General features: G+C 46.6%; 3 protein-coding genes and 1 pseudogene across 3 annotated transcripts; 1 reads left to right on the plus strand and 3 right to left on the minus strand.

Moving 5' to 3' along the window:
* The first annotated feature begins 13540 nt into the window (after positions 1-13540).
* On the plus strand, positions 13541-15981 carry LOC120705744 (cytokinin dehydrogenase 1-like). Its single transcript, XM_039990244.1, has 4 exons — positions 13541-14177; positions 14586-15001; positions 15085-15350; positions 15454-15981. The coding sequence occupies exons 1-4, from the start codon at positions 13586-13588 to the stop codon at positions 15743-15745; spliced, it is 1566 nt and encodes a 521-aa protein (XP_039846178.1). The 5' UTR covers positions 13541-13585; the 3' UTR covers positions 15746-15981.
* Positions 15982-16902: 921 nt separating this feature from the next.
* Positions 16903-18153, minus strand: LOC120705746 (zinc finger CCCH domain-containing protein 17-like). Its single transcript, XM_039990245.1, has 2 exons — positions 17340-18153; positions 16903-17241 (listed from the first exon to the last, which is right to left on the minus strand). The coding sequence occupies exons 1-2, from the start codon at positions 17417-17419 to the stop codon at positions 17076-17078; spliced, it is 246 nt and encodes an 81-aa protein (XP_039846179.1). The 5' UTR covers positions 17420-18153; the 3' UTR covers positions 16903-17075.
* A 5713-nt stretch (positions 18154-23866) lies between these two features.
* On the minus strand, positions 23867-25234 carry LOC120705745 (annotated as a pseudogene).
* Positions 25235-27007: 1773 nt separating this feature from the next.
* On the minus strand, positions 27008-38252 carry LOC120705747. Its single transcript, XM_039990246.1, has 22 exons — positions 37232-38252; positions 36336-36451; positions 35645-35853; positions 34925-35044; positions 34687-34815; positions 34474-34599; positions 33958-34013; positions 33756-33855; positions 33553-33670; positions 32805-33014; positions 32407-32719; positions 31691-31784; positions 30739-30847; positions 30263-30534; positions 30021-30148; positions 29579-29813; positions 28954-29142; positions 28590-28876; positions 28309-28489; positions 27978-28220; positions 27758-27840; positions 27008-27634 (listed from the first exon to the last, which is right to left on the minus strand). Exons 1-22 carry the CDS (start codon positions 38065-38067, stop codon positions 27487-27489), a joined length of 4302 nt encoding a protein of 1433 aa, XP_039846180.1. The 5' UTR covers positions 38068-38252; the 3' UTR covers positions 27008-27486.
* Positions 38253-64686: the final 26434 nt, after the last annotated feature.

Consider the following 64686-nt stretch of genomic DNA (forward strand, 5'->3'; position numbering starts at 1 on the left):
TTCCTCTACGTCGTCATTGACAAATTCACAAAATGGCCGGAGGTTACCCCTGTGGTGAACATCACCAAAAAACTAGCAGTCGCATTCCTCAAGTCCATTGTGTGCAGATTTGGCATCCCAAACCGCATCATCGCGGACAACGGGACCCAATTCAAAAGCAGACTCTTCCAAGAGTACTGCGAGGACATCGGCATCCAGCTATGCTTTCCGTCCGTGGCACATCCCCGCAGCAATGGACAGGTCGAGAGAGCGAATGCAGAGATCCTTAGGGGACTCAAGACCCGCACCTATAACTGCTTGAAGAAGCATGGTGCAAAATGGGTTGATGAGCTTCCGTGCGTACTATGGGGCAACCGGACCACACCCAGCCGAGCGACCGGGGAGACCCCATTCTTCCTAGTCTACGGGGCAAAAGCATGCCTTCCCCCAGAAATTCACCTGGGCTCACCACGGGTCCAGGCTTTTGACGAATCCATGCAGGAACAACTGCGGCGTGACGATGTGGACTTCGTTGATGAACGAAGGTGGCGAGCAGTAATCCGAAATGCACGCTACAACTAGGCGCTCAGGCGCTATCATCAATGGTTCGTGCACAGTAGGGAGCTCCGGGCTGGGAATCTTGTCCTAAGGCGGATTCTGAACCGAGCAGGGCTCCACAAACTCTCCCCCAGCTGGGAGGGTCCCTTCAAAGTTACAGAAGTATGCCGGCCTGGATGCGTTCACCTTGCCATAGAAGAAGGGGTGCCGCTACCCAACCCATGGAACATAGAGCATCTGCGTAAGTTTTACACTTAGACAGAGCAGCAAAATGAATTTTTCCTTTGTAATAAGATAAAATTAGCGTGTGGTCCAGAGCGATGGGGTCCGTCCTCGTAAACCCGGCCTCTGGCACCCATCGCACCGTCGGCTAGCACTAACGCGCGGCCCAGAGCAGTAGAGGTCCGCCCTCATAAATCCGGCCTCTGGCATCCATCGCGCAAGCCATGTATATCAAGTTGCAAAGGAAAGATTTGCCCCCGGTTCTGTCTTTGTGTCAAAATTTTATTTCGCATTTCGATTCTTGAGTTTTTACCTTTCTAACCCCCGTGTGGACTTTCACTCTTGTCGCTACGGCTAAGATCTGTATTGAGTCGCCGGACTGCCGTACAGGTTCGGACCCTCTTGCTGCTGGGAGAGGGGTCTGGACCCCTAGGGACCTGCTCTAGAGAGGGGGGTGCTTGTTTCCTGGGGTGGTCCGGAGTCCTGTGTAGCCGCTTAGCCGGTTCCGTACCCAAAGCCTACACACTCCACCACCCTGTAACGAGTGCTCTAGTACCCGAAGCTGGGTAGTTAGGGGCCCGGACCTCGTTCTAGCTCAAGGGTTGGCTTCCTAAGTCCTACGAGGCAGGACCAGCTCCATATCTCAAAAGATCGAGTACGACAGAATGGCCTCACCCACTACTAGGGAGGGGTCCGGAACGTCGGAACTAGGTCCGGTAAAGTCGTGTTTGTTTCCTGGAGTGGTCCGGAGCCCTGTGTAGCGCCTTAGCCTGGTTCCGTACCCTAAGCCTACACACTCCACCACTCTATAACAAGCATTGAGCTGCCTGGACCTGCGTATCCGGAGCTCTGAACCTCGTACTAGCTTGGGGCCCGGTCCAGAATAAGTCTCGCGGGCCTGCTACTAAGCTTTGACTTTGAGTGGTATGCAGGTTAGGCCTTGACTGGTGGTAGCTAGCATCCAACCATTGAGCCTACCTACCAGGGGGTCCCGGCATCTGCTTTAAGGCTTCATGCAGATCGAGGTCTAGTCTCGGTGGTAGACAGACTCAAAACACCTGAGCCTGTCTCCCAGGGGGCCCGGAGCGTTCGCTTTGAGCCAAGCACCAAGGATCGATTCTGCATGCGTCAAACATCTAAGTTGCAGTATCATTACTACCATCCCAGTGAGTTTGGTTTTCCTCTCTGTAGTTTTTCTGCTATACAGGGAATAAGTCACTCGTTCGACTTGCGATTTATGCTACACCTATGCCCAAGGACGCTTGCTCAACCTCATACGGGGGTCCGGAGTGTCTTCTTCGGCTCTGATGGCAGATAGGTTCTAACAACTGAACCTATCTACCAGGGGGCCAGGGTGCCGAGGTGCTGCATACCGCAACCAGAGCAACTGACAAACAGCTAAGTTGAAATTTTCTTCTATTAAAGTTTCAACAAGTACAATGTTTTTACATAACACAAAAAACAAAAGTTCGCTTGCTGTGATGGTCTAGCTCAGGAATCTGCAGGCTCCCGCTTGAAATAAGCGGCTACAAAGTCGACGACATCCCGCATGCTTTCTCGAGCTGTGGCCTCCGTCTCCACCACTGGACCATCGACGACGGGGGCTAGCGAGATGGCAGGGTCGTGGCTCCGGAGGCAAGTCAGAATGTACTCCGCCACCATCCAGCACAGCTCGCGGCCCTCGGCTCCAAGATGGCCAGCAAGGATCGGCTCCAGGCGCTGGAGTCTATCTGAAGCAGAGTTCAGCACTGGGAGGGCGTCAGCAATCGAAGCTGGCGGTTCCGCCAGCTGGATTGGACTCATCCCAAGTGGCACCAGAGCTGAGCTTGCTTCGCTCGCCCAGTCGATAATTCGTTGGGCCCCCATGCGCTGGTCCTCCTGCAACTTCTGGACTGCCTCCTGGACCGCCTCCTGCACCTGGGCATCCAGTGCCACCTGAGCCGCCTCCAGCTGGCGGGCCTTCTCCTGGAGCGAGGCCTCCTTCCACGCCGCTGACTCCTTCAGGGTCTTAAGACTCTCGCGCTGGTGCGCAAGGGCCTGCTCCATGCTGGTGGTGAGGGACTCCCGTCGGATAAGGGACTTCCTCTCCCCCTCGAGCTCTATCTCGGCAACGGCCTGCTGGCTGGCGGTCTCCTGCAGCTCCTGGCACCATTGATGTAGCGACTCGGAGAGTTTGTCGAGCTCCAGCTTGCGGACCTCGAGTCCTTGGCTGCGAGACTCAAACTCGGACCGCTGGGCCGCGAGGCTGGCCTCCTCCTTGGTAATAGCCTCCTCCCGCAGTGCTAGGGCTTTCTCCCATCTCGACGCCGTGAACTCCTGGTCGAACACCTTCCGGAGCCCTTTCCTGTAGGACTCAAGGTCGGCCTCAAGCTCGGACCGGGCGGCGGCGGCACGGGAGGCTTCGGCCTTTGTGCGCTCCTCCACGCGGATATGCCAGTCACCGAGGCGCTGACGCTCGCTCTCTAGAGCTGCCCACTCTCGCCGGAATGCCGCCTCGGCTGTAGAGGTCGCCTCTTCTATCATCCGCCAGACCCGGATCAGCACCTGGGGGAGGGGAACCGCATCCTCCTCTGGGGACTGGGGGAGGGGATGTCCGGTACAGACGTCGGGACCTCGGGTACCGAGGTGCTCGCCGTTGCCATGACTGCTGCCGCTGTGCTCGCCGTCGCCAAGCCCGGTGTCGGCGCGACTGCCGCCGTAGCCGGGGCCTCGGGGGCCACCGCGTCGGGCGTTGCAGCGCCTGGCACTGGTACATCCGCTTCCGCCGCGTCGGGCGTTGCTGCGCCTGGTGCTGGCGCATCCGCCGCCACCGCGTTGGGCGCCTTCGGGTTAGCGGAGGTCGCCGCACCCTAGCTCCCCACATCCGCCGTCGCTTCCGCCGTTGCCGCCGAGGCGCCGGTCGCCCGGACTCCCGCTGACGAGCCAGCGGCGGTGGAAGAGCTACCTGGGCGAGAGACCCTGGCAAACAAAGAGAACAAGCCTTCAGCAAAAAGCGAAGCACCGGGAATAAGGGGAGTGAACGGAAGAACACTTACCCCGAAGCGCCGGCTCTCCAGTGTCCATGGAGGCTCGGCGACTTCTTCTTCTTCTTTTGCTGCTGCTGCTGCCCTGGAGGTGGCGGTGGTGGTGGAGGCTGCTGCTTCTGCTGCTGCTGCTGCCCTGGTGGTGGCGGTGGTGGTGGAGGCTGCTGCTGCTGCTGTCCTAGTGGTGGCGGTGGTGGTGGAGGCTGCTGCTGCTCCCGAGGCGGCGGCGCACCTCGTGGCTGCTGCTGCTCCCGAGGCGGCGGCGGAGGCGCACCTCGTGGCTGCTGCAGCTGCCCTGGTGGTGGCGGTGGTGGTGGCCGCTGCTGCTCCCGAGGCGGCGGCGGAGGCTCACCTCGTGGCTGCTTCTGCTGCCCTGGTGGTGGCTGCGGCCGCCGCCGCTGCTGCTGCTGCTCCCAAGGCGGCGGCGGAGGCGCACCTCGTGGCTGCTGCTGCTGCTGCTGTTGTTGCTGCCGGGGGGAGGCACCTCCCGGCGGTGGTGGTGGCGGTGCAGCTACTCCAGGGGGCCCGTGAGAGTCGGGGGCCCGGGAGCTACCCTGGCCCGCGTCCTCAGTGGTCCTCTGACGCTTTATGGTGGGCTCCATAACTGGGGTCCCGTCGCTGCAGTGCAACCTGCACCGGCTCGCTTACTCCGACGATGCGCCGGAGCTGCTCCGGGCCTGGCTGGGACCGCTCGCGACGGGCCTTGGCAGAAGGGCCAGACCCCGCGGCGCTCGGCACGGCCTGTTCCCCGGATGCACCAGGGATCCGGATCCCACTGTCCGGGTCACCTCCAATTTGGCGCGCGGCTAGCCCACCGTCGTTGAGGGTCGGCAGAGTGGCCAGCACCGCAGTCCTCAGGCATGAGTCCTCGCAAAGAGGAACGACACCCTGAGGAAGGATCAGGTGCTCCGGGACGAAGATCTCCCCCGTCACCGCCCGCACCAAGACCTCCGGGGCTTCCTGGGTCAGATCGCTGTCCTCCCCACGGTGGGTCCTGCTGCAGTCTTGGGGCCCGGTGAAGCTTTAGGCAGGACGCGGCCGCTGCTTCAGAGGGGCGATCCGGCGCTTCAGGAAGTCCCCGAGCACGTGTAGCGAGGTGAGGCCGCCCTCCGCCAGCGCCCTGATCTTGCTCAGCACGGAGTCAAACTCTGACGGCAGGGACGGCTTGGCCCTCCAGGACTGGCGGTCGGAGGAGGGTCCCCCGGTCGGCATGACGAGGCGCTCGTTGGCTTCGGTGGTGGCGATCACCCACTACTTGCGCCAATCCTCCCACTTCCCGCCAGTCAGCCCGGGGATGTAGGGTGTCCGCAAATCGCTCCTCGTCTGGAAGTAGTACGCCCCTACTTCATCCTTGCCCTTCCCGGACTTCACCAGGATGAAGAAGTGGCGAAAGAGGATGACGCAGGGCCGCACCCCCACGAACATCTCGCATAAGTGGACGAAGATTGACGTCAGGAGGATGGAGTGGGGCGTGAGATGCTGGAGCTGGAGGCCGAAATCCTCCAGCAGCAGCAGGAAGAATGAAGAGATCGGCAGCCACAAGCCGGTGGAAATGTGCGAAATGAACAGCACAAATTCCCCGGCGCGCAGATTGCCAAGGGGAACCGAGCCTGCTCGAATCCCCCAGGCAGTCTCCTGTGGACTCCACCCAAGCAGGCGGCGCACCGTGTTCAGTTCCTCCTCGGTTTGGAAACGACGGGGACGGACGAGGGACGCCATCTTGCTATGGAGGCGAGGAGCAATCTGCCAGAGGAGCAAAGGGCGAGGAGGCTCGAAGGCAAATGGGTGCAAAGGCTTGGAAGTAAGAAGGCGATTGCGGAAAAGTAACCGTGGTATGTGGTTCGGCCCTTTATGAAGCCTGACCCATCCGGCGTGCCCCGGAACCGTCGCTGGAAGCCAAGCGACGCTCACACCTGGTGTTAGCCGCCCAGTCCATGACAAGGGGGCCCAGGCCCGCCTCTCAGGGAGGGCGGGTAACAAACAAAGCTGCGAAAAGGCAGGATCTGAACCGTCGCCCGCGCGCGAAGCGAGGCGGAAGCTGAGCTGACGTGCGCGCACAAAGCGCTGGCATGACCAGGCTTTTCGGGAACTGCGCTGGTGGTATAAATTCAATTTACCCCGGCCGCAACAATGCCGAGCTTCGCCCGCGTCTTTTTCCAGAGAGTATCGAAGCAGAAGCTACGTCCAAATGGATCATTCAACACGGAAGTTGGATTATTCTCCACTGATAAGCTTGAGAATATGCAGAGCAGAGCAAGAGGCAAAGAGCGATGTACGTAGTTTCTGACCAGCTGATTGGTTCGAACAAGTCAGGAAGAAAGTAAATATCCAAGTCAAGTCATTGTCGCAGATGTGGAAGTAATCCCAGCCAAGTGAGCTCACTGATCCCTGGGCCATTCATGGGATGCAAATCGATCCAGGCGGATCTTTAGTGTCGGTCAAGGCCTCCAGATAATGCTAATGCCGTTCCTTTTCCTTTGCGTAACCACTATACTATTCTAAAGTTCGGAAGAAACTGTTCAGCCAGTCCCGGTGCTAATGCTGAAGCTGACTTTATCATCAATATTTTTGCTGCTGCTGCTAACTCATCAGCTTCGTTAAACAAACATCTCATGTAGTTTATTGCCTGTATATTTTTTTCTCCTGACGAGTTGACCTTGTTTATTTCGGGTGAATGATGAGTTGACTTATTAGCAGTTCATAAACTGTAGATATCAAACTGCCATGTGTAGAACATATTTTCAGTTTTGTTATACAGAGAGAGCGACATCAATGGAACAGATGATACGAATTGGCCCGTTTGATGGAGGTATGAAACCACCCTTTCCCATGGAGATTAATTTATTGCTCGTTTGAAAAATACTCATATGATTTCCTGAAGCCAACCTCCAAGTCTAACTGACAGCAAGAACATCAAATATACGGCTTTCAACTTCACGTGCAGGCGGCAGGCAGAAAAACCCCAACAAGACGAGCATACCAGTTCATCAAAGAAGATTAGAAAGGTAACCATTGTCAACTTAAGGATCAACTAAATATACTCTATTAATTGCCAAATGCAAGACATTGAGGCCTTCATACCAAGTTGTTTTCAATTGGAAAAAATTCAATTTATTCCCCTCAACTATAGCCAGAGTCTGGATAACCCCCACTATAACTTGGTTCAATTTACCCCTAAACTATGTCATTTAGTTTATTTTATCCCATAATACAATTTATCTTTTTTGTTTCTCCATACATAAGTTGAATTTTAATTTCAAATTTTGCAGGATAGTAGTGGACATCACAATGCATATTTAGAAAAAATTCCCCATTAGTTTTCATTTAATTTTGAACTACAATGGTTAATTTATTATTAAATATCCTAACCTAACATAATAATGATAAAAAATATGATATATTTTTTCTAACATGTTTTATGGTGTGTACTTGTAAAATTTTTATTAAAAACTCCACCTATGCATGGAGAAATAGAAAAGACAAATTATATTATTGGGTAATTTAAACCAAATGGCATAGTTTGGGGAGTTAAATGAACCAAACGATAGTCTATGGGGTTATTTAGACTTTGGCTATAGTTGAAGGGAGTAATTCCCATTATCCATGCCTTCTGCCAGCACCCAGGAATTCAGAGGAAGCTGATGCTGGGATCGCCATGCCAAAGCAAAATATGTGTCGATGATATCAAGATCACGATTTGGTTTGATCTGAAATATGGGGAATTCAGTACGTGACAAGAGAACAATTCTCCCGGATCGTACCAGAATATGACTCCTGAATTGAGTCCGTCAATGCAGTATCGGTGCAAGATCGCATGGCTGTACATTAGTGCGAGTCAATCAGTCAAGCACGCCCGTGTCAAACAAGCAAGTCACTAATGAATCATCGATCGGTGTCGTCCCCGATTTCATCGACACCTAATGAGATCTCGTGCAGTGTTCCTGATCTTGAGCTTGATTGATCATGTCTAACTTTGTGTTCAGTCAGTTCTGAATTGAGTTTCTCATGGGTCGTCTCGTCTCTGATTAGTGACGCGCGTAATCTTGTCGAATCTTCTTTGGCAGGTACGGTTTCTACCCGTGTAAAAATCATCGAGTTCATCCTCAGCTTCAGCTTCAACATTCCGAAGTCTTTTTCCATAGAGTATCGAAGCAGAAGCTACGTCCAAATGGACCATTTAACACGGAAGTTGGATTATTCTCCACTGATAAGCTTGAGAATACGCAGAGCAGAGCAAGAGGCAAAGAGCGATGTACGTAGTTTCTGATCAGCTGATTGGTTCGAACAAGTCAGGAAGAAAGTAAATATCCAAGTCAAGTCATTGTCGCAGTTGTGGAAGTAATCCCAGCCAAGTGAGCTCACTGATCCCTGGGCCATTCATGGGATGCAAATCGATCCAGGCGGATCTTTAGTGTCGGTCAAGGCCTCCAGACCTCAGCGAATCTCTCGAATGACGACACGTGATGGCTAAGCACAGATTGTCGCAAATAATCCAGCAAGTTTTCTTATATATATAAACAACGATGAAGGATCGCAGCAAAGGATGGGCCCACATGTCAATGGCATTCATATTTTTTTAATAAGTTTTCTTTTGTTTTCTTTCAGATTTATCTGCACTATACAAAACTCGACTGGCCTAAAAGTGATTGGGTACTTTTCTAATTAAGAGGAAGTAGGCACCAAATCCATCTCGACGAGGATTTAAACATAGATGGTCTAGGCATACATCAACACACCCTACCAATTGATTTTCAATCTGTCGGCATTATGAACCAAACTCTCTTGTAATTCGAGGCCAATTGCTGAAAATAAAACAACTAACCAAAAAGTTTTTCTTGGATGGATGGTCTTATAAATCTAGTCAAACAAGTTTAGGTGTATAGGCCACATCGGCCACTTATTGGACGTAATAGATGTGATGACACGGGAGAGGATTGGTAGCCGTCAGGAGTGCCCGGTCGTTAGTTCACATCCTGGAAGATCCTGCGAAGAGATCGCAGCAAGATCTCTTGGAAGATCACCTGGGACTGAGGAGCCAATATCTTCCAGAACATGTGACCCGGTGAGCATCCTGCCCCTTCGGCTCGAGAACGTGTATTTCCTCTGATGGAGCGTTGGTGATCACGAAAATCTTTGGAAGAAGAAAAGATCGGTATGTATAGGTCTTTCATTTTCTTTTTATAAAAGAGTAGCTTGACCGTACAAGTTCACACTTTGACCAAAGTACTATAATATGTTGGTCGTATGCAGTAAATTCGTACCATCATATTTTTTATTTAAAAGCGCTTGCTGATGTTGTAATGATTATGATTTTATAACTACAATATTATCAGGAAAAAATTATGCTCAAAGATCGATTTTGCAGAGTAAAACTACATCCTATAAAAATGAACGTAGGGAATTGATACAGATATATCTTGAGTTGGGTTTAGTTGGTACTCATAGCATAATCAATAGTACATCTGCTACCTATCCAAAGATAACAAAAATGCTCATTTATGTAAGTAATCATCTGTACCAAGTTATCTCGTCATAATGGCTTTGATATCCTCACTAGGGCTAAACCTCCTCAAAAGACCTCCCAACTCTATAGTATCATCGTCATGCTCTATTCAAGATTGCCATGCAGGGATGTAAACGGATCGAATATGGACTGATATTATTGATATCGTATTTGTTTTCATATTTTTGTTCGAATATGGAGTTGGATATGTATAGTGTTAGTTTTTGCCGGATAAGATTGTAATGGATATCGACATCATAAAAATACAACTTTTAGTATCCGAATACAGATAATGAATATTTTCAGAATCGGATACTGACGGATAAAAACTTTTCCAAACTGGATCAAATTCGAATACGATCAGAAAATATCCGTACCATTTACATCTAGTCATGCCATTTAAGTTGGCGTGTAGAGACAACCATACCAATGCATAATACCACATTCCTATTTCACAGAAATTCTTATAACAATCAATCGTTGTGGGCCTGTTGGGGAGTTGTGTCTACGAGGGTGAGTACAACTCCATTCTCTCTCCCTGTATTTTCTTTTTTTGAGGAGGAGTCCATTTTCTCTTTTGTTCCTTGCCACATAAAAAATAGGATAAAGTTTAAGTTACTCTTTTTAACTATAGATAAAGTTCAGATAATTCTCTAAACTATTGTTTGGTTCATTTTACCCCCAAATTATACCCTTTGGTTCAAATTACCCCCTAATACAATTTATCTTTTTTTCATTTCTCCATGCATAGATGATGTTCTAAGTTGAAATTTTATAAGATGATGCAAACATCATAACACATGTTAATAAAATACAACATAATTTTTCATCATCATTTTGATAGGTTAGGATATTTAATAATAAATTAATCATTGGAGTTCAAAATTATATAAAACAATAATGACAAAGAATTATAACATTTTTTAAATATGCTTTGTGATGTCCACTACTTTTTTGCAAAATTTCAAATTAAAATTCAACCTATTTATGGATAAACAAAAAATATATTATAAGATAAAATGAACTAAATGGCATGATTTAGAAGTAAATTGAACCAAATCATAGTTTAGGGGTTATTCAGACGTTGACTATACTTGAAGGGAGTAAATTGCATTTTCCCTAGAAATTATAGAAGACGGGCACACGGTACCTAATTAATGTGCACAATCTTATCCATAATTTGCACATCAATAATGATACTGCTTGCTTACACATGCCACCTCACTTTTTCTCCTTATTATTACCTTGGCATAATAAAGACATAAAATGCATAGCAATATCACTTTTTTGCCTAACTACTGATGCATGCATAGATCTCAAAGCCAAATCGACGGCAATACTGCTAGCACAGCAAATTAACAGTCCTATGATATGGAAGTGCACCGAGCAGAGTGGATGTGCGCATTGGTGTACGCAGTAAGACGCCGTATGTTTTCAGAAACGTGGAACCAATTATTTTGAAGTCTCTCATGCCACTACTACACCTCACTTTTTTTTTTGGAAAGACTACACCTCACCTTTTCTCCCTGTCATGGTCCATGTAAAGTGCTAACAAGACCTCTACATGAGTGGCTGAACTGAACATGACTAGGACACCCAAAGTCATTAGATGTGTAGTGTAGCTAGCAATACTGATCGATCTCATAGCTAGCACATAAATGGTCAATGCATGACCAAATACAGGAAGTGCATCAATCGAGTGGGCATCCATCTATCATCGATGCGCATTGGAGTAGCAGGACACGTATGTTAGGTACAACCGAACTTACTCCTGCACACTACATGCTAGTACATCACACATGCAGATGTGGCACGGTTGGCTAGCTAGGGTGTGTAGGGTGGCCATCGCAGTCTCGCAGAAACGCATGCACAAATCTGTCACCACATCATGGAGCATTCAGCTAGGGGTTCAGGTGCCTGACACGCCTGCCGGCCTGCCGGCCTCTGGGTCTCGGTGCGTGTGATGAGAGGTATGTTTCCAAGACTGCAATACATGAGAGCACGTACGAGCAGCGACCGGCCGAGTGAGCTTTGCAAACGTCAACGGTAGATGCGATATCTATCAGATGGCTACGTAATCCGTAGCTTAGCTAAAAGGCGTGCTAGATACCAACAGCGTCTTGCTATCGATGAGCACGTTATAACAGGGCTTGTCGCATACATAGATGTGCTCTGATCTTGAAATCTGAACCGGCCGATCGATCGGGACGTGTTCAGCTGTTGTGTGAACAGGGTAACAGACAAGGGCTAGAGAGGACTTTTGTTTTGGAGGTTGGCTAGAGAGGACATTGTGTGGACGGGCTTGCAGAGACCCTGTCGAGAAGGACCGCTTCAGAGGTTCTAGGAAGAGTTCGAGAGGTTCCGGACGCATGCATGGTTTATACAAGCTGTTCGAGAATCATTTTTCCTTTTTTTTGGGAGGAATTTCCGCTGGAACTAATCAATCCAAACATGGTTTTCTTTAAGCTCACTTTCTGCAATGATCGCGCAAGGTCGATACTGTTGAGCTTTCGTTTGGATAGAAACTGTTGACTTTTCAAGACAGTGCAAAGCTTGCACTTATCGGTGAACTTTCAGTACCGTCAACGATCGATACCACGATCCACACGAGTGAGTCGTGGCAGATAGTCATGGTCATGGATACGCACACGGCGGGTCGGCGGCGTTAGCTGCCGGTGAATCTGTCGATGCAGACATCTGCCGCCTCACCGTCTGCACGTCGCAGCAGATATGGACGGACGCCTGGGGTCACTGCAACCAGCAGCCGCGAGTTCTCTGCGCCCGAGACTCCAAAGAGAATCAGGAGATCGACCTCTCTCAGCTTTGGTCATCGATCCTTCCAATCCTCTTCTAAAAAAATGGTTTAAAATATTTGGAACTATTCCCATTTCATATATATATATATATATATATATATATATATATATATATATATATATATATATATATATATATATATATATATACTTTCCTGGACTAATTAAAAAGAAGCAAAATGATCGTGCTGCCTCTGAATCTAGCTACCTGTCATTTTCATCTGGACTACACTCTTTGTTATTCCTTTGTTACTTCTTTTCTTCCATTGATGAGGTTTAATATTGACCGCGGTGTGTAAACCCTACTACATTTGTGGATGTCACTTTCGCATCGCCGATCGAAATTACAGTGTATGATCGTACACGTTCTAAAACAACGGCTGTTATCTTTATACTATACTAGACAGAATCTTAATTGGTCAACAAATGAAGGGTGAATTCCATGAACATTTGTAGGAAGTCACCTTATTAAAAGTCCATGAAGGAATGAAGACTAAGCAACAGCCATTACTGAATTAAATCGTAGCCACCCCATATGGTGAAGGTCGTACGTAGTTCTTGATCGAAAACAACATAATGTCGAACTAGAATGGGATCAACTATGCTGATCATTATACTAACATTATACAGAAATATGGGCATTAGTTAGCCGCTGAAATTGACATGCAGCCACCTTCTATCTGAAACACATATATGCACTTCGTCTCACGCATGATGAAGCGACTTGTAGATTAAAACATAATAATGTCGCAATCAAGGATCATTGTTTTCCAACATCTGTTGTCATTTTCTCCGATCCTTTATTCCTGGTTATTAAGATGAGATGAAGTGACATGAAAGCTAAAAGATTGAAATGGTGTCATTTTTTTAAATTAAAAACGGTGTTATTTTCATCTAGTAGTATTCTATTAGTACCAGCTTCGTCAGAGGAGTGAGTCTATCATATATGCAAATGTCGCAGCAGCCTAGTACAATAATAAAGAACTTGATCCAGTCCCTTTTTTTTGCGGGTAAACTTGATCCAGTCCCTGGTCTGCAAATGTTCAGACAGCCAGTTTTAAGATGGCCAATACGAGCACTGATCAATATACAGAACTTTATTGTTTTTTTTTTGTTTCTGAGGTCAAACAGTGTAAAAACAAGACCGCACCACCAGGGTTCAAATCCTCGAGTCCATTTATATAAATGTTTGTTAGTTTAATGGCAGGCCAGATGTTATAATTCCTTATATAATTATAATTATAAAAAACAAGTTGAATAAAACAAGACTAAACTAGACGGAATGCACACACGAACACGATCGACTTCAACATGGTTTTCCTTGCAAAAGCAGATTTGTATCTAGTAACTGATGAAGTATGTAATCTCACCACGTATTTGTTGCCCTCTACCTCTCCTATATATACGGGGTGCAAACACCACCATCCCAGTTACCAAACACAATCACACCTTGTCCTGCGGATTAAGCTCTGCCAACGTCGCTAATGGCGGTGGTTTACCTGCTGTTAGCCGCGCTAATCGCCTCCTGCCATGCACAAGCCGCGCCTGGCGATCGTCCCTGGCCGGCCTCCCTCGCCGCGCTCGCGGCGGAGGGCAAGCTCCGGACCGACAGCAACGCCACCGTGCCGGCCTCCATGGACTTCGGCAACATCACCTCCGCGCTCCCGGCGGCCGTACTCTACCCGTCGTCCCCGGCCGACCTCGCCGCGCTCCTCGGCGCGGCGCACGCCACCCCCGGGTGGCCGTACACCATCGCGTTCCGCGGCCGCGGCCACTCCCTCATGGGCCAGGCCTTCGCCCCCGGCGGCGTGGTCGTCAACATGCCGTCCCTCGGCGGCAGCGCCGCCGCCCCGCGCGTCAACGTGTCGGCGGACGGCCGGTACGTGGACGCCGGCGGCGAGCAGCTGTGGATCGACGTGCTGCGCGCGTCGCTGGCGCGCGGGGTGGCGCCGCGGTCGTGGACAGACTACCTCTACCTCACCGTCGGCGGGACGCTCTCCAACGCCGGCGTGAGCGGCCAGACGTTCCGTCACGGCCCCCAGATATCTAACGTGTTGGAGCTGGACGTGATCACCGGTACGTGTGCGCCTTCGCAAAATATCCGTGCACCACACCAGCAAGCAAGCCCTTTCTTAGTAATTACGTGCCAACACCTGCATCAACTCCGATTGCTTCCCTTCTTCTAACAGTAGTGCAACTCGGTCGCAACGACCATCCAAATTGCCTGATTAAATTCGCTAACCGCATTGCAATTATACTTAATAAGATTGTATTAATATAGTATTAGCATTATTATTATCGTTAGTGCATGGTGGTTAATGCTTGTCCAGCGCGCGCTAGCTGCACCGGCCGGCCGGCCGGCCGGCCGGCGGCGAGGGGCGGCGACGACGGCGTCTTGAACTAATAGGCTGGCTCGCACCAGTGCGTTGACATTGGCAATCGCCGCGGTTAATCACTTTTAAATTTGTGGTGCAATTCGTGCAGGCCGCGGGGAGACGGTGACGTGCTCCAAGGAGCTCCACGCTGACCTGTTCGACGCCGTCCTCGGCGGGCTGGGCCAGTTCGGCGTGATCACCCGAGCCCGGATCGCGCTGGAGCCGGCGCCGGCGCGGGCGCGGTGGGTGCGCCTCGTGTACACGGACTTCGCCACCTTCACCGCCGATCAGGAGCGGCTCATCCGGCCGCTGCCCGGCGGCGCGTTCGGGCCGTTGAGCTACGTCGAGGGGTCGGTGTTCGTGAACCAGAGCCTCGCCTCCGACCTCAAGAACACGGGCTTCTTCTCCGACGCCGACGTCGCCAGGGTCGTCGCGCTCGCCAAGGAGAGGAACGTCACCGCCGTGTACAGCATCGAGGCCACCCTCAACTACGACAACGCCACGGCTTCTGCCTCGGTGGATCAGGTAGCCTCTCGATCGCCATGGATCGATCGATGCACGCTGCGTGCTGCCAGAACGTGTGATCTTACCGGGAGTGCCGCATGCAGGTGCTCAAGCCCGTGCTGGACGGGCTCAGGTTCGAGCCGGGGTTCGCGTTCGAGCGCGACGTGGCGTACGTGGAGTTCCTGGACCGGGTGCACGGCGAGGAGGTGGCGCTGGACAAGATCGGGCTGTGGCGAGTCCCCCACCCCTGGCTCAACATGTTCGTGCCGGGGTCGCGCATCGCCGACTTCGACCGCGGCGTCTTCAAGGGCATCCTGCAAGGCACCGACATCGTCGGCCCCCTCATCGTCTACCCCGTGAACAAAGCCAAGTACATACGCGCGCGCACTACTGGAGCATGCAGATCAACCAGAGTCGAACAATCGATCGATCAGGCACGCCTGATTCCTGCTCGTTCTCCGGCGTTTTTTCAGGTGGGACGACGGCATGTCGGCGGCGACGCCGGCGGAGGACGTGTTCTACGTGGTGTCGCTGCTCTTCTCGTCGGTGGCGGACGACCTGGCGAAGCTGCAGGCGCAGAACCGGAGGATCCTGCGGTTCTGCGACCTCGCCGGGATCCAGTACAAGAGCTACCTGGCGCGCTACACGGACCGCGGTGACTGGGTCCGGCACTTCGGCGCCGACAAGTGGAACCGGTTCGTGGAGATGAAGAACAAGTACGACCCCAAGAAGCTGCTGTCCCCCGGCCAGGACATCTTCAACTGACCCATGCATCGCCACTAACTCGGGTCGCAAATGCTTTCTTGGGTTAATAATGTGAATTCTCAGCCGTTAATTTGTATAGATAGATGATCTATTGCAAAATAAAAAAAATAAAAAACTGTATATATAGATGATCACTGATCTCAAGGTCATTATATTTACGTCATGGGAGATAGTAATAAAGTGAAACTGTATGTCATGTTCATTTTAAAGTCAAATTAACTGAGTAGTCATTTTTTTTAAAAAAAAGGAAAAAGCGTAACATCTTTTTTTTTAGAAACACGGAAACCGTCGCTTGTGAAAGACATTTGCTTCAATCAAGGTGAGTCTTCCTCACTTTGCACGTTTTGCTTCGATGGCGCCACCGTCATTTTCTAATAAAATACAATCTTGTTACGTGATTGATCAGATAGCACGCATTTGACAACTGACGTCGACACAAGATCAGGTAAAGCGTCATTTGTACCCAGGGCCGGCCCGGTTGATGATGATAAGTAGAATACTCCAGTTGACCAAAGCCGGCTTAATTTTTCTCTCTTATTTTCTCAGCATTCACCACATGCATATGCATTGTACTTGCCCGTTGACTAGTGGAATGCTTGGAGAGGTTTATTCCAAGCTTTATAAAAGCTAAGCAACAGTGCGCTGACCTGAATAAAGTTGGTCGTAGATTATTGGTTACCATCACACATACGCAAGCGCAGTCTCTCTGTACAGTACAGCCTATCACTAGATCACACCGATTATCATCAGCGAATAAAAAAAGGGAAATAAATATATATCATCAAAACACTAGTTATCGTTAGCGAACTAAAAAACAAACCAAACAAGTATGTATGTCAAAAAAAAAAACAGCATGCCCATGTATAGCATCCTCCTTTTTTATTAAAAGACCTACAGAGCAATCAGGGCTGTAACCCGTGGGCGGGATTCAGTGGACGTGCTTGTTTCCTAGCGTCAAAATGGCCATACCAGAGTCAATCGGAGTTAGGCAGTCTATGTCACACGGCACGGTGAGGGCTCGAACAAAGCTTCACGCTTGTCCATCTTTGCATCCACACGGCCATACGCCCATACCCCTTGTGGAAGTGGGGACGTGCCAGCGCAGGCCTCCACGGCATGGCACTGGCACGCATTTCAAGTCGTGGCACTTTAAGGAGCCGCGTGGGAACGTGATGCCAGGGTTGCGTCACTTATCAGGCCTCAGAAAGTTGGGCCGTCTGAGCACAGTTCTACATCGTCAGCGCTTGACTTCAGATCGAGCTGCCATAATTTACAATAGTTACAATGATGGAGCTCTCATTTTTCAATGAGGCTATGCTGATGGCTATGATTATGAATGCGCAGCCGACGACGCCTCCTGATCCTGGTCCTGCTGGGGCGCCCACCTCCACACCTTGAGCTCGCCGGAGCCGTCTCCGGTGAAGAGCGGCCCACCATCCGCAAGCTCGATGGTCCTCACTTCCTTCTTGGAGAAGAGGGTGCCCACCTCCTCGAAGCTGGAAGATGACAACCAAGCAAAAGCAGAGCTCCTTTCAGTAAAGAAGACAGGCGATTTCCTCACCTGACGAAACTGACAAATTTCTGATGAACTTACGATGGAAGGTCGAGCTGGCGGATGCAGTTGCTGTTATGGAGGGAGCAGAAGAGAACTGGCGTCTTCCCGACACGGTGCATGCCGAAGAGTGTGCGCAACCCCTGCAACAGAATCGGAAAGGTTAGAGCTGTAGTGAGGTGCAGCTCAGAAAAAAGCCACTCTCATACAAGTGGGGTCAGGGGAAAACGTAGCACTCGTTGCACTTGCATAGTTTTTTTTTTTGAAACGTGCACTTGCATAGTTGCATGACTATAGCCTGTTGTGATTCTCAATGATCACGCACACCAGCAGTTTTTCTCACACCATCTCATGAAAGATTTGAATGCGTAATCCAGAACAATATCCAGGAAAGTTCAGATATGACACTTCATGGCAAACAAATGAACTGAACACACCATCTTCTCATCCAACAAGGCTTCTATCAGTATATAAAAACATCAATTACTGACCCAGTTCACCAGATAAACTCAATTGGCCAAGAAGACAACCCTACATTGTGAGGTTGCAGCAAGGCTCTGCTACACCTAGTTCAGAGACCACATTTATGAATCATATAGCTTCTTCGCTAAGCAAATGAGCAAGCCTCTTCTGCACCTAGCTCAGAGACCACATTTATGATATTGCTTGTCTGAAAGCAAATGAGCAAGCCTATGTTACACCTAGTTCAGAGATCACATTTATGGATCATGGATCATATTGCTTGGCTGAAAGCAAATGGAGTCCCAACAATTAAGTCCCCTATGAAACGCAACGTGCAGCAAGTTCACAAGCATTGTATTGAACCTTGAGAACAGATAGAAGGTGATCAACGCACACTAAATACAAAGAATGCATCAGTAAGTGTTGGAGTATATTGAGCTCATATATAGAGGCCCATCTAGAGGCACATGTATAGGATCTATATATCCCATCTTTCTAGGGTTTGGAGGAATACACAGCAATTATTCTCTCCATCATGGTATCATTAGCCTAGGGTTATGGTTTCTCTCTTTCCTCTCTCTCCCTCCCACCCACACAGCCCACAGCCGCCGCCGCCGGCCCCCTCCCTTCCCCTCTCCTCCTTCCCTCCTCTCCCTTCCTCCTCTGCTCCGGGCGGAGGGGGCACCGCGCCGGGCGCGTTGGGCGCCGCCGCCGCCTGGCCCCTTTCCTCCCCTGCGGCTGCCGCGCTCGGGGCTCGGGGAGGCCTGCGGCCGCCCTACGCCGCCGTCACGGTGACTGCAGCCGCCGGCGCGGGTCCTCCCGGCGCTGGCGCAGCCACGGGCGGCACTGCAGCCGCCGGCGCGGGCCCTCCCGCTCCGATCCGTCCTGCGGCTGCCGCCCTGGCCGCCCCGGCAGGTCCTGGCGCCGCCGCAGCCGCGGGTGGGGCCGCCGCCACCGCACAGGCAGGGCCTGCGGCCGCCGCCGCCGCCCAGGACGCGGGAGGCGCGGCCCCTGTTCCTGCAGCCGCCGCCACCGCGGGGATCCTCGCCCGATCCGGCGCCCAGGGCAGGCAGGGCGCCCTCGATGCGCCTGCCCCCGACGGCGCCCCCCTGCAGCAGGCCGCGGGCATGGGCCTGGGCGCCGCGGGGGGGCCTCCTCTGCCCCGCTCGCCTGGGCCGCCGCGGCCGGAGCTGCTCGCGAGGGCGAGCCTCTTGTCGGGGCTGTCCCTACCCTGCAGCCGCTCGTCGGGGCGCCCCCCTCTCCCCTGCTCCGATTCGAGTAGGCGCCCCAGGCAACCACAGCGCCCACGTTCCCGGCGACCTCTGCTCCAGAGACGCGCAACGCGTGGGCCGCGGTCTCTGTTCCGGGGGAGCAACGCGCGTGGGACCAGTCCGCTACTGCGCAGCCGCCGCCCACCGCCGCCCCCGTGGCCACTGCGCCCGTGGGCGCCGCTGCCGCTGCCCCTGCCGCTGCGGCCTAGTGTGCCCTGCGACGCGAGCTCGACGCGCTAGCTGCAATCGAGCAGACCGCTACGGTTCGCTGCAAGAGTCCACACGCCGCGCAGGCCGAGCCTGTCGCCGCCGCGCAGGCCGCCGCCGCGCACACCGCACAGGCCTCTGTCGCGCCCGTCGCGCACGCCGCGCGGGCCGCGCGGGCCGCTGCCTCCCTCGCCGCCTCTGTCGCGCCCAGGGACCCCGTGCGGGCCGCTGCCTCTCTCGCCACTGCGCAGGCTGTCGCGCCTGCCGCGCCTCGTCCTCAGCCTCGGCCGGCGGCCATGCTCGCCGCTGCTGCTCCCCTGTTCGCGCCGTTCTGGACCCCGCCCGCTCCACCCAGCCAGCAGCCGACCTGGCCTGGGGGTGGGACCAGGCTACACTGGCGCAGTCATTCAGCGCCATGGGGCGGACGCCGCCGGTCAGCACCGAGTGGATCGCCGATTCGGGTGCCTCCTTCCACACCGCCCCACATGCCGGTATCCTCTCTTCTGTCCGACCCCCACACCCCTCATGTCCTTTTCCATCATGGTTGGTGACGGGTCTTGCCTTCCTGTCACCGCCGTGGGTTCTGCTCCTGGCTCTTTTCGTCTTTCCACTGTCCTTGTTGCCCCTCAGATGGTTCATAACCTTTTTTCCATTCGTCAGTTTACAGCTGACAATTCTTGTTCCATCGAGTTTGATTCTTCTGGCCTCACTGTAAAGGATTCGGCCTCCCGGCGTCCACTACTCCGGTGTGACAGCACGGGCCCCTTTACACCCTTCGCCTTCCTTCTTCCGCTGCACCACTCTCGCCTTCTTCTTCGCCCTGGCCGTCTTTGTCTGCCGCTTTTCCCGCGACACCGTCTTCCACCACCTGGCACCGCTGTCTAGGTCACCCGGGCCGCGACGTTCTGACTCAGCTCAGTCGTAGTACCGATGTTCCTGGTACTAGGGCTCCTGCTGAGCCCCTCTGCCATGCGTGCCAGCTCGGTCGTCATATTCGGCTCCCTTTTCCTTCTTCTTCTTCTTCTTCGCATGCGACGCATGCATTTGACCTTATTCACTGTGACCTGTGGACCTCTCCTGTACTTAGCCTTTCTGGTTACAAGTACTATCTGGTGGTGGTCGATGACTTCTCGCACTACTCTTGGACGTTTTCTTTGCGCGACAAGTCTGAGACCTTCCCCACCCTCCTCCACTTCTTTGCCTGGGTGTCCACTCAGTTCGGCCTCACCGTTAAGGCCGTCCAATGTGATAACGGGCATGAGTTCGATAACTCCACCTCCCGTTCATTCTTCCTCTCTCGGGCTGTTCAGCTGCGTATGTCTTGTCCGTATACCTCTCCACAGAACGGCAAGGCTGAGAGGATGATTCGCACGACGAACGACGTCGTGCGCACCCTTCTGATCCAGGCCTCTCTGCCCCCGCGCTTCTGGGCGGAGAGCCTCCACACCGCCACCTACTTGCTCAACCGTCTTCCGTCCACTGCTTCTCCTGCTCCCACTCCGCACCACGCTCTTTTCGGTACCCCTCCTCGCTACGACCACCTTCGGGTCTTCGGGTGTGCGTGTTACCCTAACACCTCCGCCACTGCTCCTCACAAGCTGGCACCCGCTCGACTCGTTGTGTGTTCCTCGGGTACTCCCCTGACCACAAGGGGTACCGATGCTTTGACCTCACCTCTCGCCGCGTCCTGATCTCCCGACATGTCATCTTTGAGAGTCGGATTTCCCCTACTCCACCTCCTCCACACCTTCTCCTGATCCCGAGCTGGCGTCTCTGTTTCCGACTGACCCGGTGGTTCAGCCACCGTTACCTGTCTGTCCTTTTCCTACAGGTTTTCCCGGCGGACCGGCACCGCTTCCGGTGATCCCTTCTGCGCCGAGCGCGGGCCCGGTGCCCGCGGTCGTGCCACGCGCGGCCCCCGGACCTCCGGTCGTGCCGTGCTCGGACCCGGTGTCTCCCGCTGCGCCACGCGCGACCCCGGTGCCTTTCCCTGCACCTGAGCGGTACGCTCAGCCGGTGCAGGTGTACCGGCGTCGCTCGGCGCCGAACCCGGCGCCGCAACGGTACGCTGAGCCGGTGCATGTGTACCGGCATCGTTCGAAGTCGACACCGGCGCCGCCTCCTGTTCCCGAGGCTCCTGCGACGCCGACACCGGAGCCGCCGCCGCCGCCGCCTCCTCCGGCTCCCTCTCGAGTCGAGCCGGAGGTATACCACCCGCCGGTCATCCATCGAGATCCTCGGCATATCCATCCCATGGTGACTCAGCGGATGGCGTCCCAGGCCGCGACTCTCTCCGCCACCGCGGGAGAGCCGCGGGTCTCTCCGGTACCCTCCTCTGTCCGCGACGCCCTGGCGAATCCTCACTTGCGTCGCTCGATGGAAGAGGAGTACGCGGCTCTTCTTGCCAACCAGACGTGGGACCTCGTGTCGCGTCCGTCTAGTTGCAATGTGGTGACTGGCAAGTGGATCTGGATGCATAAGCGTCGGACTGACGGCACACTGGAGCGCTACAAGGCTCGCTGGGTTCTCCGGGGGTTCACTCAGCGGCCTGGTGTGGACTATGATGAGACCTTCAGCCCGGTCGTGAAGCCCGCTACGGTGCGCACGGTCCTCTCGCTTGCGCTCTCGCGCACTTGGCCTGTGCACCAGCTGGACGTGAAGAATGCGTTTCTTCACGGCACCTTGTCAGAGACTGTCTACTGCTCTCAGCCAGCGGGATTTGTGGACTCGAGTCGTCCGGATATGGTCTGCCGGCTCAACAAGTCTCTCTATGGTCTGAAGCAGGCTCCTCGGACTTCGTACTCTAGGTTCGCCACATTCTTGCTGACACTGGGATTCACCGAGGCCAAGTCTGACACGTCTCTCTTCGTCGACCGCCGTGGGGATGAGACGGCATATCTGCTGCTATACGTCGACGACATTGTGCTCACTGCCTCCAGTCAGCAGTTGCTTCAGAGTGTCATCTCCTCTCTACAGCAGGAGTTCGCTATGAAGGATCTCGGTCAGCTCCACCACTTCTTGGGCGTCACTGTTGAGCCACGCCCGTCTGGTCTTCTCCTTCACCAGCGGCAGTACGCCCTCGATATCCTGGAGCGGGCTGGGATGACTGATTGCAAGCCCTGCTCCACTCCAGTCGACACTCAGGCGAAGCTGTCTGCTGATCTGGGTGATCCGGTGGCTGATCCTACTGCCTACCGGAGTCTGGCCGGCGCTTTGCAGTACCTCACCTTCACTAGGCCGGACCTCACCTATGCTGTTCAGCAGGTCTGTCTCCATATGCATGATCCCAGGGAGTCACACCTTGCTGCGCTGAAGCGTCTCCTCTGGTACGTCCGTGGCACTGTGGACCTCGGCCTGGTGCTTCACCGCTCGTCCTCTGCTGAGCTGGTGGTATACACCGATGCTGACTGGGCTGGCTGCCCGGACACTCGTCGCTCCACTTCCGGCTACGCCGTCTTCCTGGGCGGCAACCTGGTCTCCTGGTCGTCCAAGCGGCAGCCGGTTGTCTCCCGCTCCAGTGCCGAGGCGGAGTACCGGGCTGTCGCTAACGGCGTGGCGGAGGCGTCCTGGCTACGACAGCTCTTGGCGAAGCTCCACAGCCCGCTCGCCAAGAGCACGCTCGTCTACTGCGACAATGTCAGCGCCGTGTATCTCTCCACCAACCCCGTCCAGCATCAGCGGACGAAGCACGTGGAGATCGACCTACACTTCGTGCTCGACAGAGTCGCCATCGGCGATGTTCGGGTACTCCATGTCCCGACTACCTCCCAGTTTGCTGACATCTTCACCAAGGGGCTGCCCTCGTCGACCTTCTCGGAGTTTCGATCCAGCCTCAACGTAGCCGGTGGCTAGTTGTGGCTGCGGGGGGTATTAGCCATTTGTATTCTACTTGTACTCTCATCTTGTCCAGTCTTGAACACCGCTGCGTCGGTTGTTCAGACTGCGGGGGGTGTTAGCTTTCTTGTTGTCCAGTCTTGAACACCGCTGCGCCGGTAGTTCAGACTGCGGGGGGTGTTGGAGTATATTGAGCTCATTTATAGAGGCACATCTAGAGGCTCATGTATAGGATCTATATATCCCACCCTTTTAGGATTTTGAGGAATATACAACAATTATTCTCGCCATCAGTAAGGTTCAGTGGTCAATGCGAGAGAAATCTTAGAATTTATATACGCACTTTGATGGTCTTGTCAAGTGAGCCAGAGTAAAGTCTCATTGCTGAGATAGAAAGTGAAATGACTGGACGTTCATGGCCTGTGAGGATCGACACTGGTTCCATGTTGCTCTCCGTAGTAGGAAATTTCCAAGCCATGATGCGACCGTCTCCCGTACCAGCAAACACCATCCCATCCGTGATAGTCATGGAACAAACCAGACCAGAAGGCCCCTGAAGAATTAATTTCATTCCTGTCTTTGTGTTCCATGCCTTGTACCAATCAAAGTAAACCCTCAATATAACATCACCATATATATAATACAAAATGAATGTGTACTCCCACTAGAATCCAGGAACAGGATATCACCTCCACGGACTTCGGAATCCCTATGAATACCCATGGACCATGGGTGATCATGCAGCCAACCTTGCCTCCCATCTTGATGACATCAACACACTATATTGCAGAAACATTAAGAACAAAAGGCAATACGAACATGTTAGATTTTTTTTCTTTTGCCTTCTACATGAATATCTTCTCTCTTTTCCTCCTCTTCTGAATCTAGAATATGCCCATGTGTCTCAATCTATTTTTTCTCCTTTCTTTACCTTTTTTTTTCTTTTTCTCATTATAAATATTTCTTACAAAAAATGCATGAACATCCACTAACGAGACAACTGTAATCTCCGAGTCCCTTCCAAACCAGCCAACCAGTTGCTTATTGCCAAGTGACAACTGCCAGATGACCTCCTAAACTGATCCTGGGCACACTGATAACTGAAACAGGCTGATCCCAGCCAACGCATAGATAACTGTCGACGTGCAGGGGAAAATCCAATCTGAACCGACAGACACGTGACCACGGCGAATAATCAGATATCCATTCGCAATTGGTGAGACAGTCAGGGAATTTATCACCACAAGCAATCAGAAGAAATCCTGAATCGGCCCTTGGTGGTACAGCAACCGCCACAAATTGCCAAGCAGCACATCAACCACCAATCCACCAAGAGCAAATGGAGGGATCAACATTAACACAAGCCCAGTTGAACCGCGCATATATCTTCGTCAGATGAGATTGCCAGGAACCAAGAGCCGAGCTACCTTGCCAGAGTTGCGGTCCCAGACGCGAACAGATCCGTCGACGCTGCCAGAATAAAGTTTGTCGGAACAACGCGGCACGGAGATCCCGCTGACAGCCTGTCAAATTATCGATCACCGTAAGAACAGATCACGATCCGCAAACGCTCGACCGGAATTGCATCCAAAACGGGCCGCCGCGATCGCGTTGTTATAGAGCGAATTTTCAGATAGGCGCGGAAGCACGGACCTCTGTGTGTCCAGCGAGGGCGCAGAGGAGACAAAGCCACCCTCGCCGCTGCAGCGGCGCTTCTCAACGGGCGGTGTATCGTATCCAGCGTCCGGTTTCGGCTTCAGCACAGGTTCCGGGCTTGTCATCTCGCCTCCACGGCTCCGTCCTGCGGGTGCAGCAGAAGCAGCGTCGGGCGCGGCGGGTTCGGCACGGCGACGCGATCCGGATGGCCCCGCTTTCTGCGCAGGGCCGAGGAGCCTCGCCGTCGCGGGATCGAGGCGTAGTGGCGGGCGCGAGGCCTTGGCGCGAGGCCGCGGCCGCCTTGGGGCTCAGGCACAGAGGAACGGGCGTAGGGGCTCCACCGCGCGGGCGCGGGCGCGCGCGCGGGGCCGGTGCCGAGGCGCGCGGAGAGGGTGGAGGAGATCGGCATGGCGGTGGCTGGCGGGCGCCGGTCTCGCGGACGCGTGGTGGGGAGAGGCGGCGCTGGGTTTCTTCCGGGGAACGGCGTGGTGGAGGCGGTGATCGCGATCGTGGAACGAGGCGGTTCGGCGGACGCGGTAACTGGCAGCACGTATATATCGACCGCGCCCTGGCCACAACCAAACCGGCAATATGTTTGCAAAATTCCTTGAGATGCATTCTAAATATAAGTATATATGTTTCAAATTATTTTTTTAATTATACGGCACAAGTCAGACAATCACAACACACGCACTCACACCCCAAAGAATGCATTTACAAAAACTCTATCACTATGAGCGTCTTCAAAGACTGAGTCAGCAAATATTCGAGATTGACGAAATAACCACATCCACCTCGCTGTCAATGGAAACATCGACTACGAAAACACCACACCGTGAAGTTCTAAAATATTTGCTCTCACATAGAATCATATCCAAGATCTGATGTGTTACCGAAACTCTTAGTTTCAATTTACTTTGAACAACTGACAACTATTATTATATCAGCAATAAGCACAAATATGCATTTTGACATCTGTACTATGAACTACTTGCAGCCTATAAATAAAAATAAGATTTCCAAAGATTTTGCTGTAATTTTTTGAATTAATCTCTTGTAGCTGAGCGGAAAAATGGAGGAGAGAAACATTTACAGATTTAGCTTCCCCCATTGAGATTTAGCTTTTCTTATTGAAAAAGCGTGAGGACCACCAAATGTCAGGGATGGGAAGAAATTTTTATGTTAACGGAGAACGGAAGAACTTGGGTACAAAGATTTCTTATGTATCTCTTTAAAATAAAGGATTGGACATCCAAGAATCTTGAAAATTTCCTATGGGATGCTTCAATTCATAGAAATTTAAGACAAAATCTGACATGAGCTCGAACCTCTTGAAAACTTTCTTGTGTCTCACTTCTCTCAAATTCTTGTATTTTTTATCCAAGCATTCGATTTGTAAGGTTTGATGCATTCTAAATTCCTATAGGATTGCAATTGACAACCAACTTGAACCATTAACGTTTTGTTTCTATTCCCACATTTATGAAAGGGCCATTTGCAAAACTACCCTTGTTTGAGATCCAATTGCACATTTGCCCCGTTTTTGTTGCGGTGGTTTTGCGGGCACACAAGGAGGGATAGAGTCCGGAACAAAGCTATTCGGGATAGGGTTGGAATTGCACCAATTGAGAAGAAACTTACCCAACATCGGCTGAAATGGTTTGGACATGTCCAATGGAGGCCTCCTGAGGCGCCGGTGCGTAGCGGGGTTCTTGAGCGGGTCGATAATGTAAAAAAAGGTAGAGGTAGACCTAAACTGACTTGGGATAAGTCGGTTAAGAGAGATCTTAAGGATTAGAATATCTCTAAAGAGATAACTTTGGATAGGAGCGCTTGGAGACTAGCTATCAATGTGCCTGAATCATGACCTTTATTTCTTTTAGATTTCATCTCTAGCCTACACCAACTTACTTGGGGAAAAAAGGCTATGTTGTTGTTTGCATGTGTGTCCGGTGCCCCTATTTTTGTATTCCAATTGCATGAATAGTTGAAAACCCATGTAAACGTGTGAAACAGGGGCAGTTTTGCAATAAAACAAGAGCAACCATGCAATTAGAAGACTAAAAACAAAGACAAACATGCAAAGTTAAAAAAAAAAACATGTCATGTAGCCGGACTTTAAAACAAGTGTTCCGAAGAATCCTCGAGTAAGACAATACACGGCAAATGCGCTCCAGTACAGGACACACATTAACGACGGACGAAGCGAAGAAAAGGTGCCAAAAAGACACGAAAGTGCGTTACACCGATTTTTCACAACATTGTATCAGCCTAGCTCGGTGTCAGTGAAAACCATGGAGCATGTTAATTCTTATGCCCATCAGAACATCAGATACATCAAAAGGTTTATGCATCCTCGATGACTTGCTCGCCCCTCTGCCCAGCTCAACAACATCAAGGGCCAGGGCATTGATAGTAAGAGAACAGCAACAAAAGCACAGCCCCCCAATGTCTCTCTTAGGTTAGCTTTAGCATTGTTTATAACTCTATGGTGTCTAAATCCTACAAAGAATGGATCAAGTACACCTCTTATATACAAGAGAACACCACTAGTGACTGCGCATGATCATCGAAGGACGCCGAAACATGAACACCACTAGTGACTGCACATGATCATCGAAGGACGCCGAAACATGCATCTATATAACTGTTGTTGATTCTTTAGCCTGGTCAATAAAGAAAGGCCTTGCTGCCCGCACTCGTCCTTTTATCAACTCCCAAAAAATCGAGTTGTAAAAAGTTTCCAGTTACACCAGGTGTCATGACTGCCAAAAGATGTGTGGGTCATTGCTATAAACCGCACGGTCTTGGATCTCTAAATTAGCAACATGCCAATCAACAAGCCTTGCTTGGATGCATTTCAACAACATGAGTCCGGTGGGGAAGAGCCACCAACCACTTTCATCCCTGGAAAGTTTCATGGCATATGAAAAGTGTGATCGCAAACTGGGAAAAATGGTGAATTGATAGCTCAAACTGCATATAACTCTCAAAAGATGCTAGTGAGCAGTAAGGGGAAATTATGCTTACGTTCCCAGGTTCCATGGCTGCATACTCGGGTGCCTTTTGGTTGACGACTTATAATGTACAAAACCACATATGAAAGCAACAACCTAGAGATCAAAAGGCACAGGAATGAAGTTATAGAGGCACTAAATTTGATAAAAAAACAGACTAGTCGAATTGCTTTATTAAGTATGATGCATAACGATAAGCACATAACATTGAAATGGAGGTAAAGAATACTTACAACATTGACCAGTGAAGTTATGTTCCACAAAGCATATACGCGAGCAAGGCCTGCTGATCGCCTCGGTCCATGACTAAAAAGAGCATTTATACCAGCAGGAAAAGGCGACAAAATCCCAAGAGGTAGAATAAACAAAACCAAGAGAACGTCGACCATAGAGTATGAATATAGCTGGAGAAAAGTAAGCAAAACTAAGCTGAAATCTGCGAGAAGTAGTATTGAGATTACTAAACCAACAAGATCCTGCAGTTAAGAACAACAGTATGATTAGCGCAAAATGAAGAAATGATCCATAATCATTACATGAACAGAAATAATGGAAGCAAATGACCTGATGCCCGACTGGTTTCGTATTGTGCAAGATAAGAGAAAATGGGTAAAACAAATCTCTCCTGTCTTTTAGTGTCCTTAAGCTATTACTATCAAGAACTCCACCAGTAATCCTTTTGCGCATTAGAGCATCCTTAACCCTTGCCTGGCCTTGTTGAGTATCAGTGAGCATGTTTTGTGTTCTGCATGGTGCAATAAGCCATCATAAAAAATGATGATGATAAGCATGCCACATGATCAGTTCTAAAGATCAATAACATATAAAAGTGCAAGATAACTCACAGTGTGTGTTGCTCTAGTTTTATTCTAGGGCTTCCATCATGTTCAGCAACCACTTGTTCTCCTTCAACAGCATAAACAACAAGACCAAGTTGGCAGTACCCTAATGCTGTAGCTTGGAACCAGGCAAGATCAACACGGATACCATTCACAGCTAAAGAGGGATTCGCATGAGTATCAAGCCACTCGATTACAGGAAGAAATGTTGCTTTCAAGTTTCCACGGCGAACCAAACGTAGCTGAGCATTCAACCCAGCAACAAGACGGTGCCATATCCATGAGGGAACAGCCTGTAACGGATATGCCATGAGATTTTGAGCAGTGTCAGGACATGAGCAGTGCAGTTTGAAAGACCTTAAAATGATACCTGGCTCATAAGACTAGTGAGCACACTGTCACTATGAAGTGAAAACGGAGCCATGTAACTTCCATCCCCTCCAAATATCAAAGACATTGGAAACCTTTGACGAAGACGAGGTGGTAGATCAGGCCTTTTTTCATCGCCCCCAAGGAAGAAATCTAAATACCCTAGCATTAGATCTGGAGTCGCAGTCACCTAGAAATTCGAAAAGCAGAAATCACTTTAAGTAAAATAATTGATGAAAGGAAATGAGAATGGACATAAACAATATACAATTGACCATAGAGAGGACACGAGAAACTATAAACGGATCAGTTACAGATCTAAACCTGAATGTGATTCTAGTGGACCCAAATAAATTCAGTGACAATTCAGATTTTTAGATATTATTAGTCTTGCTATCTACTACAAGTAGCATCTTCAAAATTATTATTTCCAATCATGGAAGCTTTTGAGGCCTCTGCTAGTATTTAAATATTTTTGTAAGTTACAATAGTAGGTACTCTCACTATGTAAGCAGCACCATAGGTTCATAGGTTTAAGGATCCACCTTTAAGAAATTTGCATTTTAAAATTTATGAGAATGACCAAGAGAAAAGGCATTTGAATTTTCTGAGAAACGAAGTCAGACCTTGAGGCCTTCGTAGAGTGCACGTGAACGGCAAGACCGTAAGCATGAATGATCATATTCAGAACGAACAAATTCGCGAAGTCTCTGTAATTTCTTTCTCCTACGCCACTGTTGCCATGACCAAGCCAGGGGGTATGCAAGGATACATAGGATACTGTAAATAGATCCTTCCCACCACTGATAAGCTGCAAGGGTGTTTATCTCATCGACAAATCGATTAAACACATCTTCATATCTGACAAAGAAGAGAGAAGAGAAGCATTTCAAGTAATTTGTATAGTATTTCTTTTTGAAATATTATTTTGATAGTACTTCCAACAGGCAGATCAAAAAGGTTATTTGAATCAAAAGTGCTACGCAACAAGCTCAGGAGGTAAAAGAAAAGGACCACAAAAGGTTGAATCTGATCAGTAAGTATCAAGATTAATTTGAGTATACATACACAATCTCTGTTATTTGTTCTGGTGGACTGTGTGGGAGATGCCAAGGTTCACTGAAGGTGTTGGGACCCATGAAATACATCCTGTGTACGTGACCATGTGACTCTTCAGCCCTATTAGTTTCCAAAACCTGTAGAAATATCAAAAAAAATATCAGAATTCAGGACGGCTCCAATCCCCAAAAAAAAATCAGGACAGCACATGGCACTTAAGATGTGAGCTACGCAGAAAAGGTATGAAGTACCTCATTTAGTGATTCTAGGAACGGAAAGGAATGATCAATTTGAGACCCTTGTTGGGTTGGTGCTGGCCCGGGTAACTCATCAGTGCCAACAAATTTCATACGAGCAACACTTAAAACAAGAGCTAACAAGATAAGAAGGCCTGAAAGAAGCAGGCCAAATAACCAAGGTCCTCCAAAAGTGTATATTAATTCCTCCAGAGCTGTATAACAGTGAGGCATGCGATATCTGTCAGATACACATATGTAGGGACATGGAGTTTGAGCAGCACCTCCTGAAAAAACATAAGCAAAGTCAGAAATATTGAAGTAACAGCATTGTCTGGATGCCTATCTAGCACAGCAATATACACACTAAAAAGAAAGGTGTCAAACAGAAAACATGACATAGCAGGCCAGCAAATTAAAAGTCAGATTTTGTTCTGACATAGGACTTCCAGTTATACTGCACCAAAAGAAAAACAAAAAGGAAGAATTACCTCGGACATTTACGTACATAGCGCGGTGAGGGAGTTCTTGTGGAGGGCATGGAAAGCATAGAGATTTAGAAGATCCAGTAACATTTTTGTATGTTCCGAGAGGGCATTCCTGCAGTTTACACAGAAACAATTACCACCGCATTAAGTGGCGTTGGAGTTACAGCATGGCGACCAGAACCAGAGCTAAGAGAAACAGATGTGCAATTGTTCCATATTACCAAACAAAAAAAATGGCCGTGATATCACACATTATCAAGATACAGAACATTAGTTTGGGCCATTTTGTGTAGGAAAAAGTCCATTTTACTCCCCTCACCAATTCACTTGGTCCCGCTTAACCCCCTGAGCAAAATTTAGGCTCAATTTACTCTCCCAACAATTTCAATTAGTTCAATCTACCCCCTAATGATATTTCTCTTTTTTTGTTTCTCCGCATACCAGTTGAATTTTAAGTTCAAATTTTATGACTGGATAGAGAACATGATGCCCTATGTTAAAAAAATACATTAAGAATTTTTCATGGTTATATTCATTGGGTTTTTGTTGCAGGTAGGTTATTTTCATAGGTTGGAAACATATAACACAAAATTTATCAGAGACACAATTCTGCATGAAAAATATTCATGAAACAATCATAATGTATTTTTCTAGCATAGAGCATCATATTATAAGTTACATTGCAAAATTTGAAATTAAAATTCCACTTGTACGCGGAGAAATAAAAAGAGAAATGTCAGTAGGGGGTAGATTGGACCAATTGAAATAATCTGGGGAAGTAAACTAAGCCTAAATTTTGTTAAGGAGGTTAAGCGGACAAAGTGAATTGGTGAAGGGAGTAAAATGGACTTTTTTCTTCTGTGTATTACCAACCAGACTTCACCACTTAATACTGTATGTTACAACAAAATCATAATATATGGTAGAACATGTTTGTAACATCTAAAGAAGTTACCTTGCAGAATGTACCATAAAGGCCTTTTGGGCAAGCTTTTCCTGTGACCGTTCCATTCCCGCCAGAAAATCCATGTCCTTTACTGACTCCTCCACTGTATAAGAATACATAGTTAGTATATGAACAATATTAATATGTACACATAACTCAAAACATTACAGTAATGTCATACTTGTACAATAATACATAACGCAAAACATTACATTAACGTCATACGTGTACAATAGTTACAAGTGATGAATGAAAATTTAGAAAACTGAAACTAAACTTATCATGCACATCACAGCTCAAAAAGTCAGTCATATAAGATGTGAACGCAGTGGCTCCAACAGCCAAATGCAAAAAAGAAAGAAGAGGGCAAATAAGAAGTTTGCAAAATAATGGCACCATCCACAAAGTTGATGATAATGCTGGCAGAGCTCCTAATTAAAGTTCCAAAAATTAAGGCATACAGTATAGAATAGTTTTTCGGCTTTTCCTTGGCCTTCTTGTCTCATAATGCCAATTGTTTTTGGAGGCAACTCATAATGCCAATTGTCAACCATGTCATCATAGTTGTACAAGACAAGATATGAATAGTAGTTAAAAGCAAGATCAAATTTGAGGTACAACACATAAGTTTATGGATAGGACTGATACCAAATGTAATGACCTAAAACACCAAGTAATCTTTTACAAGTTATAAAACAAATACTAGAGAAAGGGTTAACCCAGACCTTGCAAGTATCGATCCTTTAACAGCTGCAACAGGAACATACTCATTTCCAGTAGGAATATGAGACCAATGGAAGTGAATCCTTCCCCCTCCGCCTCCACCACTACCAGTACTTCCAAAGCCACCAACACTCGAAAGGATGGAGCTTTCTGCTAGGGACAAAGTGTGCACAAATAGAAGAATTGTGCCCCCAGAACCACCACCAGGTCCTCTAATAGAGCCATTAGTAACCATATTAGCATAGCTGCCACCATTTGATTCTACGGAACCATAGAGGGCAAGACTTGGCAACGAATATTCCCATGAGCCCATCACTGGAGAGTAGTTACAGAAACGCTTAAAAGGCATTGTTAAGACATACTATGAGACAAAACTGAGGACAACTGGAGAATGTGATACCTATTATGCCCCCACCAGCTGTGGAAAACTGTGTAGTCGCATTCCCACTGCCGCTGCCAAGTTCACAAGGAAGATCAGCATTACCATAGGTAGCTCCACCGTCAGCATGGCTTCCATTATAAAGACCATCCCCGCCTTTACCACCATGTCCACCACCACCACTTACACCGCTGCTTAACATTTTTCCTTGTCCTACTCCAGTTCGGCAGCCTGAAATTTGAAGGGGCCATCTCAAAGAGAAGAAATTGAAACTATGTGGAGTTGCGGACATATGCACATGCACCTATCTTAAGCATAAAACAGCAATAAGTACTGTGTTCATCTCAGGCCAAAGAAGTAACAGTAGGAATAGCATACAGAATGTAAAGTGCAAAAGAGATATTTTTTTAAGGTTGAGCATTATACATAGTTATTCCTCCCAAACACAATATAGAGTGCAACTATTCATTCTTTGCTTATATGGTTGGAATATAAGCATTTTTCTGCCTAAAATATTATACGACCACATCTCAACTGGCTAAGTGAATGTTACTTGACATTGTTGAGATATGTCCAGATTATGTGCCACTCTCTTATATTTAACAACTGAAGAACTCTGCGAGTTTCCACAAGAACTCTGAACTGCAATGGCTGAGCTAATGGATATGATCCTTCAGAGGGACACAAGGTGTCCCTATAAATTAGAATTGCAGGAAAGACGCAACAAGCAATGGAGAATTCCTGCAAAAGCAAAAGGATAACAAATTACCCAAGCCTGATGCACTGATGGTTCCAGATTTATGCACAGTGACAGTTCTTGCCCTATTGAAATGAATTACAGTTCCTTGTACGAGACCCCAGACATCAATATCTTCAACACGGCACACCTAAATGGGAAAAATGGCCATAAGCTGTTTTCTATGAGAAAATCTACCTTGGAACTACATGGGAGTGTTCAAATATTGAGTGTACCTGAAGGGTAAATGACAATGAAGAATTTAGATTGCAATCTTCCGGTGGATGTATAATTTCAGCAGGACAGCTATCCTTTTCACAATTCAGCTTTGGAGCCCTAATAGATGAACAAGAGATCATTCGTGAGCGAAAATATTCCATAAACAGGAAATATGGAAAAATAATGTTGCAATGGATAGCTGAAGGTGAAAGTATTTACGCATCACCGCTACTTCCGTTTACAAGTGGGCCCCGTAAAATCGAACCAGGTCCAACCTACAAGATGAATATTATCACTACTCTTTCTTCCAAATGGTTGCAAAAGGGCAAAAAGGAACATAATACTTCATTTGACAACATATTGAATCCAGAACATTCAATCCAGGTAATTATAAATTAAAATTACAAGTACAGGGAAAACACATTCACACCATGACACAGCAGAAAAAAGTATGGCACTCAGAGATAACTATATGAACATGATTAGCATAGTTATAGCCTATAGAAATGTCTTATCTCGGGCTCATATGCGAACTGCAAATAGAACCACCGACAAGTTTCCAAATGCAACTGTCATGCCTAAATATTGAGACAAGAAGGATTTCCAGAAGAAGAAAAATCAAAGTTAGGCAATATGCTGTGAGAAATATTGCCGCAAGAAACACAGACATCAGAAAAGGCAATGGATTAAGAAAACAAAAACACTAAAGCTGAAAATCATATATATATATCATACTTCTATGCTGTAGAACAGTGACAAAATAAGGCGTTGTGCCTCAATTGTGTCTCCACTCCCAGACAAATTCAGTAGACCTTGGCCGCGAACTCCAAGATTAGCGTTCGAATGTATCACAGATGATTCCTGAAATATAAATGAGCAAAAAATGTGCATATTAAGCCGAATTAGCAAAACAGAAAAATGGTCATTAATATTGGAGCAACAATGAACCTTCAGAACTATCAAATTGCTAGCATCCAACAAAGAAGTTGCAACTATCGAATCTCTACCACCATCAATTAACATTTTGGAGTTCCACATAAGTAGCATTTTTACAGACATTCTCAAAGCACCGAACACCTGGGGGGGGAAATTCAAGTCAGCGCAATATTTAATATAAACAAGCAGGTACAACAAGTCGAAGGTGAATAAATGAACATCACAAGAGACCAAAAGAAAAAAAAATGACCTTGATTGTTGAGTCACTCATAAGAAGCTCCTCAGCCATCAGTTCGAACTCCGAGTATGGATAACGAGTGAGACCAAAAGTTAGAACAGCACCAGAAAGAAGACTAAGTTGCCCTTGGACCTGGAAATTATAAATAATCAGTTGTGCACATAAATATTTAGAGAGAAAGCACAAAATCAATAGGATAAAATAAGCAACTCCATAGTAGGCATGTGTCTCATTATACAAAATGCGCCGCCCAGCATGGCTTATGCAAACTGCAAATGATATGTAGTACTTATTTTACGGAGATGTAAAAGAGCTTCAGCGTATTTAAGATGCAACACCAAGACTCCGGTAACTTCTGCCAGATAGCCATCAGCTGTAATTTCTTGAAATATAAAATATTTGTAGTCTGTTTATTGTTTTACATTACATGATATATAGTACTACACTTTACTTTTGATTGTGAAGTAGGATGCAGTATACCGGTGATGTACCATTGAGACATTGACTTGTACAGCATATGCTTATACAACCAAAATTCAAATGTATTATACTATTATGTCTAAAGGTCTCAAGTATATATAATTGGGTCCTATATAATTTGACAATAAATTGGAGAAAAAGAAAACGCAAGATTACAGGATTCAATAGTCTATGTCAGCAAATATACAAATATTGCTAAAAAGACACCATGGTTGGTAGAGTGTAATCAGGATAGCATTACAAAGTCCATACCTGAACACGACTCCAGAGCAAGGGAACAGCAACTTTCGCATGATTCCTCACAAAAACATTTGTCCACAGTGGTTGATTTGGGAACTCTAAAAGAAGAGTGTCTGTCTGTGTACTCAAATTATTGTTGCTAACAATAAGACTCTTTGGTACTGCTTCATAAAGAGTTCCAGCAGCTCCTGCATTATCCGGACAGCCTGAACTCTTCCCCCCTGAAAAAAGATGGCACATATTAATCTCAAACATAATAAATCAATAAGGTCATCTTAACAATAGCTTCAAATTTGTATCGCTAGAAAGTTACTAAGACTATGAATTTTATTGCAAACACCCACCACAAATTCAGCCTAAGAGTTAAGAGTGAAAAGGAATAGTACGATGCTTCTATGGAGAAGTAAACATATTTTCTTGTCCTGATATAAACAGTAGATAACATGCAGATCTCTTGGAAAGTAAGAGCTGCTAAGCCTAAATTCAAGGAATACAAGGAAGAAGTAAAGATAAATTCAACTAAAGGCCTCGATGGGATTAAAGGAAACAACATATTACCAAAGCTAAAATAATAAAACAGGCAACTAAACACGAAATAGATGGTAAAGCTATATGCATGTGCAACTCTTCCAAAAGTGAAAACTGTGAACACTAGAACTAAGTAAAGAAAAAAGGAGATCAATGTGAATTTAGATGAAGTTACCATGAACAAAAATATGGGTGTCATCATGTCTACTAAAAACGTTAATAGAAACTCGACCTCCACCTCCCCCAGCCAAACCATCACCCCCAGAAGCACTGATCTTGCCACCACCATGCCTGTTGCCAACAGAAGAACAGAAGATATGAAAAACTGCAAGGTCTTACTGAATGATTATCCTTAAGTACCATAATAAGCACTAAGCAGATCTACAAAACAAACTTACAAATGAAAAGAGATTCCTTAACTTCCCCTTTTCATCCATATTTATATCATTATGACCAGCACAAACTCTTGCTTGATTCATCCACCAATTAGTTATACGCACCATGTAACTACTCTCAATCAATCCATGAGGGTGATCCTTTCTTACCCTTAACTTTCTACGCAAAGGTAAATCTTAAAACCTTAGTGATTCAACAGAACTAAGTTCTATAGTTCATAACAGTCTCAACAAGATATATCATCAACTTGAGCTCATTAACTATATTGACTATAGGCTTCAAAAGAAATATATCAAACATGAGCACAAATTTAGATATCTGAGAATCCATTTGTTTAGTTCAGTACATCAAGCGTATGGTCGAATGTGCTCTAAATGCATTTCTGCATGGGGAATAAGGTATTCATCTCTTTGCTCTAAGCCCACTGTCATCAGGGTACAAAACTGCCAAAAGTGCTGATAATGGTTGATTCCTACCAATTTGTTCTGCTGGTATCAGCTGTAACTGTTTTCCAAACTTCGACTTAATTAACTAGCTTACCAATTTATTCTGCTGGTCTTCGAATGGTACTGTTTTCAAAATTATACTTAATTAACTAGCTAGTATGCCCATATGTCAGTTAACTTAGCATACAGAATGAAGAGCAGGAACCAAAATTATTCAATAAATACTCACATAGTCGCAGCCTTTATATAGATGCTGCCCCCAGAACCTCCACCGCCCTTCTCACTGCTATCACCGCCATCAGCAAGCACTGTGCCATTCATGACCAGGTCCTGAGCAAACAGCCACACGATGCCACCACCAGCGCCGCCGTAATCCTTCTCAACACTGGTCGAGCCCCCTTTGCTCCCATAGCTACACGGGTGTTCGAGGTCTGACCACGCATAGGCATCACCGCCCCATGAATCCTCCTGTGTCTGCCCATCCTTGACGAAGCAGCTGGCGCCACGTCCGCCATGCCCGCCGCCGTCACCGTGCGTCCCCGTGGGGACGCCACTGGTTCGGTCGGGCGGCTTACCGGCGAGTGCAGTGGTGTTCACAACGACAGTGTCGGCGACCGTGATGTTGGTGGCGACAAACGAAACCCTCCCGGCTATGATCCGCACGCCGCGGCTGAGGCGCACCTCGCCGGAGAGATTGGCAGATATGACGCACCCGGCCTTCTTGCAGGTCAGGGAGGCGCCGGAGAGGAGCACGAGGCTACCGTTCCCCGTGATGTAGACGTCGCCGCCCAGCTCGACCTCCGAGGATACCTCGCAGCGCGTGCGGAAGTCCCCCTTCCCGTGGAGGTCCCGCGCGCAGGTCGCCGCCGGCGCCACCGGGGCCGGAGGCGGGGGCGGAGGCGACGGCGGCGAGTAGTCGTGCCACATCAGGATCGAGTACGGGTCCGGCTCCGCCCGATCTGACGCCTCCGCCCCGCCGCCCCGGCCGGGGCCGGCGTTCCCGAGGACCGCGGCGAGGAGCAGCAAGAGGCGGAGATTGAGGAGGGGGCGGAGATGGCAGGCCATGGGGTGGGACGCATCAGAGTCCAGGCTCTAGGGGCGTTGGCGGCACCAGCACTAGGTTCCGGACGCCGCGCGTGCGGTGGCCGCCGGCGATGGCGGCGGCGGGTGTCCCGGGTTGGGTTTGGTGCGTCGATTTGGGTTTAGCCTTTTTTCCCCTTTCCATTTCGCTCCGATTTCCTCATTCGGTTTTGATGGCTCGGAGGGGAAGAGAGCGGAGGGAGAAAGGCCGCAGGTCGTTGGATTCGCCTCGAGATTAGTGAGAGTAGGTGCGGGGTTTGGCACCGTGTGTGGACTGCGGTAGAGACAAGTGGAGCACAAGACACCGGTTTTTCACTTGTCCTTTTTTGTTTTTCTTTTATTCTTTTGATTTGATTTGACGATATACATTTATCGAGTTTAGATTAGATTTGCTGATGTCGTATTTCGGCCCCGTTAATTATACAAAATAAAGTAGGCTTATCTGCAAAACAATCTTCACACCGAATGTTATTGCCTTTTGGAAATGGAAAATTATTGTAATATTGAACTTGTTTTTTGACGAAAAAGAAAGCTGAGCTAGGTACCTGTGATCTGAGTTGTTTGAATGGTAAATTTAATCGAGCAGCTTAGTAACCTTTGCTTATCTAGTTTTTACAATCGGTTTTGCCGAGATGCAGAACAGATTGGTGTTAATTAACTTGACGATAGTGCACAGAGGGCCTTTTTGAAAAGAGGATAAGAGAGAAAGAGAAAGAGATTGTCATTTTATTGGATTCATCCGGAACCTTATCGAGTAAGTCATCCAAAAAGGCCACCATGTTTTTGTAGAAGAGCCCCTGTCTTGTAGTGGAGTCACAGGCTTTATCCATTTCTTCCATGGGAGTACGTATACGGTTTCTCTGTATTTTATTGCTTTCATTGCTCTCCTTGTTTAGTTGCTGGCGAAAAAATTTGTTTCTTCTTTCTTTCGGTGAGCTGATGGCATGAAAGATTTCACAAGTAATTTAAAGGCTTGGTTTCAGGAAAGAAATACTCATAGGGGAAATTCTGTTGGAAAAGCGATGACTAGTCAAAGAGAAGGCACTGATCATCAACTGCCGATTCAAATCAAAGAAACAAGAAGGTTCTTAATTGAGAAAAAAAAAAACTAGTAATTTTCTTTGGGATGAAAGTGGTATATGCATTGGTTTCACAAAAGTAGGATGCCACCCAGTGGAAGCAAGTATCTGTCTTGCAGACTCTCGAAGTAACTGGGGGAGAAAACAATTCTCAACAAACCAAAGTTGCAAAAGGTAAAGGGTCCCAGCAGCGAGGTGGCTGAATAAACTGTGGGAATCTCTTGAAAACAGCAGGGCCTTCATGCCCAAGGAACTATGCGTAGTGGGAAAGTATATTTGGTAGAAATCGGTGGATGGTGAAGAAGTAAACGGTGCCCTTTTTCCCTCTTCCTCTCCTTTTCGGTGATGCAAGAAACTGGACTCCCCGATGGTGCAGGCACGATGGAACCTCTGTTCTCATTTGGATTCAGTAAAGGTGCCCGGCTGCTTTGTTGACATTTTTTTTTCAGTTCAACGTAATTTTTTCAGGAGTGTTGTGTGCTCCATTGAGGAAGACCCAAAAAAATATCACTGAATATGGGGGGGGGGGGGATGGTGAAAAACACCTTGAAATGTCTCCCTATGTTCTTCTCCTAGTTTGTTTTAACCTTGATTTGCACTCATTCGTTAAAAAAGCTAGCGATAATAAACAGTTCGGCTAAAGGTAGTACAGCAGAACCACTGAAGCTGGAATTTTATTATATAGCAATCCCTGCGATCATTGTGAAGCAAAACAATATACACTCCACTGCTTTTTCGGCGGACAGAAGGTGAGACAAAGAAGCTGAAACCCAAACGGCGTAGAACTTATCAGTGTCTTGTTCTCCTTGTCCTGCATCGTCGGAGTACGGCTGGGGGCTGTCAGCGTCACCCTCAGCTAAATCAATCCGCATTTACAAGCAGCAGTTAAGGCGGGCTTAATCTAATCAGGATTTAGCATAGAAAAACCAACATGGTGGCAGGAGAGTCAACCGTGTTCGGCAGGCTGGAGCTGGAGGCTGGAGCTGGAGTGGTGTGAGAGAAAAATACTGTTCGGCAGGCTGGAGCTGGAGGCTGGAGCTGGAGGAATGTGAGAAAGAAATCCTGTAGCTGGTGACCAGCCGAACAGAGGCAATGAGGGCGGATCAATCCTCAGCTAGTCGAACACAGGTTGGTACGCACTGTATCGATCGTAGGACATGCAGTACTAAACTACTGCTACTACAGTCTTTGCAGGACTGCAAGTTTTTTTTTCGGGTGCTCTGCAGCAATTTTTCATCAGGGTCGTTGACGTGATCGTGAACTCCTGTCGAGAAGCACTGTCAAGATGTCAAACCGTATGCAGCCATCAGTATCCCTATGATTAGGGGCAGCGCGTAGAGCAGAATAGAGCGGCGGCTGGCCAGTGGCCACTAGCATGTCATGTGCGATCTGGATGAAACACACCAAGCAGAGCCGCCCGCCAGCCAAAGCCACTTTTCGACCACGCCGAAAATCGAAGATGGCGGGGGCAAGAAAAGCTCGATCGATCGGCCGGCGGATGGATGGATGGATCTCCAGCTGGTCTCGTTTTCCGCAGGTCAGGTCAGGTCGCGTCCCTCTTTCCCTTCCCCATCCGGCCGGTTGTTTTCCCGGCGGCGGGGCAATGGGGCATGGTCGGTCGCGCGCCCTTTCGGCCAGGATGACACGAAGCGATGGTGATCTCCCGAAAGGGACCGTCGGGCTCGGGTCGGGAGGAAAAGCGCGGCGGAAACCGACAGGATGGCTCGTTGAAAGGAACAGCGGAGGATGATGCCACTAGCACGTACACAAATTCCCTGCCCTGGAATGCATCCTGCCTGCAGGTCGGTCTCGAGCTTCTTCAGAGTTGAGAGGAAACATTTGGGCTATCGATCGGGTGGCTAGAATTGTTACAGAGGCGGGCGCACTAGAGGATCGAGCTCGTGCGCCTTTTGTTCCGAGCCTCTCGTTTTTGCCTTGGATCGGTGGACCAACGGGGGGAGTCCAGACCATTGGTACGGGGGTTTTCCTCTGCAAATTCCGGTTTGTCAGTGTCGGCGAGCCGTCGTCGTCCTCGTCTCCTCGAGTGAGTCCATGGAGGAATCTCGCAGCCTCGTCCTCGTTGGAGCCGGCCGATTGAGCGGCGCAAGCTAGCTAGGCAGTGAAGACGAAATCCGGAGCTGTCCATCTCTCCCTCTCTCTCTCTCTCTCTCTCTCTCTCTCTCTCTCTCTCTCCATTCTTTCATCTGGGTGAGGAAGAGAGAGACTTGCCATCTTTTTCCTCCGAGGGCCTCAACAAAAGAAAAAAGACATTTTTTTTTGACACTAAAGAAAAAAGACATCAACGAAACGACTTGCCTTTCGCTTTTGCAGCCTCACCAAAACTGCACGCAACCGATGCCTGTCACAAAAGAAAGTGGGGAAAAGGAAAAAAAGAGCACTCAGTACAGGTGGAATCCATCAGGCCCATATAATAACGCACCGGCCCAGCTGCCTGTGCAGCTCTAAGCCCAAACAAGCAAGTAGTGGTCGCGCTCGCTCTCGAGAGCATGAGAGCTCCTTCTTTGGGCCTACTGCTCCTCGCTTTTCTGCGTAGCGCGAGCTCCGGCCCATCAAACTCTCCTCTTCGCGCCTTCTCGGGGTTGTTGCTGGGCACGCCTTCCTCCATGGCGCCATGCTCCATGGCGCGACCATGATGCAATGCACCAGGCACCAGCAGTAAAGGATTTTATTCCGTTTGCCACAAGCATGTCGAACGTTGTTCCCAGATCAGAAATCAAGCTAGGTTTTCCAAAACTAAGTAATTTATCCTGTAACGAACTAACCATAACCCTCGGCGTCAAAATCTAATTAACAAGAGTTTTCTCATGAATGGCATCGATGCCCATAGCCCAACATATAGTTATGTACACTAGCAATAGCTAGCATGCTACTATATATATGCATATATACATACTCCCTCCATTCAGTTTTGATTGATATATTTCCAAATGGCACCACAAGTATGCTTATTGTAGCAGCACCATCCAAATTAAACCGGCTTAAATGTACTAACCATCATCTTAATACTTAATCAAGTTACTATGCACTTAAAACGGTGTAACCTTACAGGCTGTTGGGTAAATCCCGATTAAACTACTGTACTCCAGGATCACAATTGCAGTTAGACCCGTACGAAGATGAGCACAAGTGATACCAGCATACAGAAATCTTCAAATTAATTTACAACACAGGTGTTACATAAAAGGTTTGAATACAAACGACAGAGTTCCAAAACACAGCGGAAGGTTAAAAACTGAGTTCGAAATACAATACGATAACCACGACGATGATATAAGGTGAGCTCCACATCCTGCCCACCGATGCGATGCCAACCTGCCCAATCTTCACGGGGAAGACGGGGCCCACACGACGGTCCATCCAGGAGGAAGCGGCTGTCCAATCCAGAACGCACAGACCTCCTCGAAGTCAGCGGGAACGCAACCTGCTAAAAGGGTTACAACAACAACTCTGAGTATACTAATACTCAGCAAGGCTTACCCGACTTTGGGTATACTTAGCCCATTACCTAGACATGCAAGGCTTTTTGGCTCTGGAGTTCTTTTGCTGAAAAGGCTGCTAGAAGTGAATCCTTACTTTCAATATTTTAGCTCCATTTAGTACAGCGAGTATTAACTAAATTTGCCTAAACATCTAGAGCACACATGGTGGAGCAGATTATTCTTTAGTAACACACAAACCAATCTTTTCCATTCCTCTTTCATTCCACTTTCTTACTACGATGTGACAAAGTGACCAAGGCTCTCATATCCGCGAGTCACGGCGAATCGATCTGATTTAACCTTGCAAGGTGGACCTAACTCACACGACACACGTAAATCCCGTCGGGCCACACACGTCAACTGTTCCCATCATCACCCCGACGTCTGAATCACGCCTGCCAAAACCCAGGGTGAAGGGTCCCTCACGGCGAACTCCCTGAGAACCCGGAGGCGACATACTATCCAACACCCGCCATCATTCCACTCCCAGAGTAGCAGGTCGCGATTCAAAGTATCGTTGCAAATCAGGTAATTAGCTTACCGGTTTCGACTACCTCCTACTTCCGGAATGTGGTTAGTACTGTTCAATCCTCGATCAACACTGCCAACAACGGAACGGTCCTCAATCGACACAGGCGGAGATTTCTTTTCATCCATTCCATACCATTAATCCAACTCATTTCCGCCCGGTCTCCATTTCTCTTTACTCAACAATCCATTTCAAAGCCATAGCTAAGGAATCAAGATCCTAAACTCACGAGTGACAGTAGTCACTCGACTTTTACCGAGATCCTACTTAGCAAAGCATTGCTAACGATACCTGCACACTAGTATGGACTCATAGGTACCTAGGGAGAACATGCATACTAGAGTTTCATATAACTCCTAAAACTTAAATGCACAAATACTTAAATAAACATTAAATAATTTAAATTATGGTTATGCTCCGGGGCTTGCCTTGCAGGTCAGCGGGGTTAACGAGATCTTCTGGAGCGTGCTCAACGGCGTCCTCCTGCTGCTCTTCTACTCGTGGCTCCTGGACCGGCTCAGCAACTAGCTCGTGGACAGCTTCGTTCGCGGCGTCTACACGAATAAAAATATGCCATGCAACAGTTAGGACACAGTGCGATGCATGAGTGCTTAAGATGCGATACAAAGAGATACAAAGCAAAACGAGTCGCAAACAAGACCGACCAACATTAAATTGAATAAACACAACAACAGGGCTAAAACCGAAAGGGTGCCGATGATTGGTTTCAAGACTTCAAATTATTTTAGCCTGAAGTGTTTCCTTCCAAAAACAACTACTAATTTTTCTTAGAGCAGCATGGATTAAAAATGAGACTTGCTTTGCTAAGGTTACACATGCATGAAACAAACAACTAACAACATTTACATAAAGAAAAGGTAAAGCTAGGGCAAAATATAAGCAAAATCCTAACTTACATACATGCTCTAGCAACAAAAAAATTTACCAGCTTAACGTGATAACGATAAAGCATGCCACAGAAATTTTCCAACATTTATTGCTGCTAACAAAGCATTAAAACAACCCTAGCAAGGTAAACGAAACATAATTAGATATACATAAAATTGCACAACACCAGCACCTGAAATTTTTATAGTGGATTAAACATGCAAGGAGTAAGCCACTGCGAATTTTTCATAATTTGTAGAGCAACAGAACAAGTGGTAATAATTAAACTAGCTTAAACACAAACTGAATTTTCATCCGGGAAAAATGACAATTCACAGGCACAAGTATTTTTCCTCAGAAGCTTTTGATTTTAGAAAACTAACAAAATTAGTTTGGCATTTTTCGCATTTTTCTGTGAATTTCTATGGATTTTTAAAGTCTGCACCCAAAATAAAGAAAAGGAAAAACATTAGGGGGGAGCTGACAGCCGGGCCCCACATGGCAGTGGGCGCCGGCCCAGCTGCCTCCCCCTCCTCTGTTTTGCCCCGCGCCAAGGCCATGGCCGGCGTGGCGGCCTGCACCGCGGCGGCGGCGGCGTCCAGGCCCGCCCGCGGCTCGCCGGCGGCGCGGCCTGGCCCGCCCGCGGCCCAGGCAGCCCGGCGGGGCCGGCGGCGGAGGCGGGGCTAGGCGGCGGGGTTGCGGTCCACGGCTCCTGGCGGCTGCGGGGCGCACGGCAGTAGCCCGCGGGGCCCCGCGCAGGGCGGCCCGCGGCGCGCGCAGTGGGGGCGGCGCGCGGTCACGACGGCGCGGCGGCCAATCGGTGATGGCGACCATGGAAACGAGTGGGGAAAAGGTCGAGGAGTAGGAGCAGGCCGCGGGGAAGCTCACCGGGGGTCGATTTGGGGCAGAGGATGGCCGGAGGAAGGTCGTCGGCGGAGAGGGCGGAGCTCGGCGTGGAGCTTCAATGGTGGACGGCATCTGTAGGCTCGATTCGGCCGTGGAGCGACTCAAATCGAGCTCGAGGAGGGTCGTGGATCTTCGGGGTGAGGCTAGGGAGCTCGGGTGTGAAGGGTTCGCGGCGGGACGGCGAGGAACGACCGGTGCGACGAGCTCTGCTCGCCCTGCTCGGCTCGTCGTGCACGCGAGCTCGAAGGAAAAGGAAAGGACTGCGCTAGACGGGAAACGTCGAGGCCTGCATGAGGAGAAGAGCGGCACTCAGATGCGATTGCTGACGCGTGGAAGCGGCGCGCCGACGGCCACAGTCGCCGGTATGGCCAGGCGAGCTACACCGTGTCGAGCACAGGAGATCCGCTGTTTCTTCGTTTGAATGATTTTGACTCGAAATTGACTAGCTGAAACTTCAAATTCCATATGGGAATCATGAAATTTGGCCACAATAAAAGTTGTAATGGGAAAGAAGATAACTTTCGTTTTGGTCGAAAGTTGATTTGGAGCCCGGATCAAGGAGAAAAACGAGATCGAACATCGCTAATCAATTGTTTACTAAGCGAACGCGATTAGCGCTAACGACGAACTTGAGTCCACGATTAGCGAGTTAACTCATGATTAGCGAGCACAATTAACACAGGGGTGTTACACTTATCAATCTAATAAATGCAATAGACTTTTTTATTGGTCCATCAATGTTTTAACTGGAAACTCCTTGTAACTAGTGTTATTTATTGCCACAGCCCATGTCAATAGTAAATATAGCTATAATTTTTTAATATTTAAATTTTTAAAATATAGCTATCAAAAGTGAATGGAGGGAGTATATATGTATAGCGCCATAGCGGGCTAGATTATTATTCATTGTACATCGCGCTGCGCGTCAGCTAGCCTTTTTCAGAGGATCGTATATATGCTATCTCCTTTGCTTCGATCACGCATGCCTTGCCAATATAATTACCGTTTGTTGACATTCCTAGGCCGGATAAAAGGAGCTGAATTGGAATATATACCTTGGGAGATTAGAAGTAAATAAGCTAGCAGTTCATTTTTCTAATAACTACTCCCTTAGCCGCCGTTTTAACCTTGATCTCGATTTAAATGGCTATAACTTTGATCAAGTTTATAAAAAAAGTATATAAACATGCGCAACATCAAATCAATTTTGCTAAATCTGACATCAAAGCATGTCTTGTTAATGTTGTGGTGGTGTGTAGTTAGTTGGGTCGTGTTCTCCCCACCCCACCCCACACCACACCACCCCCTAGCTGTGTCATGTGTGGCTTTGGAGCCCGTTTTACTTAATACACTGCATGCATTATGTTATATATAGCAACTTCTATTTATAAAAATAAAGTAAAATAATCCTATGTTTAGTCTACATGATTCTTTATATAAGTAGTGAGCAGTTGAAGTTAAAAAGTTAAAAAATAATCTTTTTTTTTTACAGTTCGTCACAGGATGATGGAACCACCTCGGTAGCTCAGCCACGAAATGCCTTGGATGTTTTTTTATTTTTGGAGATAGCTTTGCCACATCAGTGAAACCCTTGTTTAGCTTGTTTACTACAAAAATGATTTGTAGGAATGCCATGTTTTTTTCAAAGACGGGTCACAAGGTAATCCGCTCATACAAATGGAACAGAACTACTATAGCAATTGACATACCCCAGAAAATGCATTTCTAGAGACGGGTGATGGTGTACCTATCCCTGGAAATAGCCACCATTTTTAGGGATGGGTGACACCATCACCCGCCCTTAGAAATTTATTTTTAGGGGTGGCCCCGTGGAAATGACCACTATTTCTAGGGGTGGGTGATGATGGCATCCACCCCTACAAAATGCATTTCTAGGGCCAGATGATGGCATCATCCGGCCTAAAAATAATCTTCATGGCGGATGATGGCATGACCTGCCCCTACAAATGCTCTCACACAAAAAAATCATAATTTTTTCATATAATCTCTTATGAAGACAAATTTTAAACCAAAATTGTAGAATTTAACAAGATCTAAAATTTTGCAGTTGATGACTTTTCATTTAAGCTCATTTAATAGTCCAAAAGTTATTATAAGTTCTTTAGATTTAAAATCAACAAGTTTTGATTTGTTTTCAAACAGCCTCAGATGTAGAATGTAGTGTAGCTCCATCAAAGTTTTAGCGGTACGTAAGATCTAATTTTTTATAGATTATACCTTATTCATTTAAGAACATTTAGTATCACAAGATCATTTGTTAGTTTTTTGTTTAGAAGATCATTTGTTAGTTGTGCCCTACATATGGTTATGACTATATAGTATCTCATACAACTCAAGTCATATTTTCATGTTTTTACAATCTTAATCTTTATATCACCAAAATATATTTAGCATATTTTTTCTATAACTATAGTTCACAATAACCATAGTGTAGAAGTTTCTCTTTTTATTTATTCTATTATATTTAAATATTAAATAAAATTTTGGAATAAAATTAAAAAATATTATTAGAGACGGGTGATGGCGTCACTAGCCCCTCGAAATGGATTTATAGGGGTGGCTCACGGCCTCACCTGCGCCTAAAGGTCGATTTTAGAGTTAATATAAAACAATAGCATATCCCGTGTAGTGTGGTGGAGAGGACAATATGCGCGAGGCTTGAGGTAAGTGGTTCGAACCCAGGTTTAATGCAAGTATGCATATTTCATTGAAAAAATTGTACCTTGATAGTAGAGGGGTTTGGGTTTGTTGTGGTGCCTGGTTAGCTGGGATATTTTTTATTTTGTTATTTTTGATGTTTTTTCTATTTTTTATTTTTTAGAAAATAATTTGTAGGGGAGGGTCATAGGCCCCACCATTGCCACCGGTTACATAACTTACCTTGTAACCGGTGGCAATGTAACCCCTAACTCCACGAGGAGGTGTGAAACTGGTGTTTTTGGAGCACCATTGAAATATTTTAGGAAAAACATGGATCTGACCCCTAGTTCAACATTTTTTCTGTATCTGGAGTTCCCAGAAAAGGACGTGTTTGGAAGAATATTTTGTTAAGTTAGTGGTGTGGAGCTCTCCCAAACACGTCCTAAAAGCGTTGAAATGATTCCATAAAGCATATAATAGTTACGGCTATGGCTCCTTCAACTTTATTATTCATCATTTTTTCCGTTACTGATATTGATTAATCATTTACTGCTTGAAAACAACTCATAAGTCAGAGAGCCCGGTCATAGTAAGAGAAAAATAACAGGCCTCAGAATCCTGTGCACATGAAATAATAACGTTGTAGTCGTCATATTAATTTACATGAGCTTCAACAGATCCAACTAAATCTTAGCTTGTGGACAGATTCAAGTAAAGCTTATAGACAGATTCAGAGAAATGCTAGAAAGCACCCTAAAAATCATCTTATTTGAGAGAAATAACACAACCACTACCCACATGACTGGGAATTTATTACAATGGAAAATAAAAATAGAGAAATAACACAACCACTAATCTTGTTTTTTATCGTATGTAGAGTCGTCTCTGATGAAAGTTTGATCAATATTATTGCTTGCTTTGCAATCGTTTCCCTACAAGAAAAAAATGAATAGAAATCATGCATGAATCAGATCGTGTTGGTTATTACTTAGGAAGAAAAGACATAGAGATCCTATCCGCATGTAAGATATTAGCGGGGAAGAAGTGATGGGCCTAATGAGTGACTGACAGATAGAGAGTGAGCACGCACAGCTCCCAGCATGGCACTCATGCTAAGAAACCACCATGTGTGCTCACTCTCTTCTGTCAAACCTTCAAAACCCAGCTCCTCCCTTTCAGGCAAACTGCAAATAAAAACCCTAAGGCACCATGAAGATCGACCTCGTGTGACTCATTAAATAATTTCTTTTGGTCTAGCTATATATAGTTGTATAGATGTGTGCGTGCTAGCATGCATGAAATGGCCCTGAACAGAAAGAAACTACACCATGGATTTCTGGGTGCTCAAGAAAGATCAGAACGAAAACACAAAATCAAACACAAGAAATCACCATGCTTGTCACTTTTCAATTGCACACGCACCCAAAGAGAGGGAGAGGAGCGGAGAGGGGGGAAGGAGGAGGATTTCTAGTGGCCGACAGAGAGAGAAGTGAGCACACATAGCTTCAAGCATGGATTCTCTCATTCATCATGCAAGAAAGGCACCATGTGTGCTCACTCTCTTCTGTCAGCCTCCACCTCTCCGTCCACCCCCCCCCCCCCACCCACACACAACTGATCATCATGAAACAGCAACAAAGGGATGATCGAAGATAATAAAATCACAGAACTGATCATCAGCCACACTCTCCTCTTTTCTGATCCATTATTGGTGTGTATTTGTGTGAAACTGTGCATTTTCTCTAGAATTCCACTACTACTGTTTATTTGGGTGGTGAGTTGAGAAGGGGGGTGGTACTGTATTTATAGGAGAGGGGAAGAGAGGAGGGTGTGTACTAGAGCTCAGCGCTGCGTTCCCGTTTGAATGGAATAAAACGGTAAGATGCCGCAATTGGCTGGTTGATGGAAGACTAGAGATGAATTTTATATGTTCTTGGCACCACCAATCAGTAGAGCGTGAGTAGACACCTATAGCTAGCTTCTGTTCCATCCTGATCCCCTCCTGTGGGGCAAACATGCATGCCATGAACCAGATAAGCTTTGCCGGCCTTGGACCATCTAACCAACTGCTTTAGTGAATATGTGGTGCATTATTTTCTGCCTATTAATAGAAAACCTTGCTGCCATAAACTCAAATGTTCACCGTCGCTTTTGTGCTCGAAGAATCTTTTTTTCCAAGTATACGGGACAAGCAGGCAAGCAGCAGGCCCATGAAGTTCGAATATTATATATTGCATGCATGTACAGTCATACTGCAACGTACAGTAGTGTACTACTGTACGTAGGCCTGATGAATGTCTGCTGAAAACAGAGTAACAGTACTGCAAGCATGCAGTACCTCTCCCAATGCACCTTGTAATTCTAAACCAAATTAACCCACGCACATGTGCATCTGCACACCGCCACTTCTAACCAATCACACGTACGGTCAAACCATTATGCCGACTTCTTGTGTTGTTGTCTCTCGTTAGAATTTGAAGTGAAGTTTGACACTTTGAGACCACCACAAGGATCTAATTCAACGAGAAGAGTCTCTAATTCAACAAGAAGAGAGAGGCCGCAGGTGTTATAAAAAACTGGTTGTAACTTGTAAGTAAGAATAAGTTATATATTACTAAGAGAAGACTACTAGAAACCCACAAAGGAAATCACCAGGAATAAATTTATTTACAATAGTTAGTTAATTCTGAGGCAATATAAATATATAGCACACCGAACCAATGACAGGAACAGTATTCCATGACAGTGACGTTTGACAGTGCGTGGCTTACAATTATGAACTCAATTGTCCTAACGATTTCTCAGGGAGTTGTCTATGCGTAGTTCTGGCATATCGCGGTATTATTCTGATTTCAAGCAATGTAATAATGCCCACAAATGCAGCAAATGGTTCCGGCAAAAATAATGATCTCTTCTCTTCTTTCAGCAATGCAAGTATTAGATCTTTTTTAGTATCCATACATTATATGGATTCTCTTAATAGATAAGACCCTAAACCCTAAGGTATTTAGACGATGTCATGAGATAGTCAAATTTACAAAATGTTAACCAAGTAAAACTCGAAAAAAGTATTAACTAGTTAATTACCACTTATTACAAGGATACGTGGCAATGTAATAATCATGCACATGAGTGGGACTGTGAGATAAGAGGATTAATCAAATTAAATGTCCATCTAGTTGGCCATGGCAAAAAAAAAGTCATCTAGTTGCTGTCATGTTGCCACTGATAATATATATACGGGAATGAGTTAAATAATATCTAGTGATGTAGAGTGCGCTAGAAAAGAGAATCCCCCTTTAATTTACAGCAATCACTAACTCAATTATACTCAATCCATTAGTACTGATAGTAAATTAAAACTTAATGATTTGCGAATGAACAAAAATGATTCTGATGATTATATTACAGATGTGGCCAGCTGTTTGTCGTAATTTGTGTGGATGAATTATTCCGGAGCGACTTATAGTAGTGCTAAAAGGGTGCTTAATGCTTTTGTGCATATGTATGTATAGTAGGTGGTGCAGTTTTATATAGCCCATTTAAATCATTTCTGAATATATGCCTAACTGAAAGTAGTGATTTTTCATGCTTTGTAAGCGTGTTAATAAACTATAGGAGTATGCCGCAAGATTTTCATGAGCATATATATGCTGATAGCCCAAAAAAGACCCCCTGGTCTGCTTCCCTATATGGTTTAAAGTTGAGCAGGAGTGGCCGGATAGATGCAAAAGCTTCACACGAATAAAGGAGTGGATCGGTGGACGTTTTAACAAATGAATACATGTTCGATTTGGGAACGGCCGGCATTCTCAGTCTCAGATTGGAAAAGCATACTACAGCACACAGGACCGGGCCTCCCTTTTCCAGAAAGAGCAACGATCTCCTTTTGCATGGCTTATTCTTGGAAATGGACAAAAGGTTATGAAAACATATGCGTGGAGATAGGTCATGTCTCCACGTGTTGAATTGGATCATCACTTAAGTTGCCTTTTTCCCCTATCAATACTAGCAACTCGCATCTCCAATTATTAGATAAGAACGAACGGACCACAACACTAGCTATATCACACAAAGCATGCATTGCGCTAGGAATTGAGAGCCATTGACGAGGAATTGTGTGGCGAATAAATCAAAGGAAAAGATTTATATATTTAGCTCCCTTAGTATTGCTTAAATTTCGTTGACCTATATAATGCGTTCGTAGATAGTATAAAGGTCTGTTTGGATCAACTAGTTAGAGATATCTGCCTATCCAGTTTATTTTGGTTGGATACTTTGTTCGGCTGGTTGTGGCTGATGGCTGGTGCTGATTTGTTGTAAGAGAAAAGTATTGGTGACTGGCTATGGCTGATGGTTAGTGCTGATTTGGTGTGAAAAAAAAATATTGTTGGCTGGTTAGCTGACAAGCCAGACGAATAGAGTAGCTAGATCTCTCTGTTAGCGTAGTTCCAAACAGATCCTTAATTAAGAGAAAGAACAATATTAGATATACAGTATTAGATCGATATAGAAGTAAGTATATTTGTTAATTAACGACCAAAAACCGTGGGGACCATTAGTTTATACCATTTCTAGAGGAAGAGAGACTAAAGGCGACCAAGGCAAATGGTCCAGCTAGCTAGCGCCTTGTCGTCTTGTCATAGGGCCGGGAGAGGTAGCCTTTTCCCCCTATCTTTGCCATAGTATATGGATGGAGGAAACTCTATCCCCACATGATGCCTGCCCTGCTTTTGCAAAGGCGAGGGGAATTATTGGAATCTTTGGCGCCGTCAGTCATCTCTCCGGAACGTGCCCTGCAGTGAATGAATTGCAAGCACAGGATCGATGCGCTAGCTGAGCTAAGGCCAGGAGCACACTCAGCTCGATGAATCTGTTCCTCGCGATAGGATTCCGGCCGGATTCGTGTCTCCCCGGCCGGCCGCTGAATAAACAATTGGCAACTGGCGAAGGAGGGAGGTGCAGAGATGCAGTCAAAGGATGGCTAAATCTGGAGGGCGCGAGGCCTCCTCGAATTTCCTTCCTTTTCCGCCGCGGAGCGCGCACGACTCGTCTTGTCGTAGCTCGATCTGTATCGTCTCTAGCTAGTAGCTGGTTGATAGATCTAGTTGAGTGGAGGTAGGCTAGCTGCTAGCACCTGTCGTCAAACTAAACTACCATGTGCAGGTATTATAATCGGCGGGGAGCTGGCTAAATGCCTGTATATCATGAGAGTGAAGGAGGCAGGCGGTGTGCCATGCGCCCGCTTAAACCGGCTGGGAGGACATGCACGCACTGTCATTGGCCAGAACTGTAGGGCCCGCCACTATCCAGGCCTCCCTTGCAGCCGGCGGCCGGCTGACTTAGGCCCTGTTTTACAATAGTCCCTGTGCTAATTGTAGTCTCTGAACTAAAATAAAAAAAACCCCTCCTATTTGGTTTGAGAGACTCAAAGAACTAAAAATCATTAATTACAGTGATAAAGGGACCCAAATAACCCTGGCATGCATGCATATGCATGGCCGCATGGGCCATTCCGCATGCATAGCAGCACGGGTGCCCTCGCGCGTGGACCAAGGGGGAGGGGTAGGGTGGAATCTAGGTCTAAAAGTCCCAAAAAGCTTTTTTTGAGAAACTTTTCAAGTTTTACCCCCAACAGACTTTTAGGCCCAAAATATTCCTCCTGTTTGGGTTCTTAGTCCCAAAAATCCCAGAGATTTATGAAAAAGTCCCTGCAACCAAACAGGGTCTTATCACTACTACAGAATAGGCCTTCGTTCCAGGCCATTTGTCCCGGCAGCCTTTGGGCCCGGGACAATATGTGGCTTTTGTCCCGGGTCCAACGGCTAGCCGGGTCAGCGGGGGGGGGGGGGCAAGGCCTTTTGTCCCGGTTGGAGACACCAACCGGGACAAAATGGGGGCCTTTTGTCCCGGTTGGTGGTTCCAACCGGGACAAAAGGCCCGCGTACCCTTTTGTTCCGGTTGGAACTACCAACCGGGACAAAAGGCCCCCATTTTGTCCCGGTTGGTGTCTCCAACCGGGAAAAAAGGCCCTGGCCCCCTTATCCCCTTCCCTCTCCCCCCGCCCGAGCCATTCAGCTCACTTGTTTCATGCTGTTCTCGGCTCGGGAGAGGGAGGAGTTCTTGCTCATTTCTTCACCACATTTGTGAAGATCTTTGATTCCCCGTCCATCCATCGGCGCTAAAGGTTTGGGGCTTGTTTTTCTCTTCTTCCTTGGCTTGTATAGCTCATTTCATGCTTTAGAAATAGAGAAAATGTGTAGCTAACTCATTTCTTGGACATTTAGCTAGATTGCATATGTAGGTGTGATTTTCTTTTAGATTTAGATGAGTATGTGGATAGTAGAAATTTTTAGAATGAGTGTAGACACTTCATGTGATGTACTTGTATACATGACCATATTGTGGATAGTTGATTTTTGTATTCATGAATGAATTAATGAAATGCGTATATTAGAATTTTTTGTAATATGAATGAATTATTCATGAATGTATTTATTCAGTATTCTAGTGTACTCCTGGAATGAAGGGTGTCAAAGTAATTAGAAGTTATAGAGAATTCTTTCAATTAATTAGAGATTTCTTTATGATTAATGATACATTCGTCTTTTTTATATGATTTCATTGTTATTTGCAAGAGTTATTAATCTGATCATTGTAATTGTAATAGTAAATAATTTTCGCATTGTAATGGTAAGAATTTATAATTATGTGGAAAATAAAGGTATTTTTCAGTAAAATATGGCTTCAGCAGCTGGAGAGAGTGGCGCCGGTGGGGGTGATCGTTGTCCTTCTGGAGAGAAGGGCACAACTCGAGTAGGTCGTCGGTCCAAAAAACCTAGTGCTTTTCATAGGGCAGCGCTCCGTTATTTGGAAAAAGAATATAGAGAATGCATGGCAAGGGGCGAGGAACCTTCGTTTGATCTTGAGGATTTATTGCGGCGTTACGGTTCGTCACCACCAAACTCGGAGGTTTCAGCTCCGCCATCTTCTTCTGCGCCAGCAAGAAATCCGTTAGAACATTCTGCGTTCCAACGCAAGGACGGTTGAAAACCTATGTGTTGTTGACCGAATTTTTAAATTTCATGTATAGTACTCCTTTGTTAAGTTCTGTAATGGATTAAGTACTCCTTTTAATTAATCAAGATGTATGATGGATATTGCATATCTTTTAATTATTCATGTTATGTTACATTTAGTTTAATTTAGGTTTGATATATTTTATTTATTCGATACGTGTAAAGAATTCAAATCGATTTATTTAAAATGCAGATGGACCGGCAATGGATGTACAATGCTGACCGACGTTCGAAAGAATTCATTGATGGCCTGCATTATTTTTTGTCTGTGGCTGAGGCAAACAAGCAGAATGGTTTTATGTGCTGCCCGTGTGTTCATTCCAACAATAACAAGGATTACTCATCTTCAAGAATCCTACACAGCCACATTTTCGCAAATGGTTTCATGAAGAAGTATGTTTGTTGGACGAAGCACGGAGAACAGGGGGTTACCATGGAAGACAATGAAGAAAAAGATTTTGACGACCACTTTCCCGGGAATGCTGGAATCGGTGCATTCGATGACGATATTCCCACGGAAGAGCCCGAAGTAGATGTAGCAGAAAATGATCCCAGCGACGATCTGGGGCAGGCATTGCACAATGTGCAGGCAGACTGTGAGAGTGAAACGGAGAGGTTGAAGTTCCAGAAGTTGTTAGAGGACCACCATAAGTTGTTGTACCCAGATTGTCAAAATGGATTTAAGAAACTTGGCACCACCTTGGAGTTGCTGTAATGGAAGGCGACAAATGGTGTATCCGACAAGGGATTTGGTGAATTACTCAAACTTGCTAAAAAAATGTTTTCTAAGGATAATGAATTGCCTGCCACAACGTATGAAGCCAAACAACTTGTTTGCCCTTTGGGACTGGAAGTGCAAAAGATACATGCATGCCCCAACGACTGCATCCTCTACCGAGGCGAGTACAAGAATTTGGATGCATGTCCCGTATGCAGTGCATTGCGTTACAAGATTAGAAAAGATGATCCTGGAGATGTCGAGGGGGAGCCTCCCCGGAAGAGAGTTCCTGCGAAGGTCATGTGGTATTCGCCTATAATACCACGTTTGAAGCGTCTGTTTAGAAATAAAGATAATGCTAAGTTGATGCGATGGCACAAAGAGGAACGCAAGAAAGACTCGATGTTGAGACACCCCGCTGATGGGTCGCAGTGGAGAAAAATAGATAGAACGTACCCTAAATTTGATTTGGATGCGAGAAACAAAAGGTTCGGTTTGAGTACGGATGGCATGAATCCTTTTGGTGAGATGAGCAGTGGTCATAGCACTTGGCCTGTGACTCTTTGTCTGTACAATCTTCCACCATGGCTCTGCATGAAACGAAAGTTCATCATGATGCCAGTGCTTATCCCGGGTCCAAAGCAGCCCGGAAATGACATTGATGTGTACCTAAGACCATTGGTCGAAGAACTCTTATTGCTCTGGGGCGATGAAGGTGTACGGATGTGGGATGAATACAAACAGGAAAACTTCAACCTACGAGCATTGCTGTTCGTAACGATCAATGACTGGCCTGCTCTTAGTAACTTGTCAGGACATTCGAACAAGGGATACAAAGCATGCACACACTGTTTAGATGATACCGATAATATATGGTTGACTCACTGTAAGAAGGTTGTATACATGGGTCATCGTCGGTTTCTTCCCATCAGGCATGCGGTACGAAAGAAGGGCAAGCATTTCAAAGGCCAAGCGGACCACCGAACAAAACCAATGCACCGTAGTGGTAAAGACGTCTTCAACATGGTAAAAGATCTAGAAGTTATTTTTGGAAAGGGGTCTGGTAGCCAACCTGTTCCGAACGAAAATGGAATGGCGCCCATGTGGAAGAAGAAATCTATATTTTGGGAGCTACCATATTGGGAAGTCTTAGATGTTCGTCATGCAATTGATGTGATGCACCTCACGAAGAATTTTTGCGTCAACCTGATAGCATTCTTGGGAGTGTACGGAAAGACAAAAGATACAGTAGAAGCACGTCAGAATTGCAACGTATGGAAGAACGAGATGCCTTACATCCACAACAGCGAGATAATGGACGACAATACTTAAGTCCTGCCAGCTATACTCTTAGCAAGGAAGAGAAAGAAACCATATTTGACTGCTTGAGCAGTATAAAGGTTCCATCTGGATACTCATCCAATATAAAAAGGAATCTTAAATTTGGCAGAGAAGAAATTTACAAATCTCAAGTCCCATGACTGCCATGTGCTTATGACCGAACTTCTTCCGGTTGTGCTGCAGGGGATTATGCCTGATAACGTCCGGTTAACCATCGTGAAGATATGTGCCTTCCTCAACGCAGTTTCTCAGAAGATAATTGACCCGGAGAATTTGATAAAGCTGCAAAACGATGTGGTGCAATGTCTTGTTGGCTTTGAGCTGATATTTCCACCATCTTTCTTCAACATCATGACACATCTTCTAGTGCACCTTGTCAAAGAGATTGATATCCTCGGACCAGTATTTCTACACAACATGTTCCCATTCGAAAGGTTCATGGGGTACTCAAGAAATGTGTTCGTAATAGAGCTTGTCCAGAAGGAAGCATCGCCAGTGCCTACGGAACTGAGGAGGTCATTGACTTTTGTGTTGACTTTATTGATGACCTTAAACCGATTGGAGTCCCTGAATCGCGATATGAGGGGAGACTAACTGGAAAGGGTACATTAGGAAAGAAATCTTATGTCTGCACAGATGATTTCTCATTCAAGAAAGTGCATTATACGGTTCTTCAACAATCATCCTTGGTTGACCCATATATCGAGGAACACAAGAAAATTCTGCTCTCCAATTTCTCGGAAAAGTCTGAGGCATGGATTACACGTGAGCACATGAACACTTTCTGCAGCTGGTTGCGGAAGCATCTAATACATAACATGGATATAAGTGAACAACTGTTCTTATTGGCTAGGGGACCATCTTGGAATATCTTAACATACCAAGGGTACGAGATAAATGGAAACATATTTTATACGATAGCCCAAGATAAAAAGAGTACCAACCAAAACAGCGGTGTTCGTATGGATGCCACAGACAATAATAGAAAAAAGGACACATATTACGGCTACATTGAAGAGATATGGGAGCTGGATTACGGTCCCAATTTCAAGGTGCCTCTATTTCGTTGCCAATGGGTTAAGCTATCTGGAGGAGGGGTAACAAAAGATGAGTATGGGATGACAATAGTTGATCTCAACAATCTTGGGTATAGAGACGAGCCATTTGTCCTAGCCCAGGATGTTGCTCAGGTTTTCTACATTAAGGACATGTCCAGCAAGCCAAAGAAGGGGATAAACAAGCAAAAGGATGAGCCTAAGCGACACATAGTTCTATCAGGAAAGAGAAACATCGTTGGCGTGGAGGACAAGACAGACTTTTCAGAAGAATATAATAATTTTGTTGCCATTCCACCTTTCGAAGTAAATGCTGATCCATGCATCCTGCTAGCCAATGATGATGCTCCATACTTGCGCCGTGATCATAATCAAGGGACATTTGTGAAGAGAAAGTCTGTTACCGCTAATCCTTCATGTACTTGAATCATTTTATATTATTGTATAAAAACATAATCGCAATTCGAATACTTTTATTATATATGTACTGTACAATTATACTTTATGTGTTATATATATTATTTTATATATTTTTCACTTAATTACTAGACTCAATTATAATTTTCATTCAATAATGGATTACTCAACAAATTTTATTTATTTCATGAAATTACATTCACATTAACACACTATACTCTCTCACTAACACACACAATCTCACTAACACACACTATCTCTCAAACTCACACACTACTCATTAATATCATGAAATTGCTTAATTTTATCTAAAATTCACTTTTTAAACGTTAATATCGTGATAGAATCCACTTTCTGTCGAAAAGCAACAGTTTGAAAAAAAAAATTCACCTAATATATTTTTGCATGGTCAAAATAACAAATATGATTTCAAAAAAGTTAGATATTTCATTGACCCAATCACTTGAATGAAAATTAATTATTTTTGTTGCGTGTATCAAGTTTATATAGAGATAAGAAATTTTGTTCCATAATTTTTGGAATCATAATTTTATTAACTGAATTAACAAATGAATGCCAATTTTAAAAGAGAAGTAAAAAAAACAAAAACAAACATAACATTAGGCGGGAACGAGGGAAAACGGCCCCTTTTGTCCCGGGTGGTAGATCTACCCGGGACTAAAGGTGGGCCGCGGGCTGGGAATTTTCCCGTTCACTGCCCAAAAGCCCCTTTTTGTCCCGGGTTAAGCCACCACCCTGGACAAAAGGAACCTTTTGTCCCGGGTTGGTTTGATTCACCCGTGACAAAGGCCCACCCGCCCAGGCCCCCCCCCCCCCAAGCCCAACACCGCAAGCCCATATATTTCCTAGCTTCCCCCTCCTTCGCTATTTCCCCCTCCCGCCGTCCCTTCCCCCTGCTCCCCAACGCTCGAGCTCCCCGAGCACCGCCGCCGTCGACGTCGCCGCCCAGAGCCCCACCGCGCCCGGGAGCGGCCCACGTCACCGAGCGCCGTCGTCCCTGCGAGCGCCGCCGCCGTTGACGTCCGCCGCCCTCGTGCTTCGCCGCCACCCAGGCCTCCACTCCGCGCGCGCCGCACGCCCTCGGCTAGGCTGCCCTCCACTGCACGCCGCCGCGCCGCCACCCTCTCCGCTCAGGGGCGGCGCCATGGGTATGCCCCTTTATGCCTAGGCATACCCAAAATTTAGAGAAAAATATCGTTTTACTTAACTTATAAACATATATACTAGCAAGCTGTTGTAAAAAAATTCGTCTTTCATCGTATTGGTATTGCGCACCGCATTGGACATGGAGGATCTGATGGTGGAGGACCTGCTGGATGATGTTGTCATTCAGATAGTGTTAGAATCGATTGATGAATGACTATCAGGAGCTAATTATTGTTTTCAGCGTCTTGAGCTTTGGAGTAATTTATTTAAAGGTTGAGCAGTAACATGCTACTAGAAGAAATTAAGGTACTACTAATAGATGGATCACTGATCTAGCATTGTGGAACAATAACTATGTAGATAATTTTTACCAGAATTCTGGCAATTGTCGAATGTAGTAAATGTTAGCAAGGCATTAGGTATTGTTAGAAACAGAACTACCGGAAATAGGTAGCATCATATACCTGTGAATTGTAAGTAAACCATCATGAGTTATTAATTCTTATTAGTCCATATTTGTACATATCCCGCTCATGAATTTTTTTATGAAAGGCACAGTTTTGAAAGCAGAAAAAGTAAAACACTACTTTGCTTTTCTATGTGCATGAATAGTATGCTCATCTTTTGATGGATCACGTCAAATATTGTACATGAATCTGTATTTGCAACCTTCTTTTTTTGATAGTTATTTGCAACCTTCTTGGTTAACTAGACAAAGGTGCTTTTATGTAGTCTGGGTCTGGCTGGCATGCTGTTAGCTGCAGAGGTTCAGCGAAGTTCAGGGTCAATGTCCGAAAACCAGAAGAGGGTAGTGCAGGATGTTATGGGATCCCATTGTTGGCAATGAACCATTGTGGCTTCAAACCGATGCTTTTGTGTACAAAGGTCCTTCCTAGTATTAAGAAAATTTGGCATGATGTGACTGAAAAAGTTTATTTCCACTACGCAGCATGTCGTGAAGGAGCAAATAGTTGATCAAATTCAGTTGAGGGATAATTATTTTAGCATATCTAATACTTCTTGGTATAATTAGTATTGCTTTAATTAGATGAATCTCATTACAAGCTAAAACTACATTCTTTGTGGGACAAAATTTGGATGCAAAAAACTATACTTATTTTGACATGGAGAGAGTATCATATACAACTTATGGACCCAATTCAATAAAGCCTAGCAAGGAAGCCCCAAATGCAAAAGAATCATTCTCTCCGTCTCTGCTCATAGCTCGCCCTGAGCCCCCGTCCCCCCCGGCTCCGCGTTCGCCCCAGTGCGCCTCCGGCCCTCGGCTTTGAGCAAAGTGCTAATGTACATATCACAACTATACTTATTTGTAGTGACAATCATATTTTCATCTGAATCTATATGAATAATATTAATATTTTTTTATAGCCGTCTGGATCATCGTCGCAGCAGAAAAAGACGAAGCGAGGCCCAACAAAAAAACTGGAAGGGCGGTTCATTATAACGGAAGTTGGTCCAGATGGCGAACCGATCGCTCCAGAAGCTGCCGCCAAAAAATTCATAAGACAATCCGGATGTATTGTCAGGGACCACATCGCGATCAGCTTCAGGCTCTAGAAAGCTTCCAATCCAAGCGAGGAACGGGATGCGGTACCCGAAAGAGAAAAAGAATGGTGCTGGCGGGAGCTTAAGAAAAACTTCACGGTTCCAGCTGAATCCGAAGAGATATGCAAGCGCTGGACCCTGAGTAAGATGGCCGAACAGCTGCGATCATTCAAGAAAATTTTGACGAAGAAATATATCAAGACCGGGACCACACCCGTATTTACCGGCGAGCTCGAAAAGCTCAGGGGTCACTGGGATGCATTTGTGGAATACAAGTCTTCAGAGCTTGGGCTTCAGAAGGTGCAGAAGGCCAAAGACAACGCCTCGAAGAAAGTGTACCATCACACTCTAGACCAAGGAGGCTACAAGCTTGCAGTACCCAAATGGGAGAAGATGGAGCAGGATCTGCTTGACAGAGGCATCCAACCTGCGACCATGAACTGGCCTGAAAGGTCAAGGACCTGGTTTTATGGTCACGGGGGAAGCTTGGACCCAATGACTGGTGACTGCATCTATGGGCCAAACATCCAGCGAGCAGCTCAGAGACTACAGGAGGCTATACAAGCAGCGGCCGAGGGAACATTCCAGCCGGATAGAGAGAGGAACGAGCTGACTTACGCCCTTAGGAATCCAGAGCATCCGGGCCGCACAAGAGGCAAAGGCGTGGTTCCGTGGAAGTATGGGTTCAGGGATTACATTGATTCATATAGAAGCCGGCAAAGAAGAAAGAATGATGAGCGGGAGCACTTGCGAAGGCTAGAGGAACGGCTCATGTCACACGATCAAAGACTGGAGGAAGAGGTTCAACGCCAAGTGGCCGTAGCAATGAGCCAGCAACAGCAAGCGTAAACGGTGCCTCCAGAGCCTAGTGTCGCAGCCGATCACCTGTCTCAGCGGAAAAGCAATTGCGCTTCCACAGACGTCTCCATCGCCGAGCCCACGGGGATCCAGGCCGGAGTTGAAGCGTCGGCCCCGCAGCGATTTCCAGTGGATGAGATCACCCACCGGACACCTTGTGACCTGCAGACTGCCGTTAAGAACTTAATGTTCACTGTTGCGTACGGTACCGCCATGCCAACCGAACCAGGCGACGTGTACCACGGCCAACAAATTCCGCCTAGATACACAAGAGTTGGCGTGGAGCAGGTGTGCCAGGGTTGGGAGACGCTCGAGCTTGATATTCCTGGAGGCGATGGGGGAGGGGACACTAGCAGAAGCCATTCATGGCTACATCCTATGGGATAAGCGCTACATTGTCCTAAAGTCGGATGATCAAACACCAAGACCGGCATCTCAGCATGCCTCTCCAAGACCGGCATCTCCGCAAAACTCCCCAAGGGCAGCACTGTCTCGGCAAGGTTCACCGGCACATTCTCCATCACCATCATCTCATGCGCCGATGAACACTCAAGCGTCACCGTCGCCTCCATGGTCACCCCCTCCGCCGCCGGCAAAGAAACAGAAACGGCCGCCGGCAAAGAAGGTAGCTGCACCGGCTAAGGAGCCTCCAAAGAAGAAGAAGGAAAAGGAGAAGAAAACCAAGGAGGCTCCTATTAAACCCTGGGACATGAGCCTCGAAGAATGCGATCGGATAACTCAAGAAAGAGTTAAAGAGCACTTCAAGCCGAAGCCGAAGCCTGAGCCCGAGAAAGTGATAAATCCAATAGATTTGAAATTTTTTAAGGGAGTGTGCGAAGCAAATAAGAGAAAATTCATTCCGAGAGACCCCCCTTCAGACTACGAACGCACAATTATCAAAACTACTGAGAAAAAGAAGAGACAATCAAAGTCGTCGTCGTCCGACGTTCCACAGCTCGGAGCCCAAAAGAAACAATCAATAGAGCCTCTCGTAGTGGGACAGACGACGCAAGAACAAGACTTTGTTACATTTCTGAAAGAATCAAACCTGACGGCCGCTCAGATTGCAGGGGGAGAAGATATTCCAAAGGCCGATGTGGTCGTCAAATGGACGTTTGAGATCGGCAAAACTCTTGTACCCCCCGAAGTAGTGTCTGTGCTTCCAACGCAAATGTATAAGCTGCACCAGCACTACATGCGTGCGATGGCCGATTGCATCTTCATGTAGGGCGCAAAGATTAAAGATGACGATTTCTTACGGGGGGAGGCCATTATATGGATAAACTGGGAAGAAATTTACCAACTATTCCATCAGGAGGCCCTCGACATCTCTATGGTCGGCTTGTGGGTTCTGTAAGTATTTTACTCTCCTTACGTATTGTTTTGCATGATCTCAACATACTGATCTCTTGATTTATTCGGTATCATGTAGAATGGAGATACATACTTGCAGAAGAAAGGGATACTCTCACCTCGGCTTCATCGACCCAATTACTTGTAATTGGAGGCTTCTACGTGACAATTCCGATGAGATATTCCAAAACTTGTTCAAGTACATAAGCGTTCATCACAACAAGCAAATGATATTGTTTCCTTACAACTTTGCGTGAGTGATTCCTTCCGTCTAACTCTTTCTATTCTGTAATCGAATTGTTTAAACCTTAACTACCAAGAACTGCCTCCGTATAATCTTGCAGTGAACACTTTGTCCTAATTGTCATAATTCCCGAGAAGAGCCTACTTGTGGTTATGGACTCATTGAGGAGACCTCCATAACAATACGAAAATCTTCTTAACATGATGAAAAAGTAATTCTACCACTACTCCGTCCATGACCGATAATTTGAATCACTTTGTTACTTGACTATAATTGTTCTAATCATGCACAGGGTTTGGAAAGAATTCGCTAAAAATCATCCAGGCAAATTTGACAAGGAATTGAAGATCAAGACAGATTTTCCGGCACGCGCTTGGATGATTCGTTGCACGATTCATTAGTTTTATTATATATTCATGTAAATACCTGATAATTTCTTCTCTCTTAAAGTGTATGAGGCAGAAACCAGGCACTGTATTGTGCGCATACTATGTATGCGAGAACATCCATGGTCTGGTAGGTCCTCCAAAGGGCTGGACAGATTGGGAGGAGGAAGTAAGTAAAAAAACTTGTTAATATTTGAACTCGTATTTTAATTAGTCGAAATTAATTATCCCCTTTTTCCATAGGTCGGGGAGATGCGCGATAAACTCATACCGGAGGAAAAGATTATGGCGATTCAAGAACAATTCTCTGGATTTATTGTTGAGCAAGTCCTCGATCCAAAAGGCGAATTCTACTATGATGGAATATCTAATATTGACAATCACAGCAAATATGACAATATACGCGTATATATGTAATTAAGAATGAATATAACTATGTAAATATATATGTGTGTCTATGTATTAAATTTCTATTTATGAGTATGTATGTATGTATTAAATTTCCAAAAGGCGAATTCTACTATGTAATTAAGAACGAATATACCTATGCAAATATGATGGAGTATGTATGTATTATATATATAAGCACTCCAATAATATATATGTGTATATATATATATTTATATAATATTGGTCCTAGACATTTTCATATGTAAAGGAATTCACATGTATAGATATGTGTATACATATATATATATAAGTGAATTAATTTATATATGAAAACTATCTAGGACAAATATTATATAAGTAACTATATATATGTGTATATATTAGTGGAGATCATACACACTGAATTCCAATACATAAGTTTAATTGAAATGCAAAAGTATAATTGAAATAGAAAAAAAATTAAGAAA

This window comes from Panicum virgatum, chromosome 5K (assembly GCF_016808335.1).
Source record: "Panicum virgatum strain AP13 chromosome 5K, P.virgatum_v5, whole genome shotgun sequence".
NCBI lineage: Eukaryota > Viridiplantae > Streptophyta > Magnoliopsida > Poales > Poaceae > Panicum > Panicum virgatum.

Coding starts and splice junctions, on each gene's coding strand:
- LOC120705747 (XM_039990246.1), bottom strand. CDS start 38,067: ATGGCCTGCCATCTCCGCCCCCTCCTCAATCTCCGCCTCTTGCTGCTC. Junction 35,854..36,335: donor CACCCATATTTTTGTTCATG/GTAACTTCATCT, acceptor ATCTTTTTTCAG/GGGGGAAGAGTTCAGGCTGT. Junction 35,045..35,644: donor TGCTCTGGAGTCGTGTTCAG/GTATGGACTTTG, acceptor TATAATTTCCAG/GTCCAAGGGCAACTTAGTCT.
- LOC120705746 (XM_039990245.1), bottom strand. CDS start 17,419: ATGCACCGTGTCGGGAAGACGCCAGTTCTCTTCTGCTCCCTCCATAAC. Junction 17,242..17,339: donor CGCCAGCTCGACCTTCCATC/GTAAGTTCATCA, acceptor GTCATCTTCCAG/CTTCGAGGAGGTGGGCACCC.
- LOC120705744 (XM_039990244.1), top strand. CDS start 13,586: ATGGCGGTGGTTTACCTGCTGTTAGCCGCGCTAATCGCCTCCTGCCAT. Junction 14,178..14,585: donor GGAGCTGGACGTGATCACCG/GTACGTGTGCGC, acceptor CAATTCGTGCAG/GCCGCGGGGAGACGGTGACG. Junction 15,351..15,453: donor TACCCCGTGAACAAAGCCAA/GTACATACGCGC, acceptor GCGTTTTTTCAG/GTGGGACGACGGCATGTCGG.